Source organism: Prenolepis imparis, unplaced genomic scaffold (assembly GCF_030444845.1).
Source record: "Prenolepis imparis isolate NDT839.2.m4 unplaced genomic scaffold, iyPreImpa1.0 SCAF_12, whole genome shotgun sequence".
NCBI classification, from domain to species: Eukaryota; Metazoa; Arthropoda; class Insecta; order Hymenoptera; family Formicidae; genus Prenolepis; species Prenolepis imparis.
In genome coordinates this window covers 14,304,922-14,377,010 of record NW_028141170.1, presented here as the reverse complement: position 1 = coordinate 14,377,010, position 72,089 = coordinate 14,304,922, and the positions used below count along the sequence as shown (strand labels likewise).

General features: G+C 35.0%; 5 protein-coding genes and 3 pseudogenes across 5 annotated transcripts; 3 read left to right on the top strand and 5 right to left on the bottom strand.

The window, feature by feature from the left end:
* Window positions 1-10,084: 10,084 nt before the first annotated feature.
* Window positions 10,085-10,693, bottom strand: LOC145943402 (uncharacterized). The gene has a single exon (XM_083050916.1). It carries the CDS (start codon window positions 10,691-10,693, stop codon window positions 10,085-10,087), a length of 609 nt encoding a protein of 202 aa, XP_082907042.1.
* A 1,272-nt stretch (window positions 10,694-11,965) lies between these two features.
* On the bottom strand, window positions 11,966-12,718 carry LOC145943401 (uncharacterized; annotated as a pseudogene).
* Window positions 12,719-24,581: 11,863 nt separating this feature from the next.
* LOC145943400 (uncharacterized) lies at window positions 24,582-28,929 on the top strand (annotated as a pseudogene).
* Window positions 28,930-39,902: 10,973 nt separating this feature from the next.
* LOC145943398 (uncharacterized) lies at window positions 39,903-41,027 on the top strand. Its single transcript, XM_083050914.1, has one exon. It carries the CDS (start codon window positions 39,903-39,905, stop codon window positions 41,025-41,027), a length of 1,125 nt encoding a protein of 374 aa, XP_082907040.1.
* A 207-nt stretch (window positions 41,028-41,234) lies between these two features.
* LOC145943397 (uncharacterized) lies at window positions 41,235-42,342 on the top strand. The gene is made up of 3 exons (XM_083050913.1): window positions 41,235-41,434; window positions 41,582-41,926; window positions 42,024-42,342. Exons 1-3 carry the CDS (start codon window positions 41,235-41,237, stop codon window positions 42,340-42,342), a joined length of 864 nt encoding a protein of 287 aa, XP_082907039.1.
* Window positions 42,343-44,828: 2,486 nt separating this feature from the next.
* Window positions 44,829-46,312, bottom strand: LOC145943396 (uncharacterized). The gene is made up of 2 exons (XM_083050912.1): window positions 45,403-46,312; window positions 44,829-44,968 (listed from the first exon to the last, which is right to left on the bottom strand). The coding sequence occupies exons 1-2, from the start codon at window positions 46,310-46,312 to the stop codon at window positions 44,829-44,831; spliced, it is 1,050 nt and encodes a 349-aa protein (XP_082907038.1).
* A 1,719-nt stretch (window positions 46,313-48,031) lies between these two features.
* LOC145943395 (uncharacterized) lies at window positions 48,032-49,066 on the bottom strand. The gene has a single exon (XM_083050911.1). The coding sequence runs from the start codon at window positions 49,064-49,066 to the stop codon at window positions 48,032-48,034; it is 1,035 nt and encodes a 344-aa protein (XP_082907037.1).
* Window positions 49,067-53,437: 4,371 nt separating this feature from the next.
* On the bottom strand, window positions 53,438-56,454 carry LOC145943394 (uncharacterized; annotated as a pseudogene).
* Between the last annotated feature and the right edge of the window lie 15,635 nt (window positions 56,455-72,089).

Here is a 72,089-nt window from a genome sequence, read left to right as displayed (position 1 = left end):
GGAAGTGGAAACATTATACTGAAAACCAGCGATGGAAAAGAAGAAAGGGACATTTGCGCTAAAGAAGTATTATTTGTTCCAGGTCTGTCGGCTAACCTGCTCTCAGTGAGTAAAATAGCGAAACAAGGTAACAAAATTGTATTTGATAGTGATGGCTGTAAAATTCTGGACAAATATTCTGAAATATTAGCCACCGGAACACTACAAAATGACACTTATAGGTTAGCTAAACCAAAACAGCATGCATTACACTCCACGCAATACATTGATCTGGATAGGGAATCTGGCATAGGCGTCTCGGTCATATGAATCCGGAATATATGACTCAATTGAGAGACCATGGAGCGAGTGGAATTAATTACAAAAAGGGTAAACAAGAAGTATGCATAGTATGCGCCAAAGGAAAACAAACCAAGCAAAAATTCGAAAAACAAGGCAACCGAGCCGAAGGATTACTGGATCTGATACACTCCGACTTGTGTGGACCAATGGAAAATAAATCTATAGGAGGAGCCCGATACATGCTCACATTTATTGATGACCACTCAAGGAAAGTGTTTGTATATTTTTTGACCTCTAAAGATGAAGTACCAAAAAAGTTTGAGGAATTCAAGACATATATCGAGAAACAAATGAATCGACCGATCAAATGTCTCAGAACGGATAATGGGACAGAATACATTAATCGTCAAATGGAACAATTTCTACGCAAAAATGGAATACGCCATCAGACGACAATCCCATACAATCCACAGCAAAATGGTACAGCAGAGATAATGAATCGGACCTTGGTCGAAAAAGCCAAATGCATGTTAGACGACGCCGGACTTGAAAAGAAATTTTGGGCAGAAGCCATAGCTACAGCAGCCTACATAATAAACCGTGCACCGAATAAGAATTTGAACAAATGCACGCCGGAAGAAATTTGGACTGGAAGAAAACCAGACATAAGCAATTTTTACGCATTTTTGGATGCAAAGCCCTTGCACTTATTCCAACCCAACAGCGAAAGAAATGGGATGTAAAAACAAAGGATTGCATTCTACTTGATTATTGTTAAGATTCCAAAAGATACCGACTCTGGGATATTCAGGCACAAAAGGTAATCAAAGGTCGTGATATCAATTTTATTGAACTTCCTGATTCACAGATTACACCAGAGCCAAAAAATCGATGATATACGCACCAATTTTAAGTGACCTTGACACCGACACACCATTAAGTGAGAGATTACAAGAAAAGACTATACAAGAAGAGGATGATACCTCAGAAGAAGAACAAAGTTCCGAAGAAGAAGAACAATCAACCGCGACGCAACCAACAAAATATAATCTTCGAAGATCCAATAGGCCCAAAAAGCCTAAAAATCTAGATGACTACATAGTCTATTCAGCAATAAAGGAAGCTGCCGATTCATCGACATTTGAAGATGCTCTCGATCGCACAGATGCATCAAAATGGATGCTTGCAGTGGAACAAGAGATCAAGTCATTAATTAAAAATGACACATGGTCTCTGCAAGAATTACCACCTGACAAGCAAGCCATAAAATCCAAATGGATATTCAAAACAAAAAATAATTCCAAAGATGAAAACATAAAATACCAGGCCAGACTGGTTGCAAAAGGATACGCACAGAAAAGAGGACTCGACTATAAAGAAACATATGCACCTGTAGTCAGACACAGCTCTATTCGACTTTTATTTGCATTAGCCGCCCAAAAGGACCTGAACATGTATCACATGGACGTGGTCACCGCCTTTCTCCATGGAGAACTCCAAGAAGAAATTTATCTTCAACAACCCGAAGGATTCGTAAATCAACATAAGGAAGATCAAGTTTGTCGCCTAAACAAGGCGATCTATGGCTTGAAGCAAAGCAGTCGAGCATGGAATGCAAAACTCGACGAAACTCTACAGAAAGCTGGACTCTTACGTTCTAATTACGATCAATGTATATATTATTTCATTCACAAAAATAATATGATTATAATAGCAGCTTATGTGCACAATTTATTAATGTTTACTAATTGTGAAAGTTACAAGAAAACAATAAGTAAAAAACTCTCTGATAAATTTGAAATGAAAGACCTCGGCGAAGCCACAAACTGTCTGGGGATTCAAATTACGAGAGACAAATCAAACGGAAAAATCTGGCTGGATCAAACTCAATACATATCACAGATCCTTGAAAAATTCAACATGAGCGACTGCAACCCAGCCGTAACACCTCTTGAAGTCGGGCATGTTTTAACCAAAGATCGGTCACCGACTTCACAGCAAGAAATAGATGATATGCATAACATTCCATATCAAAATGCAGTTGGATCAATAATCTACGCATGTCAAGGTACAAGACCTGATCTAGCCCACGCAGTCGGGACGATCAGTAGATTCAATTCCAATCCTGGGAAGGAACACTAGACAGCAGTTAAAAGAATATTCAAATATATGAAAGGAACCATAAACCTTGGTTTAGAATTCAACAAAACTGCAGAGCAAGAAATCACCGGATATGCAAATTGGGCATCCGATCTGGACGAGAGAAGATCAATGACTGGATATTCATTCACACTTCAAGGCGCAGCAATTAGGTGGAACAATAAACGACAACCCACCGTCGCTTTATCTACAACAGAGGCCGAATATATGGCCTTAGCTAGTGCAACACAAGAAACAGTGTGGCTACGAGGTTTAGCCAAAGAAATAGGCTTAAATACAAACAAGCCTACGATAATATATTGTGATAACCGTAGTGCAATTAATCTCAGTCAAAATGCGAATTATAGTGCGCGTATAAAGCATATAGACACAAAACATCATTTTATAAAAGATAAGATTAAAGAAGGTCAGATTAAATTAATTCATATTCCTACTACTGAAATGCCTGCAGATATGTTAACAAAGGCAATAACAAATATAAAATTGCAAAAATGTAATAAAAAATTAGGATTAAAAGTCGTAAATAAGTCAACATCTGATACGACCGCGCACTCATACGGTCTCTTTACCTATTACTCTTATATATACGTTCATTCGCCATACTGTGATATAATAAAAGTAACACATGTGCAAATCTACTCAGTATCAATCCTTTATTATCACTGAATCCATCAGTTCTATTCAAGCAATCGAGGCTTGAGCGTTTAAACTTTTCGCAAGGTCGGTAGCGTGAAAACAACACGTACATAAAATAGAAAGCTTACACACGTTCAATTTTAAGAAATTTGGAAAATGCATGGGTGCCTAATAATTTTAATTTTCAACGACCGTATGTATATACAATCGAACCTCGCTAATTCGAGATCGAAGGGAAGAGAAAAATCTTCGAATTATAAAGATTTTAAAGTTTTTCGAATTATCTAGTTATTTAGCTATTTCGATTGTTTAGCTACAATATATATATATATATATATACAGGGTGTCCTATGATTGAAGGTCCATACTTTAAGGGCGTGTTGCTGATGCCATTTAGAGTAAAAAAAGTCTAATAAACATATGTCCGCAAATGCTTCCTAACAGAAATACAAGTATTGAAAGTTGAATATTCAAAAAAAGAAAGACATTTAGAAAAGAAAAGAAAGACATTTAATTTAATTTGTTCATTTACAAATTCTGTTCAAAATTACATCCTGCAGATTGAATACAAAGTCTTGCCCTGCGTAAAAGTGATCTAACAGCTTGCTCCATCATTCCAGGAGAATTTCTGATTTGTGTTGCCGCATCCATAATTCTGTTAATAAGTTCATCCCTATTGTGAGATTGTTTCGCATAAACCATCGACTTCATATGCCCCCAAAGAAAGTAGTCCAGGAGTGTTAGGTAGAGATGCGCACGAGACGAGATAAATCTCGATCTCGTCTCAAAATCGGGACGAGATTCAAGATCGAGATTACTTGTAACCTTCGAGATTGATATCGAGATTCAGCATATCAAGATCTTGACGAGATCAAGATTATTTAAAATTCTGGTCGAGATTTGGACAAAATATTTTATTATTTCGATCGACGACACATATGGCACCGTGACTGCTTTGCCGTAAAATTGGCTTATGTGTCGCGTAACATAAGGTTCTCACGTAAGGTGGCGTAAGACGCTATGGGCCTATGGCAATGTACGTGTTTTGTTAAATTTTGTTAAACACATTTATTTACTTTTGTATTTTTACTTACTACATTACCTTTGTCTAGAATTTTAATATAAAATTGCTTATTGAAAACTTATTGTTCATATTATTTTAGGAGTTACATTTACAAAATTATAAAATGTAAATATGTAAACATATACAGGGTGTTCCATGTAACATAGGAAAGCTACAAGACATCCAGTATAGATTCGAATTATTAATAACTTTAGAAGATGCGCAAAATAATTGACAATAACTTTTGTAACTAATTTTTTGGTCTAAAATATACAGCAGAGACGCTATATCTTTTAAGTCTTTTAAGAAAAGTTAAGGTAGGAACACCAAGTATATATAGTATACAGTATACATATTTTTCTGCTAAAATTTTAACAGATACATTCATTTATACTCACAAACAAACTATTTTTTATATTGCCAATCTCGTCAAGATCTCGTCGAGATCGAGATCGAGATCGAGATCATATATTCGAGATTCTCGAAAATTCGAGATCGATATCATGTATTTTAGATTTTTCGAGATCAAGATTGAGATCGCAGAAATCTCGTCTCGTCTCGTCTCGTGCGCACCTCTAGTGTTAGATCTGGTGACCTGGGAGGCCAAGAAACTGGAAGGCCAAGAACACCTCTTCCGATTCAACGGTCATGATACGAATTATTATACAGACCGACAGAAAATGTAAACAATACCAGGCTGATAAAAATGTAAATAATAACAGACTAATAGAAAATGTTTCACATATTTATATCAACTTTTAATGCTTGTATTTCTGTTAGGAAGCATTTGCGGACATATGTTTATTAGACATTTTTTTACTCTAAATGGCATCAGCAATACGCCCTTAAAGTATGGACCTTCAGTCATGGGACACCCTGTATATATACGTAATATAGTAATTAAATTTTTTGCAGAATTTCAAAATACTTAATTTATAATTAATTAAATAATTTTATTAATTTTAAATAAATAAAGAGATATATGCATAACTAACGATAAAAATATGCCGAATATTTATTTATCATAATAAATAATAATAAATTTTCATATATTGGACAAACTAAGAGACATCTCAATACCCGCCTAAAAGAACATAAAAATAATATAAAATTGCATGAGAGCAATTATTCAGTAGTAAGTAAACATAGAGTTGAATTTAATCACGATTTCGATTGGGATAACCCGATTATCTTACATAATGAAAAACACACCAGAAAAAGAGAAATAGCTGAGATGTTTTATATAAAAAAAGTTTAATAATACCCTTAACCTACATAGAGACACAGAGAATTTAAACATTATATACGATAAGGTTATTAAAATCGTTTAATGTTTGTTGCTCTAGGACTTAAATATTCATAGTTACTGATTAATCATGTCACAAGACACACGTATTATATTTATTATTAACTATCCTGACATCGCATATACCATTTATATAATGGCATTTCTTTTGACACCGTAAATAATACATCTGACTGTAAGTTCTTCTATACTTTTGTATCCAATCATAACCATGCCATAATACTGTATGTTTAAAATATTGTAATAACTGTTTCAGTTCACATTTGATAATGACCTAAACCTAAGGTCGAAACGTTATGAATTTTATCTAATAAATGAATTCAAATTAGTCCAGTTTTTGGTTGTCATTACAAACTTCCTTCTATATAATAAATAATACGTTATTGAAAAAAAAAAAAAAATTATGACAGCCCAAAGTTCTGGGGAACCTGGAATCCCGGGATTACTATTCTTGTGCTCTGCCGCTGCACTAGCGGCACCGATCGAAAGTGTGTTTTTCTTTAGGCCTCGTAACGAACCTGACAATTTCTCTAAACTTCGGGAAAAAAAAATTTTTTTTTACAAGGCACATTGGACGAAAAGCTCGAACACGGAGCAACTTTTTTTCGATGTAGATTCACCATACCAAAGGAGATCAAAATCGGTGAAGAGTCAACCGCGACCTTCCCTTGTTAGATAATTAAACGATAATATAATAGGTAATTCGGTCGGAAAACAACACCCGGTACGTAATCTAAACGCGATACAAATGCTGGCGAATTAATACACGGAACTATTATTTTTCGCGAACGATATAAGAATGGACTATTTCGAATATACGAAGATACTCTTAAGTCCTAATCACCTTGACAAACCTTAAAAAAACGGAAACTTGATCGGCAAATACGTTGGTATTGATAATTGCGTCTCCCGAGTCCCCCCCTCGCTCCCGGCTCGAAGGTCGCGTAAATCAGATACTAATAAAATCGGTACGTAGACTATCGGAATCCTAGACGGTAATTTCGTGAAAGGTGCGACTCTCGCAGAGTTGCTATCTATACGGTAACGCTAACTCGCAGAGAACGACTCACGCAAATTCCTTCCTTAAATCCCATGACTTTAGTCCGAATAAACATCGATGATTCTCACTTTATTGAGTTTAATTAGACGGCACGATATGGTACGGTACGAGACTATAATAAAAATCACACTTATTATAATACAAATGTTAGTAACGACGACTGTCGGTGGCAACTTCCCTGAGAGGAACCCCTCGCGTTACCCGGTGTAAGCTGGCCTCGCGGTAGCGATAATTACGGAACGATAATGTTCCCCAAACGAAATCGGTAATTGTAATATATCTCGTTAATTAGGTGCAGCGGTATTCCCTGTACGAAACTTATAACTCGACGCCAGCCTGCACCGGGACTTATTTCTATTAACTACCTGAGCGGCGGCTTGCAATATTGGTAGCGAAGTTCTCAGCGTGGTCGGGATGCTTCCGGGCTCGTCCTCACTATTTGATCGCTTGCCGAACAGTGTCTCTCTCCGAGAGAGTCTCCCGGTCCTTCGAGTCCCGCGCCGATTTCCCGCGCATCCTGCCGATATTCAACCGCCGAGGGGTGGGTTTTGATCCACCCATCGATCGCCCGTCTTTCCACGTGTCATCGCCGTGGATTTCGGGAGGAATAGATTTCGTCACCATTCGGTATCCTTGCTGTTGTATAGCGGTGTACGGCGGATATAGTTGTTTCAGGCGTCGGAACTGGCAGGCTGGCCAGGCCTTACTCTAATCCCTCCTGATGCTTCGTTTAGCCATATGCGGGGCCCTCCACCCATTCTGCAGCATGAGGGGGCTCGTCGGTCTCCTTTGTCGAAAAAACGAAATGACTTTCCGAACAACCTAATACATTAATCAACAGGGTAGTTAAATTAATCTACCAAAAACTAGCCAAAAATTTGTCTAAGTTACGACTTTTTTGACCATATGGTTGTGGTCCTTTTAAAGTATAACTGAGATATTAATTAAATTTTTAAGCGAGAAAAATATTGGTCCGAAAGTCGCTGAATCGGGAATCGAACCCGAGTCTTTCGCTTGCCGGGCGACTGCTCTTATCTCTAAGCTATTCAGACCCCCCGAAACAATACTTCTCTCCTTCGCTTTTGTATAGTTATTTGTAAATAACGCTTTGTTATCCGCCGGCGTACGCTAAACAGTTGGAAAATTCATCTATACGGGTGGTTCCTCCATGATTAGGTCCAGGAGCAAATTTAAATTTTATGATTATATATATATGTATCACGGTATTCATTAATTTTTTCTTGCCCTCTATGTATAGAATACCGTATGCCAATGATTTATATTTTTATTGTTAAAATATGTTTTTCTAATCTCACTATTATTACTTGTATCACATTATTGCTAATAACAAAAATGCTTATGATTTTACAATTTCTTAGCATGATTGCATATTAAACCTTTTTTATTTAATCCGTGATAGAACCTGGCAGTCTGTGATTTATGCTAATGTTTCAACTGTGATTGAGATCTTGTACGAAATTGAAAAATTCATACTTATTTTTGTTATTATTCAAAAATGATATTTATTACAAAGTAATATGATTTACAAATATTTAATATTCTGTGCATTTGAGCGTTATTACAGTGCAATATCATGATACAAGTAAACATAATAAAAGAAACGATTAATGTGTTCTACGTAATTTCTTTTAATTTTTCTTACTTTTTTCTTATCTTTTAAGGTAAATGGCCCACTTTCTGACCTTTTAAGTGTAGCAAGAACAGTTTTTCTTTATTTGTGGGAGCAATATAAGATGAAATTGATAACAAATAGTTCTATCGCGTGAATCAGAGTTTTCTATATAATATACACCTATTTTGCAAGTAAATTGATCTATAAATTATAATAAAGTTATTTATTTAAAAATATCAGTCCATTGACGGAGTTTTTGACCCTCTGCAAACACCCATGTCGCACTTTCTGACTCTATCGACGACCCAATTTCTGACCCTTCACGCTGTCACGTAACCTCACAAACTACTGTGTACAATTTTACGAACTTCAACATAAGAAAATGTTTCTTTATTGTTATATTTATGTATACTTAAATAAAACAGTAAGTACCCACAATACTCGAACAATACAATAATACATAACAATATAATAAATACTTTATAAAAACTAGGATAATATTAATGTATTGTTTTTTTTGTTTTAATTTTTTTAATTTGTCGTTTACCATCAGTATCGAGCTGCGTTCTTTTTACTTTTTTCGTTATTTCTGTTTTTTGCTTTTTTTGTACTTTCTTCGCTGTTTTTTCAGTTTCTGCTTTTTCTTTTTTTATTATTCTTGCTGCTTTTGCAATTTCTGCTTGCTGTTTTTTAAGTTCTGCTTTCTTTAAATGCTCCTTCTTTTTCAATTCCTTTTCCTCATCTTGTCTGCGTAATTTTTCAGCTTTAGATTTGTGGTATTCTATCCATTTATCGGATGTGATCATCGCTGGCAATTTTTCTTTATTGCGTCGCTTATTTGGCAGTTCTTTCTCTTGCGAAGGCCAAAACAATGCATTTCTAAATGGAGAAGGCACATTTGGAATCGATTTAGTTCTGAGAGAATTTTGCGGAGTAATTTCGTTTAATTTTGCATTTTCTTCTTCCTTGTTTGAAGAAGTTTGTGGAGTCAATTCCTCTGATCTTTTGTCAGTAATCTCCTCAGATAATTCAGAAATATCAGCATCTATCAATGCAACATTATTTAATTCATTTATGTCCGGTATTAATTCTCCGTTTGGACTGATCTGGTAAAAGATACAATTTCCTTCGGTACACAAATCTGTAGCAACTTTATCGTCTGCGCTGTGTATCATTAAATCGAAGAAAAATTCGTTTATAATTTGAGAATTATGATTGACTATACGATCGAATCAGATTCATCTCTTTCAATGTCAGCCTTTTCTTTCGCACCATTTGCCGCATCTTCTCTGTTAATCTGTTTAGAATTAAAATCAAAATACCGCGGTAAATAAAAATCTATAAGTTATAATTATATTAATATTAATATTAACATGTTATATTTTAATTAAATTAAATATTAACATTTTTTATTAATATATTGTTTGTTATTTATTGTTATTTATTACTTATTACTATAATCCAAAAAAATCTTTAAAATACCATTATTCCATCTTCATTGTGTCCTCCATCAACGACGCTTTCTGTTAAAATTTCCTGACCGACATTGTTACCTTGGACTTCATTCTTAATTTTTCGCCAAAAGTGATAGAGGCTTTCATCTTTTGCTGCACCATTCCATTCTTGGAATCCTCTTGAGTCATTGAAGTTTTCTAGGAGTTCTTTGTCGATGTGACTTTCGATGAAGAATAAATGAGCTTTTATCCTGATTCGGTCTCTTGAATTATTTTGAGCAATTCTTCCAGTATCCACGGAATTTTTGAAATATTTTTTATAATTAATTGCATCTGCTGAGAATGGATGGAGTCCAGTTGAGCGGAATCCATTTTGTAGAATTGATTTCAAATCCAAAGTATTTAAAGCTTTTTGCAAAATCGTTGCGAAATTTTCTCGTTTTATACGTTTGCCGTCATTTTCCATTCGCCATTGACGAATAGACTTTGTTCAAGCTATTTTCAGTGGATGAAAAACTCCAATATCCATCGGCTGAAAGATGTGTGTTGAGTTTGGATAGAGAGCAATGAGTTCGATTCCTTTTTCTCTACAAAACTCACTTAATGTCATCGTCAGATGGGAAGTATGTCCGTCCAGATATAACACAACTGGGAATTCGAAATTATTTTTTATCAGCCATGGGTAAAAGACATTGGCAATGTACTCATAAAAAGTTTGCCCAGTCATCCAACCATTATCAGAGTGTCCGATGCCCCAATCGTGTAGGATGCTTGCTGCGATATGACTAGGAATTCTCTTATATGGAAACATTATCGTCGGTGGAGCCATTTGACCTTCCGCATTGCCACAGAGGAGGATAGTCAGGCATTCTTTTTCGTCATTATTTACAAAATTATATACAGTTTTATCACCCTTATGGACTAATACTTTATTTCCTTTGGGATTGAGAAAGAATGCTGATTCGTCGCAGTTAAAAATTCGAGAGGCGTCGATATCGATGAGAGACTTCGGTTGCAGATACTCCGTTACGTTTTTAAACCATTCTCGTAGCTTGGCTTCTGTCACTGAGGCACGACTGTGTGTCAAATTTTGAGACATTCTTTCGCTCAGTTGGTCATGACGAGCTCGAAAAGCATCGTACCAATGTCGTCCGGGACGATTCTCTTTGAATATGGTTTTTTTATTCATACTATTAAGTAAAAGTTGAACACTATCCAACAGTTGATCACGTGATACAGGGAATCCATTTTCGCTCATATGAAAAACCCATTGTAATAAAAATTTTTCATTGTCGTCTCCAAGTATGCACTTACACCCTCGACGTTTAATAATAGGCACCAATGTTCCACGCTTTTTGTAAAGTAGTGTAGTTTTTGGAATGTTATACTGTCTTGATGCTGTACGAATCGGAACCCCTGATTTCACTGCATCTAAAGCCTTCTTTAATTCTACGTCTGTGTACGTTGGAGCATTTTTTCTCTTTGGCCTGTATAAAAATTTAGATTTTGATATTAAGTATATCAGATATTAATTTATTTTATTACAGATTATGTATTTTGTTATATTATTTATATTTTATTATATATTATTTAATTTACTTTAATTTATATTAATTTATTTTTACATTATATTATAAAAAAATTTTTAATTAAATAATTTAGATATTATTTAATGAGTAGCAAATTCAGGGTCAAAAACTACGACATAGCTGCAAATACGAAATCCACTAATTGACCTATTGAATTTAATCGAAAATCCAACCTCCAAACAAACACTTATGTGTCAGAACGAAAATATAGCTTTTTTTAACTTAAACATACAATGTTTATTGCATTTTATACTTACATGTTTGTAAAAATTCGTAAATACGATGCGACTTGCGCTAGACTACTCACACAAGAGAAAAGGAAAAAATCTTTCTAAAGCGTAGCTCGCTATTTCAATCGAAAGATTTATTATTAATTATTCATTTTAAAACGTCAAATGTTTTACAATTGAAAGTAGTACATAGCGCTATTTGCTTTATCGATAATTGATATGGTAATTAACATCAAAGAAAATTAATAAAAATGAAATATATCAAAAGAGTCAGTAAGTGCGTCAGGGTCAAAAAGTGAGCCGTTTACCTTAGTTCTTCTTATTATTTTTTTCATCTTCTTTCTCTTTTTTCTTGTTTTAGTTTATTAAATTCTGTTGCTTTTTGTACATTCATTTTTTAAATTTTTTATACATTTATCTGCCTCTAGTTTTCCTTATTTCTTTCTTAATTATTTTGCTTGATTGCAGTCTTTTTACACATGCTTAACATATGATTATTAAGTCTTTCAATCACCTATCAATTTTTCCACAAATTAATTTTACGCAATTGTTTTAAACGTTTGAAAAATTTTTCATTTTTCTGCGAGGTGCACTAGTCTTTTTTTCAGCACGATTATTGTATCTCGTGCGAGAGTATATTTTCACAGTAATCATATATCTTAATGTTTGCATTCGATGATTATAACACTCGTCATTAATATCAAACCATGTAGCATGTATTTTGTTTGTTTCTTGTATACACTCTGTAACAATTTTATCAAGAATTTGTGTAGATGCCCAATAATGCTGCCATGTTTTATTAAATACTAATAACTGTATTCTCATAATGTTTATAAAAAAACTTGTTGGGCGTATTAACTTTGTAATTGTCGGAGCGTCTTCATCTACGTTCGGATATTCTCTAAATTGTATGTATTTCTCATTTGCTGTTGACTTGTCCATTGGCGTTTTCATCATAACATTGCGACATTTAACACAATTACTTTTTTGAAAACTTCGACGTGCCACAAATTCAGCAAAGTATGCTATAGCATTGTCATCGTAACTGCTATGTTGCTCATTTTTGATATCTTCGTAATCAAAATATTCTTCGATTATATTTGTATCCTCTGCAAGTAACTTATCGATTTGATCTACATCATATTCTGGAACTGTACTGCTTGTTTCCATAACATTTTCTATAGCCTTAATAAGTTTACTCGGTTGATTAATAAGAGTCTCTGTTTCTGGGCATTGTACATTGCCTTTGTCACTCGTTTGAATATATCCCGTGGAAAGTATGTGCCTGATGGAAAGTCATACCATTCTTGCGGTCGGATTAGGATTAAATCCTCCGCGTTGTCGAAGTTTGGAAAATAAATGTTCCACTTGATTGCATAATCCTGTTGCTAATTCAAATTCTTCATTTTTACTTAAGAGTGTTTTATAAGTTGCAAGAATAGCTTTTATAATTATAATAAAGCCTTTTAAACAAGGTACTTTAATTATCGTTTCTGCTGATTTTGACCATCTTGAAATTTGACTATTCTACAAATTCTGTTAATAAAATCTCAATATCTGAATTTTTAGGGGATAATGGTCGTTTTCCATATTCAAACTATACGAATTGCAAGCATCGATAATATTATTCATGCGTTCTGCAAAATCTGCTGTAACTTGCCATGTATTTGTATTTAATTCTTCTTCATGGCCGGCTGTTTTTATCGCGGCTGCAAAAGTATGACTGAATAATTGGAATGCTCTTTTCACATTCATAGCTTCGAAACTATTGGGACGAATGTGCGCTTCTGTTATGTGTGACAATAAATTAGAGCTTCCTTTTGTGGAATTGTCGATGGACCATGTCGTTTAAAAATCGGAGTAGGAAGCAATAACATTTCCATCGCAATAGATGTTTCTATGCGTCCTGAGGAAACTTGCCAATCTTTTTACCATATGCGGGAAATCAAAGGAAGCGTAATATTTTTTTTTTATATATGAAAAATGGCTCTGATGTATCAACACCGAGTTGAGCATAAGCACTTTGATTGCATGTGCCTTGATCACATGTCACAAGTTGCACATCAGCACCTGTTTCATTTAATCTATCTAGACACTCTTTTAATAAAATAATTATATCATCCGCCTTCATACATTTTCCTGGAAGAAAATATGCTATAGGTTGACGCCATGGGTGCCGTGCATTTAAACTATCTAAACAAAACATAAACACACATTTAGCTTTCTCTGATTTTCTACCTAGAGGTCCGAGATCTACAAGGCCTTCTATTTCATTTAACTTGGATGAATATTCCTCATATGATTTAATATACATTTCATCCCACTTCAAAGCGCACACTCTTTCCTCTTGGAAGTCTCATCTTCTAGAGATCTCATCCTTTCAAGGCCGGAATAACCATCCCGGATTCCAGATTGACGTCAATTAGAGGAAAGTCCATCTCATTCAGTTTCGCAAATACTGCAGGTTTCCAAAACGTTGGTAAACAGGTCATTGAAATAATCGGTCGTACGATTCTCATCCATGAGTTAAAGTAATGAGTTAAAGGCTTGATTAATTCAAGTTCTCAAACATATCTTCTTTCAGGTAATATCCATTACTTTTGTTACTCAGGATCACGAGTATCTAAAATTCTAATATAGGAATTTACTATTATATAATTCTGCATTCTATTTTCAGTTCCCCTTTTAATGAAGTGTTATTTTCTTTACTCAAATATTTATGTTGATGCAAAGCAAGATATCAATAATCATTTGAGCCTCAATTCATTATGTGAAATTCTACTTTATGTGTTCATTTATGTTCTCGCAACAACTCAACTGCTTTATTTCTATTTAAAGTTTCTGGAAATACATTTAAATTTCAATAATTGTTTAGTTATATTATCAACAGCAGTTGAGTCTTTATCGAGTGTTGAACTTTATTTCTAGATTTATTATATTATTTACTATTATATGCAGAACTTCTTAACTCTGATTAATGTACGAGGCTTCTTTTATTTCTATAAATTCTATGTTTTGTTATGGAAATGAACATGTATATATATATAATATATGTGTGTGTGTATATATATATATATATATATATATATATATATATATATATGTCAGCCTCGATTAATTAAAATTGTGAATTCTTGACGTGTCCTTACATTTATTTACAGTCACAAAAAATTCCTTCTCACTTATCCGGAACAATTAGCACCAACACAAAAAAAAGAAAACTAAAAAACACGAAACTAAAAAAAAACGCAACACTAATAAACTACTAACACTAAAATAATCTAAACTAAAAAACTAATTATAGTTTAAAAAATAATGGAAAAGAAACAAATACACTAAACACGTGTACACAACACGCAAAATGTACTTACGAAAAAAGCTGCATTAAGCGATCTATCGTATAAAATCACGCTCTGAGCGTATTATGCGATGCGATCTGTAGCACAGCGCGAGTAGACTGATTATCGCGTATACAGATTGCAAGAAACATTTGAACTTAGAAAAATTTGAATGTAATATGTGAATGTAATCTATCTAAATTGTGCGTGCGCGTGCGTTTGCATTAATAATTAAATTCCTTGCAGAATTAAAAAATAATTTTTTATTTTTTTTTCATTACATAAGAAAATTCTTCTTTTTTAATAGTTAATTGTGAAAAAATATGCGCATAATTTTAATAATTATCAAATAATAATTTATCGATTGTTTTTACACATCATAACTTATTTAAATATACCTTTGAAAAAAAGCGAAAAAAAATGAAAAGAACAGGATTCGAATTTGAAACGTCCAGGGGCCCTATTCTTGAAATAGTTGCGTATACGCAAGTTGCACATTGCGAATGATCGCACCTGAAAATCCCTAGAACGTTATTCTTGACGGTCGCAACTGAAACGTATACGCAATTCTTCATTCGCAATGCAACGAATGGGTCAAGGCAGTCGGCAAAAGAAACGTGTATGTTTCGATACCAATATATGTACGTACAATTAGTGGAAAGAAAAAATGGACTTGGAGGATATTATGATGAATGTTCCAATCATTAATGCGTTACAAAATGCTGAAATAGTAGAGGAAGGAAGAGATCATAATATTCGATATAATCATCGTATTCAGGATGATCCTTTTGAATTATCCAATACAAAATTTGTACAATTGTTTCGTCTAAGTAAAGCCGCAGTAAGATATCTAATAGACAATGTCGAGCCACATATGAATCCGCAAACGAGAATATCTGCAATCAGCCCTACAACTAAGGTAATAATTCTAATATTTCTAATATAACAGACAGAGTTTTGCTTATTAACATAAACATTAAATAAGAAACTATTTGTTTACAGATTTTAACAGCATTACGTTTCTTTGCGAGTGGATCATACCAAATGGATATTGCAAAAAATATATACATGGATGTTAGTCAACCAACGGTTTCTCGTTGTATCCATGAAGTAATTGATATTATAACAAGAGAAGAGATTATGAGCCAGTGGATAAAGTTCCCTTCTACATTAGCAGAAATGAATGAACTACGAACACAGTATGTATACAAATGTCTTATAATTGTGTATATAAAAAAACAAAAGTTTAACAAAACATAACAAAATATTGGTAATATAATCAGAAAGAAATAAGGCAATTGGAGCCAACGCAGTGTGCATGGACATTGAATTCACGTGAATTTCCCGGCTCGTGTATTACATTGCAAAGATAATTTCATTCTCAGCTTAATATTTAATTTCACACTTAACATCTTGCGTCGGCTCCAATTGCCTTATTTCTCTCTGATTGTAAATCATTAAAGCCTTACTATTCAAATTAGTAATATAATAATTATTTTGTACATGTCGCATACATTACAATGTATATATATATATATATATATATATGTTATATTACTATTTTCTGTTATTTAAGATTCTATAGAAGATATGAATTTCCGGGTACTATAGGTTGCATTGATTGCACCCATATTGCAATTTTTCCTCCAGCAGAAAATAATAATCTTTATCCAGAACACATATATGTCAATAGAAAAGGATATCACTCTATAAATACTCAGTTGGTAATAATATTTCCATATTAATTAGGTTACAGTTTGTTATATTAATTATGTTACATTTAATAAAGAAATGCGTTGCAAAATTTATGGAAATAAAGTGTTACAACCTGTAATCTGCACATCTATAGTGTTTATAATTATTACAGATCTGTGATTGGCGATTAAAAATCTTGAATGTAAATGCACGTTTCCCTGGAAGTACTCACGACACATACATTTGGAATAATAGTAACGTAAAAAATGCAATGGTTCACCTTTATAGACGATATCCAAACAATAATTTCCATTTGCTTGGTAAGTCATGTGTTTAAACAATTATGTATTATATTTTTGTAAAAATTACAATTAACGCACAAAAACTGAATAACAGTTATATCTAATCTTTGTATTGAAATGTTTTGGGTTGTAGGTGATTCAGGATATTCTTTAAGACCATGGATAATGACTCCTATATTAGGTGCAGCACAAAATAGCCCAGAAGCTTTATATAACGTTAAGCAAATGAGATGCCGTTCATTAGTAGAACAGTGCAATGGACTACTGAAAATGCGGTTTAGGTGCCTGCTAAAACATAGGGTACTGCATTACTCTCCACCAATAGCTTCAAAAATTATAAACACGTGTGCGGTATTACACAACATATGTATAAGTCAAAATGTGCCACTGGCATTGGAGATGAATGATGATGATGATGGTAATGAAGAAATCGATTTTGGGATGTACAATAACGAAAATAACATTGCAAATGAAGAAAATGCAGTAGGAAGGAATATTCGCAGAATTGATCCAGATCTAGCAGCTGGCAGACTTAAACAACGACGAATGATAATAAATTATTTCTCTTAAATTTCATTTATGATATATACCGCTAGTACAAAAGTATGATAAAATAAACAAATTTGTTTACAGCCAAAAATGTATTTGTTCCTGTACTTTTTAATACAAATAAAGTTTGCAATATTAAACAAATATTTCTTATATGTTATATTATTACATAACATAATTACATTTCAATATTAAATATGGAAACAAAAGGAATAATTCTTACATAAATTTTTGGTAATAAAATTAAAAACAAATATATATATTTATAAGTACTACATATAAATAAGTATTATATCTTAATATTATATGTATATAAGTTTTTTAATTATTTATTAACTAATCAGCCTTTTTAATCTCTTAACTGCAATACAATCAATCATTAATGTGTACAACGTAATAATTTTTTGATAAATATTATTTATACGAAATTAACAAAACTAAATATTAAATTATAAATTAACATTGCCATAGTAACATTTGGAAAAAATTAAAATTTGTTATTGCCACAACTTCCATTTAAAATAAGCATATAGAGAAATATTTTAGATTTTGCAAGTATAAAAGAAAAATATTCATATTATATCAGTCTTGCATAATAAGTTTAAAAGAAAAGGAAAAATATTAATCTCTTCGTATAATATAAGCATTACGTGTATAAAAGTAATATTCAAATATCACATTTTCCTATCACACACGCTAATTTTTCATGCGCTTCCACCAATCTCTTTAAATTCTATCTTAGCTTCGTAATAACTCTTTTTTAGCCCATATGTTTTTTCGTAAATATTGTTTAACTTCGTTGAAATTTCAATACTATTTTTCAATTCCTTTTTTGATATTTTTTTCCCCTTTCCTGAATTGTTACTTGTTTCCTCATCTTCGGCTTCTTGTACACGAGTATTTAAATCTTTTAGTGTATTTTCATTTTTCTTAAAGTCTTTAGCACATTTAGCTTCTTCAGTATGTACAAAACTTTTTTTATCCGATACTTATTTTCTTTCTCACTCAATATTTGTTAAAGTATTTGTGTTTATTCTCTAACATTGCATTTCTGTTTTGTGGTGCTAAAATATTAATGTCGTTACTATTTAAATTTGTATCGTCAGGAATATTTGAAATATCATTGTCTGTATATTCATCTAAATATTCCACTTCCATTACACCCTCCTGGAAGACAAATAAACATTATAATCATTAATAATTATACGTTGCTAATTCCATTAATTGTTAACTTTATACAATACATATACACACAAACATTTTAAATTTGTTGATTTTAAATGTAATATGGAGCAAATCTATTTCACTGTACTACACTGTATATATAAATAAATGATAGATAATAAATAAGATGTAGACTACATTCCGATATTCACTGCCACTACTGCGAATCTACAGTTTATGTCACATATACTATAGATTCGAAGTATTGGCTGTGAATATCGAAACGCAGCCATGCAATATTCTTTGTTATCTTACATCGTTATCTGTATCGTCCAATAAATTTACAGTGGATTCTGGTATATTAGGATGTCCATTAATACTGGTTGGACACATTATATCCAGAACTTGTTCTTCTTGTGGTGTTAATACGTCTGTATTTTGTGTACCACCACCCGTTGCTGCTATAGACTTCATTATAACACCATGTTTCTTCTTACTGCGTGATTGAAAGTCATGCCAGCACTAGAATAATTGTTTAATTGATATTAAATTTGCTTAACCAAACATTTAATATGTTAAAGAGTGATTTGCAGCTGTTCCGCTTAATTTCTGCACAACCCAGCACAATTAAAACCAGTATCAAATAAAAGCTTATGAAATACTGAAAGACAATACATACAAGTCTCATATCTATCTTATTATGTTATGAAATCTGCTTTTTTGCAAGTCTCTCTTTTAAATATATTTGTAAATAATATTTCAAAACGCGATTAAAGCGAGAAACAACATTTCTTATTTCTCCAAATATTAAGTTTTATACAGCTTTATTCTACATGTTTTTCTTTTACTTGACAATTGTTAACTATGCAGTTTTGTTTTATTTATACAGAAATATATTTTCTTACCTTACGCCAACCTTTCCAATCTTTTTTTGCTCCATTAACAGAGTTCAAGATGTCACTTATTTCATTCCACAAATGTATGGAGTCTTTCAGCGTGAAGGATGATGAAAATTTTCCTTTTGTTAATTTTGAATGTTTTGTCATGTACTCTATAAGTAAAGTTCTCTGTTCATTCGTAATGTTTGCAGCTCTCTTTCTCTTGTCCAAGTTATCCATCTGCAATACAGAAATAACAGTTAAAATGTTAAAAATTATAGAAACATTTTTCTTCAGTTTTATTAATTTTATCGATTAAGAAAACTAATTAAATATTATTGCATTACAAACCTTTTAAATCAAAGTGTGTCTTCGGCAATTTCGAGTTAAGTAACACATATATAACCTAACCTAACCTAACAGATATTTTCTCTGTTTCACGCTGCGTGATTCTTACCCAATGTTTGTAGAAAGTTCGTACATTTTCCAACGTTGCCAAGCGTAATTCGGTGCATTGAGAAACGTATACGTTTTCAATTGCGAAGACCATTAAATGATGTTCAAGAATATAATATAAGAAACGTATACGCATTCTCGCCGTTCGCATACGTGCGTATACGTAATATTACGTACAAGTTCAAGAATAGAGCCCCAGGATTCTAGGCCGTCGTCTCACTCGCTCGGCTACGCACGCAACTTAACGTTCCTCTCTACCGGCATGGTACAATAGATACACGAAAACTTTAAATAATTATCTCGTAAATTATTGCACATTGGAATTGTACTTCGTATTAGTGGAAGCAGCAAAGATTATTAAATATAGTGCTGTTAGAAATTGAGCCGAACTAACGACCGCGCATCTCAACTGCGATCAAAATTAGCGCGAGAGAGCCAAACATTTCGCGCTTCTCGGTATGTGCAGAAATCACGTGCGCACCTGCTCTCTCAATCTCGCGTCGCGTCGAGAGCCGCGCGAAATCACCGTTGCCCGAATAAACCGGGACAAATACGCCGAATCATAACAAACAGATTTGTCCTCCGACTTTCTAGAAAACTGCTTATTCCTTTCGTTCGAGACCAAAAATGATGATCTCATTTCAAGGAACTTTCTGGAAGGTCGGAGTGACAAAAGCGCTAGCCCGGAGCCGATAACACACCACTCAACTCGCAGTCGTTCGCACTCGCAGTCAGCAGTAGATTATTTTCCACGTTGTAAAATTGTTCCGCACTTCCTTCGGGGAATAAAATCGGTCGTACGCGCATTCGTCGTGTATAAGTAACAGTCTTCAATTAAGTTCAATCCGTGTAAACATTGTAACTATATTGTAAAACTTATACATATTGTGAATAGAGTTTTTTGTGCCGTTCAATCAAACCGAGTCGGGAGTGAGAAAAAGTCGTTGACTTTTTCTCACTCCCGACACTTTCGTCGCTCACCGTATCGCGATTCGCGTACGTAAAGATTGCACAAGTGCAATATGTATTAATATTAATATACAAAATATATATTAAATGTTAAACAAAATCCAGGGGGTCGAAAAAATTGATCGCTCCTTTTATTTTAGTTAAGATAAGATTTATTTTATTACACATATATATCTTTTATAATTATATTTTACAGTTTCTATACAAATTATATATATGTATATATATATATATATATATATATATATATATAAAGAGAAAAGATCACGCGCATATTATACGGAATGAATTCGATACCGTGTTTCTCAACACGAAAATTATGGGCGTAGCACGGACACGCACCAAGTACAGACTTTACTGATAGTGTCAGAAAATGGGTGTGCAAAATAGTTCCAACTTTGAAAATGGGTGCGAGGGGCGTTTCAAGCAGTCCTGTAAAACGGTAACAGGCAAAACGCCAACGTGGCCCCTCTCATTCTTCTCTCTGGTATAGGAAAAGTCACCCAGACGTGACATCTGCGTTAAAATCACCTTTTTTCTTTTATGGGTGCTTTCCATTTAGTGACTCAAATCGACACAAGGCTAGGGAAATCATCATTTGTGCTTTCCATTTGAAATGTGTCGCTGTGTGTCAACAACACAAGTCAACTTTTGCTAACTCTGCTTTTGTAGAGAGTTAGGTTGTGTGACATTCAGTTTTACCAACGTCGAAAAATAAATTTACCTATTTATTTGATCGTATACATATAAATTCTGTTATATTAGTACTAATTAGAGAGATTATTCGTAGAAAATCGTTTATATATCACTACATACTACACGTAAGTAAAATATGTTCAATAAAATATTTAATATAATGTTAAATTTTAATTAGTTTATTAATATAAAATAATCCAAGGTTTCATTTTTATATGTTAAATATTGTACATACAATGGAGAAACCTACTTTATTCGAAAAAAACGCTATATATATTTAATATATATTCCAAATATTATTATATTAATATATTATAATATATTGCAATATATTTCTATAATGTTACAATTTGCAAGATTGTACATTGCTACATCTGACCTATTATAAATTTATTTGATAAATATTATTCTATTAATTTACTATATATTGTTATTTATTTTTAAACTGCTTCATATCATGATACAAGTTACAAATTTGCAGATAAACGTTTTTACACAATATAAAAACAAAATTTTTGATAATTTTTAAATTTTTGAAAGATAGTTTAATTAAATATATTAATTTCACAACCATAAATGATATAACCGTCTAATAGTCGTCTTTCCAACATGTCATTTTCTTACTGGGGAAGACCTATTGCGCATCAACTTCTGCGCAGTAGGTGCTTTCCATTTATCATATCGGCGCTGCTGACTTGAGCTAACTCAAATAGGCACAAGTCGTCATAAATGGAAAGCACCCTATATTACACTATCTCCTATTTCCGTTCCTGTTATTCTCTTATTCATTTTCTGTTTCTTATTCCTTTTATTGTGCGCAACGTCTATCTCGCAATTACAATTGTCAAGAAAAATAAATAAAAGATTGTATGTATACGCGTTAACGCAAATTCGACAAAATTATCACCAAAATTGATAGGTTTATATTAATGCTTGTAAAAAACCGATTAATTACATTAATTGTTTAACCAATTAAACACATTTACTGATTAAAAAAACAAATTGATTTGTAATCGATTACCATTATTCGAATATTAATCTTTGAATTGATTAATAGAATAAATGAGACATCAAATTTTTTAAAACAAGATGCGTAATATTCACATCTCATGTCGAAAACATCATGCGTTTATATGATGGAATTAATTATAATTATAAATAAAACAATAGTTTTCACGTCACCCATAAGGTACTATTGTTGACGCGTTTTTTTTTTTTTTTTTTTTTTTAATGGTTTCCGCAGTAGACATTCCACTAAAATGAAGAATAAAGTAAAAAATATTACACGATAATGTGGTTCACAAAATCGTCACATTGTTCGACTTTTTTCATCATTATCGTCTTGAACATTATTTAGCATTACTTGCATCACTTTCGTTTTTTCGCTCTCGGATTTGCTATAGAATGACAAACAAGTATTAACATTATAATGATATTTGTGATACACTCAACATCATCTTTTATTTTACAAATGTATAATTAACATTTACAATTTTATTCGATATAATTTTTACTGTAGTGACGCATACGCGCTACGTCCGTTCATCAGGCCCTAATCTTTCTGTTCTCTTTAATTTATATATTAGTAACGCATGGCCATTACAGCACAGTGTAGAACAAAAAGCTTACATCTCCTATCTCTTCTATGTACTTCTATGTACTTCTATGTACTTCTTCAGTTTGAATTTGACTTCTAACTTATGCTTAATCAAGTAAATTATAGTATACCTGGTAAAGTCATTTATAAATGTGAGCACATAGCGCATGTCGCTTGGTGAAACTGTCCGCAAACATCTGTATGGATGAGATCAAGTGGTCTGGTTGATTTGCTCGATGATTGTTTCGGTATGCGCGTTAACTTTCCTGAGCACACACTTTACAAAATATCTCAATGTCACAGTTTTCGATCACTATGTCATTGATCAGTCCTTTAGAACACATTAACTTTATTGCTTCTGGATCGCGATGGCCAAAAACTCGATGCCAGTAATGGATGCATTTCGATTTGTGTTCAGTGACCACACATGCCTCGATGAGTTCACGTAATCGGAATAAATTTGAATGTTCGTCCGCAATTCCGATTATTTGTCGCGACACGAAATTTCACACGCGCCCGGCAAATTCACTATCCTTTGTTCAGAAATTTCTTAATCGACAGCAAATTTTCGTTAATGCCCGAAACGTACATCACTTCCGAAACTGTTGCGCGCGATTCAACGCCATCTTTATTCACAAATAATCATCGAATCAATAACCCAACCTGTATGACTGTTTGCCCTAATCATGAATAAAAAGTCTTAATTTTGTTCTACTTTATTGAGCTTTTCCGGATTCGACGTTTTGTTTTCTTTTGCTTTTGATATCTTGTTTCCTTCCGCTTTCGACATCTTGTTTCCTTTATCCTGTTTTTCCTACCAAGTTTTGTATCGCATGCAATCATGCTTTATGTACCCATTTTTTTTGCAGAAGAAACATGTCGTGTTTCTGTCCGTTGTCTCTAATACTGCTTCACCGCCATCGCCACCATTGCTATCCGCTTCCTTTCGACGATTGTACTCTGCGAGCAACTTCGATTGCACCAAGCTCAACGTCAGGTCTGCCTCTGGCCTTGTTTCGAGCGCCGTGACTAGGGTGTCGTAGCTCCGTGGTAGGGCCTGAGCACAAAGATTGTCGTAGTCGTTTCCGACAGTCGTAGACGTAAGTCGGAGACGTAAGTCAACGCACAATGATTTACGTAAACGTAGGCCGTACAACAGTATACATGGCCGTATCACCGTATGCCATTTCAAGTTGTATTATTTCAATTCTGTGATTCTGTGTAAAACGATTACAGTTTATAAACTTATATAATTATAAAAAATGTTATAATTAGTAAAATATTTTTAATATTATAAAATATTATTATAAATAATCAATTAATATAATCTATCAACAAAAGTTGTACTGTTATATAAAAGCTAATAAACTAAATTACTGATAAAATAATATTTTTCCATTAATTTTATTGTGTGTATACGTGCGTGTATGTATGTGTTTGCGTGTATGAACGTTTTTTTCAAAATAAAAAATATTTTTGTTAATATTTAAAATATAAATTTTGCAAATTTATAAAATATAAAAAATGAAAAGAAAAAACAAACTTGTTATTATATATTGGCTTTTTTTATGTTATTATCTAATAAAAAAGAAAAAACCACAGCATAAAAGATGGATTAATAGGAGATGGCATGTAAGACCAATAAACAGATTAAGACGTCAATATGGTCATTATGATAATCTTTTTCAAGAACTGAAAAAGGATGATGATATGTTCTTTCGCTATCTAAGAATGTCTAAACCGAATTTTGGAAAGCTTCTAAATCTATTACAACCTTATCTTATAAAAAGGAGCTATAGAGCACTCCCACCAGAACAAAGATTGCTAATTGCTTTAAGGTAATTAATTTTATTTTAATGTTATTTTAATTTTAAATTTGTATCAAAAATTTAATATAAATTTATTATATATTTTTTTTCAAAATACAATATATGTAATTAGTAATTTTTTTATTTTTCTAATTAAACTTTATTAATTTAATTTACAAGTAATTATTTCAGAAAGAACTTTTATATTATTTTTTACTATTACAGATTTCTTGCAACTGGAGATCAAACATTATCAATTGCCTTTAATTTTCGTATAGGAGAATCTACAGTTAGAATGTTAAATAAAGAAGTATGTTCTATTATTACGAAAGTTTTGCAACCATTGTACCTTTCTCCACCGACAAAACAACAATGGACTCATATTGTCAACAATTATTGGAAAAGATGGGATATGCCAAATTGTTTCGGAGCAATCGACGGCAAGCACATTATATTGAGATGTCCACCCAACTCTGGATGCTCTTATTATAATTATAAAAAAACAATATAGCATTGTACTAATGGCAATTGCCGATTATAGATATAGATTTAGTTTAGTTGACATTGAAGCTTATGGTGGAAATAGCGATGGAGGCATTTTTTCAGATTCTGAAATAGGAAACAGTTTAAGAAATAATACTCTTAACTTGCCAGAAGATAGAACCATTCTACCAAGATGTGATATTCATATGCCAGGGTTTTTCATAGCAGATGATGCCTTTCAACTTTCAACCAGAATAATGAAGCCATATTCTGGCAAATACTTATCAAACAAAAAACAAATTTTTAATTATAGAATTTCAAGAACTCGACAAACAGTGGAAAGTGCTTTTGGAATATACAGTAACAGATGGAATATATTTCATCAAGCTTTGTGTATGAAGCCTGAAACAGTAGATATGGTAGTGGCAGCCACTGTTTGTCTACATAATTTTATTATGACGGAATAAGAAAATAATGGGGAAAAAACATACAGCCAGTGTTCACAGAATATTGATGAATATGTACAATGATTACCATCAAGGGAAAGACAATCAATAATATCAAATGCTCGTGCAGGCTTGATACAAAGAGATATGTTGTGTGATTATTTTGTAACTTCTGCAGGCGAAGTAGAATGGCAATATGAATATATAAAAAGAGGTTTACATGGAGAATATACGAGTACATATGATAAAACTTCGTAATAAAAATAAATAATATATTATTTTATTCCCATGTTATGTTATTTATTCTCATTTTTACATGATTAAAACATAATATATTATAAATAAAATAGATGTGATTTTTACAAATCCGGTCAATAGAGCCAAGCACGAAAATTAATTCTAATTTTTTAGGAACTGTATCTCTTGGTTTGAGATTACAAAGTACTTTCAATTAATAATCCTCGAATTTACAACGGGAAAATAGGCGAGAAAAATATTGGTCCGAAAAGTCGCTGAAGCGGGAATTGAACCCGCGTCTTTCGCTTGCCGGGCGACTGCTCTTACCTCTAAGCTATTCAGACCCTTTCGATCCTATATTTTTCATTTGCCTTATAATGTATGTTGGTAAATAGCGCCATGATTAGGCCCAGACGCGAATATATAAATTAAGAAATATTTTTAAGAAATATTTTCATTTTTAGCGGCTCTCAGTATTTAATAAATAAAATAGATGTGATTTTTACAAATCCGGCCAATAGTCTTCGAACTTACAACGGGAAAATAGGCGAGAAAAATATTGGTCCGAAAAGTCGCTGAAGCGGGAATTGAACCCGCGTCTTTCGCTTGCCGGGCGACTGCCCGTTGTAAATTCGAGGATTATTAATTGAAGGTACTTTGTAATCTCAAACCAAGAGATACAGTTCCTAAAAAATTAGAATTAATTTTCGTGCTTGGCTCTATTGGCCGGATTTGTAAAAATCACATCTATTTTATTTATTAAATACTAAGAGCCGCTAAAAATAAAAATATTTCTTAAAAATATTTCTTAATTTATAATATATTATATTTATTAAAATTGTGTTATTTCAAAAAATATTATTTCACCAAAAACTTTAACGTAGCTTTGAAATATTTTTAAGAGACTTATTAAGATTTTTTATATAATATATTTTATTTAAGAAGCCATAGTTTCCACATAAATTAATCATGCAATTTTAAATCTAAAAATTTTAATTGTATCATGTTATGCTTCCATGTGAATAAGCTTTCTTATCTGTTATCTAATTATCTAAAATAATTCTAATTTTTCAAAAATCTTTTTACTCACCTGATATTATCTTTCTTTAAATTTTAAATACAATTACTCAAGCATAGTATATAAGTGATAAAATAAGTTTTTAATCAATATTTTTTTATGTATACTATGATGTTTTGGAAAGGCAGATCTGTATAAAATTAAAAGATAATGTTATTTTTTATTTTAATATTATAATAAAATGCCATTATTAATACAAAAATTTAATATGTAATTCAATACAATTATTTGAAAACAAAAACACAAAATACATATGTAAAATTATATTATAAAACATATTGAAAGTTACTTAAAAATACTTTTAGGGAGTTTTGTAATATTAAAAAAAGTTTAAATTCTTAGTGAAAATTTATACATTTTTAACAAAATAATTTGTCATATTGTTACTCAAGCATATAATTTCCTAACAATGACCTTGTTTACACCCAGCCGTCTAATCCCGATTCATTAATTCCGAAGTGAACTGGATTTAGAAAACGTTTACACTTGGATTATACTAGTTCGTGAGAAAAGAGGATTGAAGTAGATCGAAATTAAGCCGTTTACACCCAAGAAATTTCACTTCTCTTCGGAGTGAATCGGAATTGAACGGCTGGGTGTAAACTAGGTCAATAAATATAAAATAAAATAAATGTATGTTGAGATAACAGTCCGGTGAGAATTCTGGTTGGTTGGAGTGAGGCGGAAATATGGGCAGAAACCACAAAATCAAAACGGGCGATGTTTCACACAACGATATAATTCTAATTTATTGTAATAATGTACGGCGGCATTTAATACTGGCCTTCTGCCAATCAAGAAACGTTAGAATATACAAAAAATGGAAAATAAAATGTCTTTGGTCTTTATGACGAGAAAAATGTATGGAGAAGTCCGAAGGATATCGCGACACGTGGCCGCTCGAGGAGAGCGACAATGGCCGCACTGATTGTTATGTCGCTTGATCTGTTCGTTGAGATTCACTTGTCGCAGTCCGTTGTCACTATGAGAGATCCTATAATCGTTCCTTGGAGATAGAGAGTCCGAGAGATAGCACTGATCCGTTGTAGAGTTCCTGATATTCACCTTTTGATCCGTTTCACTTTCTTGTTCACACGAGTGTAGCTGCGAGAGAACCGCTCGTTGTTGCCGGAAACGAAGTACAGAGACGATGATAGCGAGATCCTTTTAGAGGCGACATGTGCGCACGATGATTGATGTGTTGCTCCTTGATTGGTCTAGTTACCTCAGGGAGATAGCCCGTGATTTGTGGGTCACGACCGTGGGAAAGGGGGAGCGAGAATGCGTGTGAAGTCAGAAAGAGAGAGAATGAGAGAGCGAGTGATAGCGGGTGAGTGGGAGTGAGAACGAACAAGGAAGAGGTCGTTTAGGAGTTTAGATATTTTCCAAACAATGTGCAATTAAAATAATTTTCAATAATTCAATCATTCTAATAATTAATAAAATTTTAAATAATATGAAAAACATAATTGTTTTTAAGTGCATAAACTCTTTAAATAAAAAAAACAGAAGCACTTTTTTATGAATAAAATTCTTTATAAATAAACTCTTTAAATAAAAAAACAGAAGCACTTTTTTATGAATAAAATTCTTTATAAATAAACTCTTTAAATAAAAAAAAAAAAAATAAATATATAAAAAGCACTTTTTTATAAATAAAATAAAAAGTAATATTTGGTGTTACATCTAATGTAATGGTGTAGAGAGTGCATCAATTATTAACTTCTTTCTTGCTGTTTTTTCAGGTTCTGAAATATGTTCTAAATGTGAACAAACATATTCAGCAAATGATTGATAAGGCGATTGTGCATTTTCTGTAGTATTTCCTTTTGAATTTTCGAGAAAATTCATAATAGTATTACTAATATCTGTAAATGTATCGTCAATGCTTTTTGTCTGATCAATTTTACGTTTTTTAGATTTTGAAGTATTTATTTCTTGAGAATTTTTATTATTGTTTTGTTGAATAAAGTTGTCCTGAATTTGAGATGTAGATGCACTAATATCTACATATGCACTAGTATTTTTTCTTTGTAGCATAATAGTATTTTCATTCTCTGATCCACTAGTAGAATCACCAGTATTTTTTAATTTGTTATAACTTAATTTATGACTCGAAATTTTTGAATTTTGCTCAGATTGAACAGCATTTTTGTTACATCTAATGTTAGTAAAAGTACTGTGAAAAATAATAAAACAATTTTACAATAAAGTAATAAAATATTTTTAAATTAAAATAATTATTTTTATTAATTTTATAATATTAAAGTAACTTACTTTCTTCTCTTAATAAAATTATCAAGAAAAGATAATTGGGAAAAAAAACGCAAATAATTTGCGTTTTGAAGGAGCATTACCACTTTTATATTCATTTTCAATATATCTTTTTTCACGACTATATATTGATTCCTTAAAGAAGTACATCTTGCTTGACAATACTCAGGCGTGTAATGTTCATCTGTAAAATTTATAATAAATATTTATTTAATTATTTATAGTTTAAAAGTGTAAAAATAACTATTATATTATAATAGCTGCAAAACATATTGTTATAATAAATTTACTAACCTATGAGTTTCTCTGTTGCATAATAGTAGAAATTTCTCTCCAAGCATTTTTCTTCATTTGTTTATTTTTAAAATTATTATCATTTTTATCATATAAATATCTTCGTTCTCTATATAATTCTATAAGATAATCATCTCCTTCTTTTTCTTCAATAATAACATTTTCATTTGCAGATTCTATGTCTTCATGATAAAAAATAGAATTATCTGTACCTAGATTTCTTGAAATATAATAATGATCATTCATTTTTTTGAATAAAAAAATCTAAATATTATTCAAATAATCACTGTAATCACAGAATTGAAATAATACAACTTGAAATGGCATACGGTGATACGGCCATGTATACTGCTGTACGGCCTACGTTTATGTAAATCATTGTGCGTTGACTTACGTCTCCGACTTACGTCTACGACTGTCGGAAACGACTACGACAATCTTTGTGCTCAGGCCCGTTAGGCTGCTTAAAATCATCCCGACAATCCAACTGTTTGAGAGTTCTTCACCGAGGTCAGTTAACTTTTGAAACAGATCTGTCAGTTTGGTCAAATGATCGTTCATATTGCCACCTTCTTCCATTTTGCAACCGCAAATACGCCGAATCAGAATCACTTTATTGCTAAGCGTGTCCTTTTCATGATGCGCCTTGAGTGCACTCCATCCCAGCCAGAACGCTGATGTCGATTCAACATCTAACCGACGTCGAAGAAATCTAGATAACGTCTAATCTAAATGTACGTCTGGAAATATAACAATTTAGACGTCTAGAAATATAGCAATTTAGATGTCTCCTGCTCTAATTATTATAACTTGTTAAATAATTTTTTTTTTTAATTGTCGTCAGTTTATTGTATTAAAACACATTTTAGATTTTATACTAATATAAAATCTGTTAATTTTAATACAAATTGATATCAATTTTAAAGAAAACTTATTTAACAAATTGGAGAAGAAGAATTAATTTTAAAAGTTGACATTTGCGTTTCATAAAAATCAAGCGTTATCTAATCTAACGCTTAATTTGTTCTTTAAATTTATATAGTTTTGAATTTGGCGGTTTTGATTATCGCATCTTTGGCGCTCGCATCGATGCTACTACTCTAAGCTGACACACAAGTTAACAATAAGTTATAATAACAAGTTGCATCTCGTTATATGTTCCATTGACAGTGTTGAAATTTATTATATCATCTGTGGTTTTATTATATTTGAGGTAGGTATTTAGAATCCGCACAATCCTTTAGGCTTAACAAATTGATTTGTTCAACTTATGAGTTCGTCACTGCGGACACTCAACAGAGCGACATACTGCTACACACACTTTTTAACATACATTTCGGACTTTGTTTTTCAGATTTCGTATTTGAAGTTTATTGTTATACGTCACAAAGAATTAACAGTAGCGGTATCGAGCCCGTTTGAGGAATAAGTGCCAATAATAAAAATACGAAAAAGAAGAAAAAATACATATATGTATAGTATGGCTGATCTTCCAGTAAGTACACATTCTTTCTTTTTTTATTACGTTTTTTACTGAAAGGAAGTACAAGCATGATATCCGCATTACTGTTTATCTATTTTTCAACCGATAATTCCACTGCGTGTGACTTAAAAATACAAATTATATAAAATAATAAATAATATCAAATCGTTATTGTTAAAAGTTTCTATATTGTATTGAAAAAAAATTTATGTATATCAGATTTTATATCTACTAGATGCAGCTCTTAGCTATAATGTGTTAACAATTTTTTGGTCTATAAAGAATGTATTATTTGTATATTATTTATATATTATTATTTTTATTTTAGTAAATGATAGTTTAATGTATTTTATTACGTTCAAGTCATTGTTTGAGACTCTTATTTCTTCAATAAGTTTCGAAACTACAAAAATTGCCATATCAATTTTATAATATTAGAACCTCGCAATACATTATGCAATATTTTATACTGTTGCGTTGAGTAGATGTATTGTGAAGAACGATATCCTATTACTAAAGATTTCCTTGTTCTTTGTTCTGTTTAGCGTTTCTTACTTCTAATGTTTGCCGTTTAATATTTATAATTACTTATAATTTGTATATTTAACATCGTATATTTGATTTTTAACATTTCTAATGCCATGAATTAATATAATTCTATTTTTTTCCTATGTTTTCGTGTATTTGTTGATCTCTTAGATTCAGAGTAAATGTTATAAACGCAAGCTGCGTAGAAAAGTAGAGAAAGAGAGACAGAAAAAAATTAGACGCAATGAAATAAAGAGAATAGTGACACGAGTTCAGAAATCATTTGAAGAGGAATCAAGTGAATTAGATGAAAACTCAAATGAAAGTTTAGACGAGTCATTAGAATCTGAGATATTTTGTGAACAAAATCAAGACACTGTGATTGCTTCCAATAGATTTTTATGCAACAGATATGAACATGCAAGAGAACCTTATGATTTTGAGTATGAAATTAATAATGATAACTTTGTTGCTGGTAGTGAGGAAGAATTATCTAGTAGCAATAATACAACTGATTACAATGAAAATGGGCAGTCTGTGTCTACGAGTGACAATTCTTAACGATGAAGCTAAAGAAGCATATGTTACAGAAGCAATCCGTGAATGGGCATTAGAGGGGGGAGTCCTCTCCATGCAAAAACTTAACGATTTATTATTGAGCTGCATGTAGTGCATCCTACTTTGCCGAAGAATTATAAGTCACTATTGAAGACCCCCTCTCATTTAAATATTACAGAAATGGAACAAGCTAAAATATGGTATAAAAGCATACGATTTAATCTTGATGCTATGTTGCTGAATATTTAAATATATATCATCAAATTTGCATTGATGTCAATATGGATGAACTTCCAATCTCTAAAAGTTCACCCCTTAAATTTTGGCCAATATTAGGTCGTCTTGTTGAATCGGAAAATGAGCCATTTGTTATAAGTATTTATTTTGGAAGAACAGATCCCAAAGATGTAAGAAGCTTCTTAAATGATTTTGTCAATGAAGTTGAAAATTTATTTCAAAATGGTTATACTTTCAATGGGATTACATATCCATTTATTATAAGAAACTTCATTCTTGATGCACCTGCTCGTTCACTGATAAAATGCTGTATAGGATATGGAGGATCATGTGAAAAATGCACTGTTATAGGAGAGACTGTACATTCAAGACGGGTTTATCTTGAACTGAATGAATCTTTAAGAACAGACGAATCATTTAAAAATAGGGGACAATCTCTTTATCACTGTGGATAATCACCTCTTGAACAGATTAATATAGGGATGATTTTTCAATTCAGGTTAGATCCATTTCACTTGGTTTGGGGCATGGAGTGTTTAGACGATTGCTTGAAGTGTGGCACACATGGAATGGTCCATGGAAACTGCATAGAGAAATAAGATGGGATATATCTTTTCTTCTTCTTTCCTTAGCAGACACTTGTCCAAGGGATTTTGTAAGAAAACCAAGAGCACTAAAAGAATGGACAATGTATAAAGCTACTGAAGAACGTCGTCTATGTCTTTATGATGGTATCGTAGTTTTTAAAGATAATCTCCAAAAAAATGTTTACCATCATTTTTTATTGTTGCATAGCGCTGTTACTATCCTTTCTAGTCCCATGCTTGTTCAGTCAGAGATGAACAAAATTTTTTTATTTTTATTTCTTTTTAAATACCCCCATCACTTAATTTTTTTTTCAAAATAAAAAAATTTTGTTCATATAACTTTAAAGTACTCTTCAAGCCATTAAAATTTGTTGTACGTCTTTTTTTCTACCTCTTATAGTTTACCAGATATTCGATCCTAAAGAAAAATACCGTTTTTCTTTAAAGGGGTGTTTCACCCCTTAAAACTCAATATCCGCACATATAAAAAAATACGTGTCTTTTAGATTTGTGTATTTAACAACATATTTGAAGAAGAATCAAATCGGTTCCGGACAGTTGTGACATGTCCTTTGTAAGACATGTTTGATGTGCAACCGTAAGATGCAGTTTAAATTTCCTTTTAGATATAATTTTAAGACAAATATTGCATTTAAGCATTTTCACGGATATATACTATATAAATATACAAAACTATATATTTTTTAAAAATAATATCAATATATATTTACTATATGTTGAAATAAAACAGCTTTAACGTAATTTATTTAATAAGAACGTAAAATTATTTTTATAATTTATTTTGAACTTATTTTGAAGACATTAATTCATTTATATCATGCCAAATTATATCTAAAGAAATAAAATTTCGGGAATATTTTTCGCTGGTAATACAATACACAAATTGTTGTAAAAAATACCATACCCTTTCGCAGTCTACTGGATACTTTGCATCTAGTGCAAAAAAGGTTTGAAAACACAGATCTACTGCATTTGGCAAACTTGTCACTGTGTACTTTACAAGTACATTCACAAGAACGTAAAAAGATGTAAGGTTTATAAGCGAACCCACTGCAATCACTGTTGGCTGAAGAGTTAAACCCACAGCTTGAAGTTTCTCTTTTCGTTGTTGTAATACAGGTTCTAATTGTGCTATATTCTACAGAAAATAAAATAATATAACAATTAATTATAATAAATAATTATAATAAATAAATAAATATATAAATAAATATAAATAAATATTCAAATAAATATATAAAATAAATAAATAAATATATAAATAAATATATTAAATAAATAAATAAATATAATAAATAAATAATTATAATAAAATAATATGACATTTGAAATACGAATACTAAGATATTTTTTTCAAACATGTTAGAATAAGTTACTTACAGGAATTCGACAGATAAAGTTGTCAGCAACTTCCACTTTAGAAGGTTTCCATTTTTTTTGTTGCCTGTCTTCACGTGACATGTATTAATGATATAAGGCAAAATAAAAAGACTTAGTACTTCGACTGGTACATCTGAAATATTAATATAGACATGTGTACACATATTTGTGTGTGTGTTTGTTTTACGCGTAATGTATATACTATACCATGTTTCAGTTCACACAATGCTGGGCATGCTTGTTTTTTTTCAGCTATTTGTATTATATATGGACAAATTTCAGGCCATTTTTTTTGAAAAATAAGCGTATCAATTCCGGTTGCAATGCCACAATCAATATACGTATCTGTAATAATTGACATTACATTAGAAGAATTTATAATTATATAGGCCCGAATAGCCTATCTATTACCTATTTATATATAATTATATTATATCGCGTTTGCGTGCTCGCATACACACACACACACACACACACACACACAAATTTTATATGAAATTACCAGTGAGATAGCAATCGAGCTTTTTAAAATAGGATACTCGTTATAATATTCAGCAATCGAAGTCCCTTTCCTCCTTACGTTAAACGTTTCTTCCCACAGCTTTAGAAGATTAGAATCGTCTGGCTGAATTGCACGTAATGTAAGCAATGCCTCTTCATAATCAGGACTTTCTGGAGTCTTCTCTTCAGTGTCTTCAATGATTGCTTGTTTCTTAATGTATCTTTTTAAATTATTGTATTTGTCCCACAGTTTTCCGTTAGCAAGACGTTTTTGTTTTGCATTACTTGGAATATAATACAGGGTGTGTCCCAAAAGTCATGAAATATATATGGACGATGACCTCCGCTCTGGCCAACAACAAGCCAAACCGATGAAAATGTGACTCGTGTGCGTGATTTGTTAAATTCTGACCGTCAACGCTGCCTACGTGGATGTTCTGGAAAGATTGAGGAAAAGGGTCATCCGCGTGCGAAAAAACATCGCCGCTACCTGGGTGCTGCATCATGACAATGCGCCCAGCCACACGTCTCTGCGCGTCCGTGAGTTCCTGGCGAAGCACAACGTGGCAACGCTGTCACAGCCACCCTACAGTCCCGATCTAGCTCCGGCCGACTTTTTTTTGTTCCCGAGGATCAAGACCACACTCAAAGGACGCCGTTTTGACAGCATTGACGCTATCCAATCGGCCGTGACAACAGCTTTGAAGGAGGTTCCCGTCGAGGCCTTCGAGAGGGCGTACCGGGCATGGGAGAGTCGGTGGAAAAAATGTGTAGATGCTCGTGGAGAGTACTTTGAAGAATATTAACAATTTGTACCGGTATTGTCAATAAATCTTTTTAAAAAAATATATTTCATGACTTTTGGGACACACCCTGTATGTCGATGTTGTTTCATGTTTAAAAACATTGACTATTTCTTCAGCCCATTTCTGAAAATCTGCCGAACTTACTCTACAATCAAATAGAAATAATTAGTGATAAAAAACATACATATACAAACAATTTTATAAGATAGTATACATAGTTCATAGATTTACACAGAAGTTTGTCAATAATTAAATGACTTATTTTATTACGGTCTGATGCAGTCAATCGTATTTGTGTTAGAATTTGTCGACCACAACTGGATTCAGAAAGCAATTTTTTTAAAGTCTAGATTAAAAATTATAGGATTACATATATATATTTTTTTTACTTGCTACTTCAAAAATGCGATAAAATTTCAAGAAAATAATTTCAAAGTTTGTATAAAAATATATACTTCTCCACGATTATCCACGATTGTCCAGGATTCCTTCGAAGAACAGGTACTGACAGTCTCTTCGATGTCACTTGCACTTGTAACCAAGTCCGCTGTAACCAAATCTGTTGAAGTTTCCTGCAACGATGATTCATAACTTAACTGATAAGTTAATTATTTCATTTTTAAGTTAATTATAAGTTTATTTTTGCAAATATAGATTAGCATTAGATAAGAATTATCAAGAATAGAAATATCAATTTTATATTTTATGTCTCTTTTGAATTTTTGATACCAAAACTCAAAGGAGACATAAAATATAGAATTGATATTTCTATAAACTTGATAATTCTTATTTGCTAATCTATATTTGCAAAAATTATTAATTTCAATAAAAATAAGCTACAGAAAATATAAATTCTTACTGAATCTCTCTTTTTTGAAAGTAATTTTTTTCTATTTTCAAGAAAATGAAACCGCTTTCCAACAGTAGGTATTAATTCTTTAATCATATGTTCTGGCATATGTAAAAATGCTTGATCATCTATACCCTCATCTAAATAAATGTAAAATGCAACAATTATAATTATAATTATATTTTAGTAACAATAAAAGATTCCAAGGAAAACAGAAAAGTCAAAATGATGTCAATTCTCCTTGGGATTAATAAAATTAATTAACCTTTAAATTTTTGTATGTATTCGGAAAGCTCCCATTCTTCTAATTTTTCCTCGTAAAATGACATTATGCTATAGAAAAAAAGTGAAATTCTCACGTTAGTACATTAAACGGCAACGCAAAGTAAAGGACAGCTAATTGAAATAAAGATCTTTAGAATAAAGGATATATGGCCCGGTTATCATGGTTATCATATCTACATATCAAATGTGTCCTAAATGCGTCAGAAAAAATTCCTCGCACCATGCAAGTGAATAATATACATATATATTATTTCAATATAACTTACTTGTCTGCACGATGATTCTTGAGATGGATAAATTATGCGTATATTTACACACTGCTTTTATGCGGTATCGTGTTTCGACAGGCACGAGGCACGTACATGCAGGCGGCAATCGTGACACGGCTCACCCGAAAATAAGGTGATGGAGACGTTCGCGGTAAAAACTCCTATAAGGCCAATATTATACATTTGTCGTACGACAAACTGTTTAATCGCATTGATTGACTGCAATATAGAAATTTTCTTGAATCTCTATTATTGTAGCTAATCAATACGTTTAAAAAGTTTGTCGTACGTCGTACGATAGATGTAATGGCGGCCTTACACATGACACGTAATGCGCGTAATGACGCATAGACAAAAGCGACTAGCCTACAGTGATGCGCGGTGATGCCACTTTTGAGACGCTGCGTTGTCCGATTGTCCGCTGCCAGCATGTATGGAGGGGGCAAAATGGGTATTCCAACTATAATTTTTTTACCATGCAATTATAGTCAATTTTATATACAAGGTCTCGAATTATTACTATATTAATAATTAAATGATTAATAATAATATAGTAATACTTTCCATTATTAAAGTTGCGATGACTATATTCGAATAGTAAAATTATGTACTATTTTTTCCTTCATTTTTTACTATATAGAGTCGAAATTATTATAATTTATAGTAAAAAGTTTTATTGGTTCTCGGTACCATGCGTATATGGTTTATATTGCTAATATTATAGTAGAATTTACTATTAAAATGAGTATTCCAAATATAATTTTTTTACCATGCAATTATAGTCAATTTTATCATACATTTTATTATCAGTTATATGTATATTACTAGATAGATAGATAGATATTTATTCCGAGTCCCCTAAGGGTTTTCGGGGCGTTTTCAAGGGACCGCCAAACCCCTCACAACCACCCATCTATCATCGTCCTCTATTTACAAAAGTTCTTGTATTATACATGATCTTCCATTTTCCCTTCTTGCCATCCTCCTCTCCTCTCTTTTTGTGTCATCCTTCCTTCCTTCCTGTCTCCGCGGCCTCTGTTTCTTCCTCCTTCTCCTCTCCTCCTCTCCTCTCTCCCTCTCCCTTTTACAACAAATTTCTCATCCCTCTACCTGGCCATTTGGAGACCTCACAATAATCTAACCTAACCTCCCTCACCCTTCCCCTTCACCCTTCCCCATCTGGCCCCATTCCTCCTTATCTTCCCTCCCCCCTCCTACCTAGATCTACCCCTCTATCCTCCTCTATTTCCCCCCTTACCAACTTCCTTTCTTTATCTTTTGACCCATTCTTCCCCCTCGCCGTCCCACCCCATTTCTCCCCGTCTATCTCTATCCTCCTATTCCATACCCTTACCGCTTTTCCTTTCCTTTCCTCCTCTCTCGCCCATTCTAACATTCTCCACCTTATTTTCCTCTCCTCCATCGTCAAATCCTCGTCTATGCCTACTCTCCATATTCTTCTAAAATCCCACTTCCTTTCTAACAGCCTTTCCCTATCCTCCTCCTCTTCCAATTCCGCTATCAGCACTTTCTTCCCCCTTTCTCCCGTCCTTTCTCTAACTTCCCTCACCTTCACCTCTTTCCCTAGTGTCCATGTCATTAACCATTCCATCGTCGTTCTTCTTTCCTCCGCATCCTCCCCCTCTTCCCCTCTCCAAACTATATTCTTTCTCCTTATTCTTCTCCTCTCCCTCCTCTCTCTTCTCTCTCTCCCCTCTTTCTTTCTCTCTCCCCTCTAATCTCTCCTTTCTTTCTGACACCCTCTCCTCCCACTTCCCCCCTATCCGTTCCTCCTTTCTACCCTCTTCCATCCCCCCTTTCCCTTCTTTCTTCCCTTTATCCTCCCTCTTTACCTCATTCTCCCCGTCTCTCCTTCTCCTAACCTCTTCTTCTTCCGCCATTTTCCACTACCATTCCACCGTCGTGTGGGGTTTTAGTGGGATCCCCCATCGACAGGCTCCCCGGGTGGCGGATAGGGGAAAGCGCGAGTGAATTGTTAACAATTGACCACGTATCGGAGAAATAAAATATCCGAGCCTGACCAAAATCCTACTATGTATAACGGCAGCTGGTTATGCATTACTCTACACAGGCGGAGATGAAAGACATCGGTACGGCTGAATAAGATCTATCTGATGGCACAGTGAAGATATTCACAATACATGGCATCAGAACAGCGGTGGAAGGCAACGGGAAACCACCACTATTCTACCCTAGTTAACACGAATGATCAATGGCTAATGAATACAACGGCCCCGAGTACGGGCGTCCCTTGAATGGGACAGGGGTGCTAAGAATCTCCCGATTGGCCAAGATTAGGAGTGGAGATCTTAAAAAGATTGGTACATGGAACGTCAGAAGTATGCACGAAGCAGGAAAGATACACAACACCATCAGTGAAATGAAAAGATTGCAGTTGGATCTGTTGGGGATTAGTGAAATGAGATGGCCGAACAATGGTAGTTGTGTTGTTGACAACTATACTGTGTATTATAGTGGTGACAGTAGTACACAAAACAGAAATGGTGTTGCTATTGTAGTCCCAGTTGGATTCAATAGGGCAGTTTGGAATGTGGTTTACAAGTCGGATCGAATGATGATGGTTCAATGTATGGGGTTGGCCGGTTGACATCAACTTCATTCAGGTATATGCCCCAACAAGCAGCACAGATGATAATGAACTGGAGCTCTTTTACGGTGACCTGGCAGATTTGATTGCGATGACGAAGTCCAGAGATATGAATGTACTGTTGGGTGATTTTAACGCCAAAATTGGAGAGGGTCAACACACGACTGTTGTGGGCAAATTCGGACTTGGTGTGAGAAACGAGAGAGGAGATCGATTGGTGCATTTTTGTGATGAACAAGGCATGTCAGTCATGAACACTTTTTTCAAACTGCCTAAAAGGCGATTATACACCTGGATTTCACCAGCAGAAACAGAAGAACATATTGTTCGCAATCAGATTGACTTTATTATGGTTAAATCACGGTTCAAAAATGCAATTAAAGCGGTGAAAACATATCCGAGTGCAGACGTCCCAAGTGATCATAACTTGCTAGTCGCAAAATGTGAACTACGTTTCAAGAAATGCAAAACACCACCGAAGAGATATGTCCTAGATGTTCAAAAGCTTCACGATCCCAGCATACGGGATTCCTTCGCTAATACAGTGGACCAGGATATGATAACCCATAACACCGATGAAGGGGTGGAACAAAATTGGGCGAACATTAAAAACAGCATGTTGAATGCTGCAACTAATGTCATTGGCTTTACCACACCTCAAACCAAAAATCCATGGATCACGAAAGAAATCCTGGACAAAATGGATGAACGTAGACAATATAAAAATCGATCTCCAGACTTATACAAAGATATGTGTCGGGACATCAGAAGAATGACTAGAGAAGCAAAGAAGATATGGTTGGATAAAGAGTGTGCAGAAATAGAGGGCTACCAGAGCCGCCACGACATGTTTAACCTTCATAAGAAAACGAAACAATTGGCGGGGCTACATCGCACAAGATTCGTTCAGCGGCTTTGTGACGGAGACGGAAATTCTGTATCGGCTGCAGAGGAGTTGATTGAGTGGCAACAGTATATTGAGAACCTATTCTATGGGAATAGATCAGAACAGCCAACAGTAGCGTTAAACACAGAAGGCCCTGAAATATTACTAAGTGAAACAGAAAACGCGATAAACAATGCTAAGAATAGGAAAGCAACAGGACCAGATAATGTTCCAACAGAACTTGTGAAGGGAATATCTCATCATATGAAGATTAGACTAACGCACCTCTTTAATCAAATCTACAACCAACAGATGTTCCCAAACGACTGATTAAAATCCACTTTCATTGCAATACCAAAGAAACTAAACCCCAAAACATGCAGTGACTATCGGACAATTAGTCTGATGAGTCACGTTCTGAAAATCTTCTTGCGTATCATTCATTGTAGAATATATGCAAAAAACAACATATCAAATTCACAGTTTGGGTTCATGAGAGGACTGGGAACGAGAGAGGCACTATTTTGCATTAACGTCATGGTACAGCGATGCAGAGATATAAATAGAAAGGTTTACATGTGCTTCATTGACTTTGAAAAGGCATTCGATATGGTGAGCCACGACACTATGATAAAAGTGCTTAATGATACACAGCTGGATAGTCGAGACATACAATGCATAGCAAATTTATATTGGAATCAATCGGCGAACGTCAGAATCAATGGTCAGGTCTCTGAGTATGTAAACATAAAGCGAGGGGTTAGACAAGGATGTATCCTATCACCCAGCTTATTTAACATATTCTCTGAAATAATATTTAGAGAAGCTCTACATAATGCAGAAGAAGGTATTAAAATCAATGGAATCACTGTAAACTGCCTCAGGTATGCAGATGATACTTTAATATTAACAGACTCAATGGAGGACCTTCAGGAATTGCTCAACAAAGTGGCAAGCAAATGCAATAAATATGGCCATAGACTCAACCAGAAGAAGACTGAATACATGATTATAAGCAGAGTGCATGCCGATGGAGTGCTATGTGTTGATGGTGTCCCTCTGGAACGTGTCCCAAATATAACATATCTGGGATGCCGCCTAAATCAGGACTGGGATCACTCAGCAGAGATCAGAATAAGAATAGGATCAGCTAAAACGGCATTCAATCACATGCGTCCCGTGTTGTGCAACCGCGGTCTGGGCCTCCGGCTGAGAAATAGAATCCTGAAGTGCTGTTTTCTCTGTACTATTATATGGCATGGAGGCATGGACACTAACAGAAACATCACTACGTAGATTGGAAGCATTCGAGATGTGGTGTTACAGACGAATGTTGAAAATTAAATGGTCTGACTACATAACCAACACTGAAGTACTTCGCAGGATGGGCAAGACGTGTGAAATAATCAAAACCGTCAAAACTGGAAAACTCCAGTACCTAGGCCACATTATGAGAAATCCTGTGAAGTACGATCTGCTGAAGTTGGTGATGCAAGAAAAGATAGAGGGACGCAGAAGTGTTGGCAGGAGACAGACATCATGGCTGAAGAATCTAAGACAGTGGTTCAGGACCAGCACAAAATCTCTGTTTCGTGCAGCGGTGGATAAAGTCAAGATCATTCAAATGTTGGCCAAAGTTCGGTAACGGACAGGGCACGTGAAGAAGAAGAAGATTCCACCATACTTCCCTCCGAATCCCCCTACTCCCCTCCTTCTACACTTACTTCCCTCCCTTTCCCTTCCCTGGCTCTTTCCTCCTCTCTACTTTCCCCTTCTGTCTTTCTCCTCTTACCCCCTTCCCCTCCTTTCCCCTTTTCACCATTTTCCCTTCCCTTTTCTCTTTCTCCCCTCTCTCCTCACCACTCTCACTTTCTTCTGACGTCTTCTCTCCCCTCCTTCCTCCTTGTCATCTTCTCTCTTTTTTTCTCTCTTCTCCCCGTCTGCGCCTCCTTTCTTCTCTTGTCCTCCGCTCCCCCCTTTCTCCGTCTCTTCTCTTCCATTCCGCATTTTGCTCTCTCTCTCCTCTTCTTCCACTCTCCTCTTTCCTCCGCTGCACTGCTTCCTCCCGGTCATCTTCCGTCCGCTCTCTTCCAATTCTTCCTCTATCTTCTTCCTCTCTCCCCCCCTTCGGTCTTCTCACATTTCTCTTCTTTTATCCGTTCTCCTCTTACCACTTCCCTCCACCTCCTGTCCTCTTCGCTCTCCGACTCATTCTTTTTACACTCCTTCCTCACTTTCTTCCTTTCCTCTTCCATTCTCTCAACCCCTTCCACGTTCTTCCTCCATAACCTCTCCATCATCTCCAGTCTCTCTAGCCTTTTCTCCACTCTTCTTCTCCTTTCCTCCTCCACAGTCTCTCTCTCCGACTTCCTCTCCATCACCTTCAGCATCTTTTCCATTATCACTCTCATCTCCTTTATCTCTCTCACTCCCTCTTTCATCCATTCCATCTTCCGACTTTCCTCTCTCTCCAACACCGAATCAATCACCGAATCAATATTACACCGAAACTAAGCCACACTCTCTCCTGCGCGTATTTTTCACTCCTTCTACGCGTGTGCAATCACTTCCGTAACCACCTGTTTCCGCTTTCTCTGCCGCTGCCACCGCGCCATCGATCCTGCACGTGTCGATCTCCGCACGTTCCAGCGCCCTCTCTATCACCGCCCTTTCACCGTACTTCTGTTCTCTGCCTTATCCTCCTTTTACCGACGCTTCTCCTTTTTCTCCACGTCATCATTCTTTATCCCGTGCTTATCCTTCCTTCTCTTTCCATACTCCAATTTTCCATCCTCCAGTGCACCTCCACCATTTCATCCTCCTCTGCCATTTCGCGGCCACTTAATCCTCTGCTCCCAAGCCGTCTCCTCCTCTCATTTTTTCCACCGCACTCACTTTATTCCGCCTCCATTTCTCACTAAAACTCGGAGCACAGACCGTCACCTGTCACTACTCCGACGGCCATTTTTCCTTTTCCTATATGTATATTACTGAATGTTGTAAAAAGACGAGAAAATATTTATCTAATTACGAATAAGTTTAACAAAAAAGAAGATTTTTATGTATATCCTTTCTCTTCATCTCATATTCGTATTTTTAAAGTCTCAAATCTGGATGATCAAAGAGTTATAGTAGCATTGACAGATATTCAAGCAAATTGTTGGTTAATACCCTACAAAGAATTTTTTGTATTAGTTCCTCTTTTGCACACCATGCCTATGTTTTGATATTTTACTGATCATTATGTAATATATAGTCAACTTTTAATATTAGTATTTTTCTTTGCTTTATTTCAGTTTATTTTGCTTTATTTCAGTTTGTTGTTTTAAAATTTGTACCTGATGATGACGACAGTGATATTTATTACGATATCGGGCTCACAAAGTGGTTGATTGGAGTGAATGAAAATATGGAAGGTGAGACATATTGGCCTTCACATAATGTTGAAGCTGAAAGCTTGGTCCGTAAAGAAGTAAATGCAGACAAAACTTGGCCCAAATATCGCGTACATGTCAAGAGATACGGTATATATTTGTTTTCATTTTGTTTGCGGCGCGACGGGAGCCAGGAGTGATCTCAGGCAGGACCGGACAAAAGAAGCAAAAGAGACACCCGCGTAATGTTCAAAATAACACTTATTTATTAACAAAACAAGGACAACGAAATAATGATTAGCAATTAATAAAGTGAGTTTGAAATCGATTAGATAGCACATCTTTTTTAATTACAACCGCAAGCTACGGACGCAAGAAGGACTAGCGATCCCCCTATCTTTTAGCAGTCGAAAAGGACTCGTTTCGCTTCGAGATATAAAGTCGAACCAGGACCTCGCTCTCTTGAGAGGCGCTTATATAGTCGCAATTTTCTCAAACGTTCTAGATAGCTTCTGGAATATTATTAACGATCAGCTTAGGTCGCTAAGGGCTTGACAAGGTGATATCTTTATTTTTAATCGAGTCGACGTGTTATTGTCTCTCGTCTCCTCTCGCGCGATCCCGGCGTTTGTTTTGCCTCTCGATTCGAGAATGATATCGCGAGAGCTGATGGCGCAGGCGCGGAGCAATCGCACGCCCCAGCGGCCCAGCGCTAGGTTTAAATTAGATCCGTTTTTACTGCCGACTATTTCTCGAATCAGATTAATTTATGGGGTTCAATTAATCTCCTTTTCAGTGCCCTTTCAGCACTTTTCTGTTTAGTCGAGTGACCGATCTCGAACATTCCGCCCGCCTTGCAGGCGTAGACCTGCAAAGGGTTAAGCTCGGCGAGGCTTCCTAGTGCGAGAGTAAGATCACTCGGCCATTCACGCGCTCGCATGAATGGCCGAGTGATCTTACTCTCGCACTAGGAAGCCCTCGCTAGATCACGTGTCGCGCGGGTGTACGCGTACGAATCGCGCGTGGTGTTGGAATGCGGTGCTATTCAGTATTCTTGCGGCCGTTCGACTACTCGCGTAGACTCGACGAATCGAGGGTATACAGCGCATAAAACGGCGCAGCGGATTGTGTGAACGGTGTGAAGGCCGTAATTGAGCCTTGGTGATTACGTGACAACGGTGGGCGTAGCTGTACAAGGTGGCAGGTAGGCAGATTTATGTAATTAGAAAAGGACTCGCACGGTGACCAACAAAAATTTCTTAATCCTGATTACGCCTGTGTTGAATCCGCAAGCGCAGGATCGTCGTCGCGGGGGAGGAAGATTAACTTACTGACTGGCCGTGTGAGGTTATTGGTAGCGGTGCGGATTTCTATGACGCGCACGTGGCCATCCGCTCTCGGGTGCAGCTTCGTGATGCGAGCCAGCGGCCATTTCGTAGGAGGGGTTACCTCGTTGCGCAACAGACAGAGTCTCCCGACCCGAGCCTTTTGGTTGATCTTGGACCATTTCGGCCGATGAGCCAGAGTGTGTAAGTATTCTCTGGACCACCGGAGCCAGAAATGATCCTTCATCTGTTGCAGCAGCTGCCACCGGGATAGGCGCGCCGGTGGCTCCTCGGTGAGAGCCGGCTCAGGGACGGCGGTGAGCGCGGAGCCGATCAGAAGGTATCCGGGAGTCAGTACTTGGAGGTCCTCCGGGTCGTCGGAGAGGGGTTGCAGTGGTCGAGAGTTTAGGCACGCCTCTATTTGGGTGAGTAAAGTTGCCATCTCCTCATAAGTGAGCGTAGAGTCCCCGATCACGCGACGTAAATGGAACTTCATGGACTTGACCGCTGCTTCCCAGATACCACCAAAGTTGGGCGCCGCCTGTGGATTAAAATGCCACTTGATTTTCTCATGAGCCGCGAGTGCTGCGACGCGTTGCCCCTCCCGAGTAGCGGCGGAGAACAACTCCTTGAGCTTGGAATCGGCTCCCACGAAGTTCGTACCGCAATCGCTATAGAGCGAGCGGCACACTCCTCGCCGAGCGACGAAGCGACGCAGGGCGGCTAGAAAGGCGGCTGAGGTGTAATCCGATGCGACGTCCAGGTGGATAGCTCCTGAACTCAAACAGATGAAGGCCTTGACAGCTTTGTGTCCACGACCCTTGGAGGTGCGCAGCCAGACAGGCCCGGCGTAGTCGACGCCAGTGTTGAGAAAAGGTCGTCCAGGAGTTACCCTTGGTGCCAGGAGGTCCCCCATAAGTGGCTGGGAGGTCGCCGCTCGCCATCGCAGGCACGTCACGCAGCGATGTATGTGGCTCTTAACTAGGTTGCAACCACGGGGGATCCAATACTCCTGGCGGATAGAGCACAGGGTCAGCTGGGTCCCGCCGTGCAGCGTCCGCTGGTGTGCGTCGATAACGAGGTGAGTAAACCGTGAAGCGCCTGGTAGGATGATAGGATGCGCAGCGTCAAATTGCATCTTAGCGTGTCGCAGCCGGCCGTCGACGCGAAGGACTCTCTCGCTATCCATGGAAGGGGCTCAGTTTGCTGAGAGAACTTCGCGTTGGTAGCGACTTCCTTCCTCGCAACGTGATTAACTCTTCCTTGTAATTTGCAGCCTGAATGACGCGCAGCCAGTGAAGGCGGGCTTCGTTGAGTTCGTCAGCACCTATCACTCCTGGGTGCTGGCAACGTAGGGTGGTGCTCGACGCCCCGGTAACCAGCGGCGGCACCAGGAAGTAATTCGGAGTAGTCGAGTTAAGGATGAGTGTCCGAGCAGTAGCTCCGGTTCGGCAAGTTCTTGACAGTTAACTGTGATGGCGAGAGAGCGAAAGCGTCTTGAAAGAAAGAAGGAAGCTCGACGTCGCGGAGATCCTCCTCGAAGGCAGTCCAGGGATCATCCTCCTTTAGCAGCCACGGAGGTCCTTGCCACCATAGCGGGTGCTCCCTCAGGTCCCCAGGGAAGAGACCTCGAGAGGCGCAGTCGGCGGGGTTATCTCGACCAGGAACGTGGTGCCATCGGGCAGCCGGGAGCGAAGTTTGAATCTCGCTGACGCAGTTGGCCACGAATGTGCCCCATGAAGAAAGGTGCCCACGGATCCAACCCAGGGTGACAGTGGAGTCGGACCACAGGTGGAGGGGCGCCTTCACAGCACCGATGAGAGGCAATGATTGGACGATCAATAGGACCAGGAGCGTAGCGGCAGACAACTCCAATCGAGGTAAGGAGATTTGCTTCAAGGGTGCAACCTTGGTCTTCGCGACGATCAGCCTCACCTCGTTCTCTCCATTCCTTTCAGTTCTGAGGTAGACGATGGCAGCATAAGCTCGAACGGAGGCGTCAGCGAATCCATGGACCTCCAGGCGACAATCGACAATTTCGCTACCCAACCATCGAGGAACGTGAATGGTCTCCAAACAAGGGAGCTCTGCTTGGAGTCGTTCGGGAGGGGGGTGTCCCAGTCGACGCCGAGCAGCCAGGTCGACTGGATGAATATCTTGGCAAGCACAGTGGTTGGAGACAACCAGCCTAGCGGATCGAACAGCTTCGCTGTTCAAGTCAACGAGAGGACTGACCTCTTAGAGACTGTAGACAGAGTGATCTGATTCGTGGAGAAGGAGAAGAGGTCGTCGCAAGGGTGCCAGCTCAGTCCCAGTGTATGGCTCTCTCCCGGCAACCACCACTTAGTCTCATGTTGGAGTCAATCCTCCTCTGGTAAGTCTTTCAGCAGATTGAAGTGATTCGCTGACCATTTTTTCAGGGGAAAGCCGCCCGCCCTGCAGATCTGGGTCAGCTGTCGTTGTATCTCCTGAGCTTCCGATATGGTTGCGGCACCCGTCAAGACGTCGTCCATGTAGACGTCGGAGCGTAGGATGGAGGCTCCTTGAGGATGCAGATGACCTTCGTCTTCGGCGAGTTGACGTAGTGTCCGTATCGCTAGATACGGGGCGCAGGATAATCCATAAGTGACGGTATTTAGCCAGTGCTCATTAGGTTCCAGATTAGTATCATTTCGCCACAATATTCTTTGCAGACCTCGTCCGCGTGCACCAGGATCTGCCGAAACATCTTCTCGATGTCGGTCGCAAAGACAAAGCGGTGCCGTCTCCATCTAAGTAAGATGTTGGCTAAGGCTGGAAGCAGGTTGGGTCCTGTTCTTAGAAATTTGTTGAGAGAGTCTCCGTTTGGCAAAGAGCTCGAGCCGTTGAAGACTACCCTCAGTTTCGTAGAGGCGCTGCCCGCGCGCAAGACCCCGTGGTGAGGCAGATAGCAGGCTCGGGGCGTCAGGTCAGAGGAAGAGAGTGGAGCCAGCGCCATGTGTCCTAGATCCAAATATTGTTGCATAAACTCCGCGTACATGCTGCGGAAGGCACTCTCTCTCTCAAATTTCCTTGTGACATGTTGCAGTACTCGGCTGGCAGCACGCCGCGTTCTGGAGAGGTCAGGCAGGGGCTCGTTAGTCGAAAGTCGAACGATGTATCGTCCATCGAGCGCCCTCGAGTGGTTTCGAGCGAAGTGCTCCTCGCACTCCATGTCCTCCTGGGAGAAGAGTAGGGCCGGACGGTGGAGCTCCTCCTGTTCCGAGAAGCGGCGCACTAAGACAGCGAGGTCCTCTTCAATCCTGCATTGCTGGGCGCTGACGTAGTGGCCTGCCGTTGTCTCGCCAGCGGCGCCCGAAAGGATCCACCCCAGGAAAGTTTGTTGAGCAACCGGCTCGCGAGGGCCGCCCTTGCGTAGACCTTGGCCGAGGATGGTAGCGTACACGTCGGCGCCCAGGAGGAGGTCTACTGGATCCGAGGAGCGATAGTCCGGGTCAGCCAGCTCCAGACCCTGGAGATGCGGCCAGACTTTTACTCGTGTGTCGACGCCACCGGCGTAGATGGTGAGCTTCGGAAGCACGAGCGCGATGACGGAGATAGAGGGACCGCCACACCGGGATTGCAAGGTGAGTCCGATCCTACCTCTTGAGACGCCATTCTTCTTTCCCCCGACTCCGAACACGGTGACCATGGCCGGCAACTTAATAAAATTTCGAGTGTGGAGTTCTGCTATCGGTTAAGTTAGGTCGAAAGGGGGGAGGGGGGAGGGCCAAAAAAACTGTAACAATATTCTTATTCTTTGATTTATCGAACCAATTGAAAAATCAATGAAATATATGACAATATTATAGTAATATATATATATATATATTAGTGCAAGACAAGTTTAAATCTTTTTATAGAATTCATATCAATAAATAAAATTTATCTTATCTTTTATTGCTGTTTACTATTGCAAACGTTGATCGTCGAATTGCATTTGCGCATATAAATCTATTTGCAAGTTCGTCCAAATCTAAATTTTCAGTTACATTGCGATGAACGTGGAGGATTGCGATGCTATTTAAGCGACTTTGCCACATCGTTGATCTTGAATACGTTTTTAACCTTCGCAAAGTTGAAAACGACCGCTCAGCAGTACATGACGTTGTTGTGACGGAATTGTGAGCAAAATCCTAATTAATTTGGAAAACTCACTAATCAATTCACATAGAGGCAAATTTTCTTTTAAAAATTTTACGACATCTTTCAAAGTAGTAATTGCGACTTTTCTTTGTTTGACAATGTCAAGAAATATGTCACGATGAAGTTTCAATTTTTCTTCCTCAAAGTCATCTTTGTAAAATTCTACAATAGGAGTCGAATCACTTTACATGTAATAAAACTTTCGCATATATTTAAAAATGTCATTGTTTCGGAATTAAATCTTTCTTTTAATGAAAAAATCAATTGATCGTATATTTCATTAAAATTCTTTTGATAATATTCGTCAACAGATTTAAATACGTGGACATCTGCTGTTTCAAAACGTTTCGGAGCTCTACGAGTGCGAGGCAATTTAGGTTCTTTTAAATTTAGTTTTTTTGCTTCATTTGTCGCTTTTTCCCATAAAGCATCGAAACCAGATTGTCTCATTTCTACAAGACACTCTAATATGGCTTTTACTTTTTCATGTGATTCATACAAATTTAAATCAGTTTTTTGTAATTGCGTATTTAAAATTTCAATTTTCTCCAATGCTTGGATAGAATTTAGTAAGCAGAAATAAAATTCGAAACTTTCTAAATATTTTAAAAATCCATTAGCTTTACTGCTAACTTCTGATTTGTTTGTAGATATTTCATCAAAAAATAACATTTGCTCATAGTTAGTAGCCAATGTTTTTAAAGATTTCACTCTTATACACTATCTATAAAAAATTAAATATTTAATTAATTTCTAAAATCTAGCAATATTGACAAAGAATTTGGAAAAAAAAGAAATGTTTTGTTCAATGTAATTAATTAAAATGTAAAAATATTTACAATAAAAAGATGCTAAGATTCTTAAATCAACATCCATAACTTTAAATTATTATTTTGTGCGTCATTTAGTTTTTTTACTCATTTCATTATAGATTATAAATATAATTAATAGAGTAATACCTTGTTGGACAAAACGGTGATAGAGTCGGTAGATTTTTCTCCCATGTCGCCTATAAATCTTTAAATATTGCAATTCGTTTTGGAGAATTGCGAATAAAGGTTATCATATCTTTGGCTACTCCAAGAAAGTTGTTAATCATTTCTATGTTCTTCATAGCATCTTGAGCGACCAGATTTAAAGTATGTGCCGTACAATGAACAAAAAGAGCTCTTGATTCCATCTTTCTAATTAGTGTTTGTACACCAGAACATTTTCCGCTCATGTTTGCGGCGCCGTCAAAACATTGCCCTCTTAATATCGTAACATCTAACCCATATCGTAATAAGACATCTCTTATGATATTTAGAAGCATTTCCGATTTTGTGTTACTAGTTTCATAAAAACCTAAGAATATTTCTTTTATAATGAAATCCGGCAATGTAATTCGAAAGTTAATAGAAACTTGTTCTAATCTGGATATATCCGATGTTTCATCCACAATAATAGCATAATATTGCGCGGATTTTATTTCTGTTATATATACGTTTATGATTGCATGTGCCATCATCTCCAACATTTCATTCACGTAATCGTGATGCAACCACTTATAACTACCTGCTGGCTTACTTAGCCACCACTTTAATTCTGGGACGTCTTCAGCTCTCATTTTCAAAAATTTGATAAGATTTTAATATTCATCATTATTGTTTCCTCGGAAGGCTATACCTTGTTGTGCTAAAACACTTACAGTGCTAAATATCTTTAGTAATACGACTCGAGAATCAGCCATTTCTTTAGCTTTTGCATGAGAAATATACTCAACAATAGACTTGTCTTGTAAGTTTTGTAATGCTACAAATGATTTTATATGAAAACTGCTTGTTTCATGCTTATTAAAGCGATCTAGCGCATTCTTCCAACAATTAAAGCCATTCGTGACAAATGATTCAACGGAGCGTATAGTACGGCTATCTAAATTTGATGATAGATTTTTGCTCACTGCTTCTGAGCATACTTTACAGATTGCTTTATCCTCTGAATTAAATTCTAGCTATTTGTATAGGTTTTGCCATCTTGCAAAAGATAATGGTTTTTTTTACCTATAAAATAACAATATATTGTTTACGTTTTTTCTAAATTTTTTTCTAAACGTTTTTTCTACTTTTAATTTTAAGACAATTTTATAATTATAAGATTTCAAAATTATTTTTTAATATTTAATTTTTTAATTAATAATTATAATTAAATTCTAATATTTTAATACTATAAAAATGTTATATTTTAAAATAAGTACCAAACTTATTAACTATTTAAATATATTTAAACAAAAAATTGCATTTTACTCAAAACAAACATACATACTTTTGTTTAATGCCTTTTTAGACGCAAAATTTTCTTTGTCTGGGTTTTGTTGAGTGTTGCTATAATTTATTGCTTCCGTGATTTCTAACTCCGACTTCGAACTATCAACTATCTCTATCTTACTGCTTGAACAGCTCGGCTTCGAAACTATAGAATTTGCTGGCTCTTGCTTTCTGTCTCTTTCTCTTATTACAAATTTGTCCATGGTCCATGATGAGTGACAAAGAAAGATATATTTTGTTGGGTTAGGGGAAGAACCGCGATCTCAGGTCAATAGGAGTTTTGTCACGAACTGTACGGACTTAAGAGAAAAGAGCATCAATTCGGACATGAACAATGAGACGCCTACAGAGACGTTTTGCTACACGCACATCTAACGCCCTCTACCTCTATCATATAATGTTATAGTCTATGGCGGTAGCTTTCGTCGCAATTCCTAAATAATTTTAAAATTTTAGAATAAATTGGTCAAATTCCGAGTGTGGAATTTCCACATTCAGATTAATCCGAGTGTGGAATCCTCCACACACTCCATATATAAGTTGCCGGCCCTGTTAGTATATACTGATGAATTATCAATATTAATGATGTTTAATACTTTCTCGTAAAAATTAGGTATTTCTAATAAAGATTTTAATATTTCGCGCATTGGAACAATTTGACCTTCGCATTTCTTAACTGTTAGAATTGTTTTTTGCTTATTCTTCCTATCATCAAATAAATTACCAATAAAGAACGGCTCCGGTTAAATAAAAAATTTTGATTTCTTGAGATACTCAAATCTTTTGTATTCTGTTCCAATATCCTCTAATACTGAAATATTGAAACAGTTTTCTAAAACATTATGAAATTCATTAGGTAATTTTTTTTTAAATTTATTGTGAAAATGTTTTGAAATATTTTGAATAGTCTCTTGTAATTCCTCAACAATTACTTGCACAATTACTCTAGGAACATTAGGTTTATTATATAATGAACCGATATATTTTAGAACATAATTCAGAATATCATCAAATTCTATTTCCTCTTTTGAAGAATTATCATTATCGAAATTATGTGTAGACTCTTCTCCAAAATGAATATCTTCTGTCGTTCGTGTATTTTGAATCATTTCATGATGATTGACTGATTTTGTTTGATTAATTCGAAATGAACATTCTATTAAATGTTTTTCTAAAGTAAAGAATTTGTAAAATTTTCTGTAGCAATTTGAAAAAATACAATTATATGACATTTCAAATGAATGATGAAATTTCAAATGTTCTAGTTGAATTTGAGTATCTCCAGAAATTTGTTTTAAACAAAACTTACAAATTATTTTGAATGGTTCTACCTCCATATTTTTATTTTTATTCGTTTTAATATTATTTTTTAAATTTAATCAAATTTAATTAACACAAATACAAATTACAAAATAAAAGACTGCGTACAAATATTAAAAACTATCTCTACTTAATAATCTATCTACTTATATGTAATAAAATAATATCTCTGTATAATAATATCTCTTTACACAACTAAATTAATACCTCTATAGTATCTCCATTACGCAATTAAATCAATAACTTAAAAATAACTAACCTTGTTTTAATTTATTTAAAATGCTGCAAACGAATGGAATTTTTTTGATCCGAAACTGTATGAATATCATAAACGCTCCATTGAATTAAGTACCAAAAATTCTCACATTCTTTTGGATAGCATGCATTGAACGTGATAAATATTTTAAAAAGTACGTCGACGGCTTTCAAAACAGATGGCATTTCGTACATGGTTTTGTCGATCCGTAGGTATACTTTTTCAATTGAAGTTAGTTCGGGTCCAACAGCAATAATAAAGGGTTGCATTGTAAGACTCATCTGGGACATCTTGTTTTGTTTATTAACACTGTGACGTGGTCGTCACGACGCGCGTCCGCCCAACCTAATCGCGGGGCAAAAAGCCAAGCGGTCACGCCAATCGCGAGAGAGCGAGAGAGAGAGAGCGAAACCGAAAATCCCAGAGAGACTGAGCAACACAGTATCAATTGTTATTAATTCGTGTGTATTTTACTTTATTTTTGGGAACCTGACCGAGAGAGAATATTGTTGCTGGAGAAAGAGAGAGAGAGAGGTGTTGTCGTCGCAGGCGAGAGACAGTCGCGGTTGGAGAGATTAGCGAGACAAACATACCGCCGAGAATCATAAGAACTGCCCTTCCTAACAACAAAGAAGGAAGCAAATACAGAGCGTCACGTAGGAATTCGGCCTTGACAATCTACTGACAGGAGATCCAGTGAGGCGCCCGACAACAGGCGCCGGAAGGGCCCCAGACCGGGAGGATAACCTTCCTCCCGCGGGTTACTGCTCCGTCGGATACTGGACACAAGGCCACCGCGGGGAGGCCCGCGGCGCGAGGTCGCGAGGGCCTCAAGACCCCGCGCAAATACCGCGCGAATAAATATATTTTGTCACCATCACGAGGGGTGCTGTGAACCCCCATACGGCCTTGCTAATCTCGCGCGACGACGGTAGACGGCACGGCGCCGTAATTGGTTATCGCGTACGCACCCCGCGTGCGCAGCATTGATCCAGCTGTCGATTTCGGGCCGATAGATCCGGCAGATTGGTGCGACCGCTCAACTTAGCGAGACGTGTGACGACCTGAGATCGATTCTGGCGAAAAAGACGAACTCAAGAGGGAGTTCGACCCAAGTCGAAGGGAGAAGTACCGGTGAGGCTACCCTTCCGTAAGCGTATCGAATAATTATCACGTCTGTCACGGTGTTAATCCGAGTCTCGTCCGTTCTGACGCGATTGTCTCATTTGGTGAAGTTTTGTCGCGTGGGCTCTGCCTTATTCGGGAAACTATTTGGTATAAGAGTGATCGACGTCAAGCGGCTAGTACTTTCGCACATTCGGGCAAGGGAATAATATTAACGCGAAATCTTCGTCTCTCTGGGATTCGATCATATATGTCGCGTCTCATATTACACGGTTGTCGCGTCTTTCTCTAATATTACTTCTGTTAGTGCTTACGTCTGTCTTATCTCGTTGTTGTATGCGTTATCCGGCTGTGTCCGGACGTCGCCTTGTGTTAATCTCATCGCGGAGGAATTCGACATAAATAGAGTGAGAGCGCAGTTCGCGACCACCGGCGAGCGCGTTAGAGAGAGATTACGAGCGAGAGAGCGAGCGCGGTCGAGCGCGCGAGTGAGAGAGAAAGCGCGCGAGTGAGAGATTACGAGCGAGAGAGCGAGCGCAGTCGAGCGCGCGAGTGAGAGAGAAAGCGCGCGGAAAAATTCCGGCGCCCTCGATTCATCTGTGAATTTCGCCCATCGGATCGCGAAAAATATATGAATCCAGACATTGTATATATATCACTCTCCAGTCTCGTCGCCGATCCGAACTTCCGATTGTTCGCGGTCTAAGTCAGTTCGATAATGTCTATTTGTATGATCGCGGTTATTCTCTCGTATTCTTCTATGCTATCGATGCGCGTATCTCGGACTTAAGCTTGTCGCGGATATAATTCTGTGTTTAATCGTCGAAATATTTTCTTTTGTGTAGAATTTTGGGTTTACTGTGTCTTGTATATTATCTTCCGTCTTTATAGTCATTTCTTTATTAATTTTATAGTTTTCCATTATACTTCAGTATTATTATCGGTTCCAGTTATATTTTGTTATCTTCAACTTTTCTTTATTATCTTTTGTTATATTAAATCTATTCTCTGATTATAATCCGCTATTATATTTTTCTTTTATATTTATTTCTATTATTTTGGTTTATAATAAACTTCATTATTTTACTTTGCTTAACTAAATCGCGTACTGCTTTTCTTTAGTACTGTCAACTTAAGAGTCTATGTCGTCATTTCTGTGTTCATCCCATCGCGAAAAGAGTGTAATTTTCTTTCGTTAGAGCAATTTCGGCAACCCCACCCTGCCCCTCTGCCGTTAGGCGAGCTAGTTAGCCCGTAGCGGGATTCCCGGCCAAAACTTTGCGTTGGGTTCGCGATTGGTGGTTTGACGCGTGAAAGACCGCGTCTGGCGCCAAACTAGTCTCTCGCGAATAGCACGGCTGGCGTTCTGCTGCGGCACGCGCGGGACGACCCCGAGCTTAGTTCCCGCCGCGTGAAACATTCAAACCCCTGTGTTTTGACGACGGCCAAGCTCCGTTCTTCCGGCTTTTAATCGAGTCGGGAGAAAAAGACGTCGCAACACATATCTGTTCAATATCTCCAGGTATCTAAAAAAAATAACAAATTGCATTTTATTAACATAAGAAATTCAATTATTACAATTATTTTTTAAATTCAAATATAGATGACAAATACATATTGCCGAACTAACCTTGCAATATACAAGAATGCCATCTCGACTTTCAGAAATTGTAGGTTTCCAAACTCTTTTGCGACCTTCAGTTGTTATACTAACTTTCGTTGATCTAGGAACTAAGAGAGCTATTAAAATCCAAATCTGAAGAAGCGTTTTACTGTCTATAAATTATTAATATCAAATATTTAAACATAATCACAATCAATAAATAAATATCAACGATTGATCCAAAAAAGATCTAAATATTTACCTAACTCTAAAGATTGTGACTGCATGAGAATTTCATTGAGTCGATCTCCTGTTGAAAGATTTTCCTCTAAGAGTTTGTATATTTTTTCAAAATGTAAGTCCCATGATAGAATCAATTTATCATTGTATTGCGGATATTTTCTTTTAAAATCTCTTTCGATCTATAAACGTAACGTGCAAAGAAATATTCATTATATATATTATATTATTACTAGCGTTTCGGACCGCGCGAAGCGCGGTCCTCAAAGCTTCTATATATCTCTTTTTTTAAATTTTTATAATTCTTTTTAAATTTTATTTTTTTATCCTTCATTTACTGATTTTCTCGAAAATGTTATCAAAGTGTTGTTTTTTTTTTCTGGGATGAACATAATTTGTTTTTCCACTAATTTAAATATTACAAATATTATAAATATTTTATTTAGCATATAATATTTTATATTTTTTTTATTATTTATAAAGATTTTTTTACGGTTTAATTATTCACCGTTGACCCGCTATATTATTAGCTCTCATACAATTTTCAAATTATTTAATTTATAAAATCTCTCTGTAAACGACATTTTTCGTAAAAGATTTTGTATTTTCCTCAATGAGATGTCCTTGATTGCTTAATTCATCTTAATTTTCACATTTTGCCTTTTTGTTACTCTCGAGAATGCTACATAGAATTGACCATGAGCAAATACAGGATGTTGAAAAAGTTCCAAATCATTTGTTTTGAAATCGATCTTTGGAATGAATACAATCTGACCTCGGGCAGGATCAGTCAGAACCTCCGCATAAATAAGATTAGGTTTCAATTCAGTAACAATGAATCTTGTACCATTGCATAGTCCTTTACGAATCTTGTGCCATTGCATAATCCTTTCTTAGTATTTAACGATAGTCTATTTATGTAAAAAAATTTATCCGGATATCTTAAAATTTACGAAAGTTAGAACCACAACAAATATTTCTCAAAAAATTTAAAATTTTATAAAAAATAAAACGTATGAATTTTTATAAAAATAACATTAAATAAAAGTTATACTATACTATACTTTACTGTTATACTATACTTTACTTGTATGCCATATTGGAGCGCTGCAAGTCAAACAGTTCTTAAGATATTTAAATTAAAAAAAATATCGGTGAACACATACACACACACAAACACACATACAAACATTTAAAAAAATGTTTTTTTTCGATGTTTTTGAACATTCTGAACGCATTAGCATAGAAATCTGGAAAACAATTTTTTTCACGAAAACTAAACTTCCTCTATATTTAAAAAAAAAAAAAAATTTTTTTTAAACCCACATCGTGTTCATCCTCGAAAAATTTGCAAAATTTTGGTTTGATCAATAAATGCGCCCACGCGTGGGTGGGTTCATGAGTGGATGAGTGGAGGTGTAAAATTAAAAAAAAACACATCGTCGCCATCCCCGAAAAATTTACAAAATTTTGGTACCAATTTCGAGAAAATCGGTCCATAAATGCGCGCGCGCGTGGGTGGGTGCGTGAATGGGTGGGTGGGAGTGTAAAACTTTTAAAAAACCAAATAGTATCCATCCCTTAAAAATTTACACAATTTTTATACCAATTTTGAGAAAATCGGTCAATAAATATGTGAGTGCGTGGGTGGATGCGTGGGTGGGTAGGTGGGGGTGTAAAACTTAAAAAAAATCACATATTAGCCATCCCCGAAAAATTTGCAAAATTTTGATACCAATTTTGATAAAATCGTTCAATAAATATGTAAGTGCGTGGGTGGGTGCGTGGGTGGGTGCGTGGGTGAGAGTGTAAATCTTTTAAAAAACCAAATAGTATCCATCCCCGAAAAATTTGCACAATTTTGGTACCAATTTCGAAAAAATCGGTCAATAAATGTGTTAGTGCGTGGGTGGGTGCGTGGGTGGGGGTGTAAAACTTAAAAAAAATACATTAGTAGCCATCCCCGAAAAATTTGGAAAATTTTGATACCAATTTCGAGAGAATCGGTCCATAAATGTGGAAGTAGTTCGCGGTCATACAGACAGACAGACAGACGGACGGCACTTATATATATAGATATTATTATTATTTTATATTATATTATTTACTCATATTATTTATATATATATGATAATTATTTTATTATTATTTTGAATTTATGTATATATTATTACCAATTCGTATCCAAAATTCGAAGTCAATATTGACCATTTTTTTATTATATCATTAATATTTTTGAACAATTTATTTGTGCAATCATGTATGCGTAATTTATATGACTCGTCCCACTTTTTTATTACTTCCTCCTTTGGATTTTGATTATGGATTAATCAAATCCTGTGTTGTTCCGCAATTTCTAAAGCTATATATAAATTTAATATAAATTTTATAAGGTTCAAAAGACGAATTTCAAAACAAAGATTGCAATTTAATATTTTGTAGATGTTTTTAAATAATTTTGAATAATTCTGCTTTTATGTAGAAATACTTGTGTTACTAATAACGTTTTGCTCAGCTTGATTTTTTGATTTTTTCGAATAGTTGGCAGAATTAATAAATTTTATGTCATTGCGAAATCTGTCCACTAATTTTCCTCGTGAAATTCCAGCTTTATTTTCTTTAGAATCTTTTTTGCGAATTGGAGGTATAAAATAAGTTTCTTTGCTTTCATGTGGGAAGAGTTGTATGATTTCCTCAGAAATTTGCTCGAAATCTTCGTTTTTCATTAATCTTAAAGAGATTAAATATTTATTTATTTATGTATTTGTTTATAATTTATTAATTTATTTATTTATTATTATTATTTATTTTAATATTTATTTACCTGATATCTAAATTCAAGAGATGAGTAACAATTATATGGCACAATATTGATTGGCATAGTGTAGTAAAAATTTGTACATGTTGACTAATTTGTAACAGAGTTTGTCCATATGCAGTTTTTGAAAGAATGTCTTTCAAATTAAATTTTTTCTTTTCAAATTTTATTCTTTTTGGAGATTGTTCGCAAATGTTAAGTGCTGAATTGTCTATTTCATTAAGTATTTCCGATTGATTTTTATTTCCTATCTCTAATACATTATCTTGATGTTCATCTAGGATATTATTTATATCTATCACTGTAGAATTGTTATCAATTATTTCAAAAAGTACTTGATTTGAAGTACTTGGTGCAGGATCATGAAAATCAGGTATTTTATTGTACGTTAGACTCTAAAAATAATATTATAATAATAAATGAACAATTTAAATATAAACATATAATTTTCTGTATATCATGAAATTTGAAGCAGATAAAAATAAAACGTACATAATCATTGTACTTTTTGCGAAGTATCATTCGATCTTTAACACTGGGAATCAATTGTTCAAAATCACGGAAATTGCAGTCCTTTAAAAGATCATCCAAATGATCTATGTTGTTGATTTCATTTACTATGTAAAATAAATGACAAGGATATTTAATAGATAAAAATTAATTCTTATACAATGAACATATTGCATATTTTAAATCCACACATTTAATATAAATTACTTCTTTCGAGTTTTGAATAAAAAATTAAAAAATTATTTAAATAATTTTTTTCTAGACTACTAGAAAATTATATAAGATTTAAAAAAAGAAAGATATACACATAAAAAGATATATATATATATTGTTACGTCCCTGGTTTTCATCCCCTGAGCGCCTTTATTTCATCCCCCGAGCATCATCGCTAGAGAGTTGTTTATTAACAACCGGCGTGCGGATGTTTTCCGGCGCCATATTGAGATTTGGTCTAGCCGTCGCATCGTGCGGACGCTTCCGAGACCTTAGTACATTTTCCGCATATTATATGCATTCGTTATTATATTTCATCGTCTTTTTGTATTGGGTCGTGATATTAAAGTTTTTTGTTTTATTACGCGAGTCTATTTATTTCGGGCGCGTGAGTGAGTGAGTGCGAGTGAACCCCTTTTTGCGAGATATCGCAAAAGCCGTCCCGAGGACGTAACAATATATATAATTATATTATTTAATAACTTATCAAACTGTTTTATATTTTATATCATATTCTTCAGATATTATTGGTCTGAATTTGAAATAGTCACGCGTTCATTCAAAATGGATACATACTTTGTTGTGTATTCTCATGTCCTATTATTGTATAAATTATATCGTATCGAATTATTTATTTGCAACAGTATACGATGAAACGATATATATGAAGATGAGAAATTAGTCTATACACAGGTATCTACAGATTAAAGCAGAAAATGTGTTATATGTATATATGTATATTACATTCATAGATTATAGAAAGTCATTTTAAGAAAAGAAAAATAATAAGCTATATCTTGTAGTATAACCTTATACCTTTTAATGTATCATTGAGATGTGTAAATCCCCAAACCAAAAGAAGATTTTCTAATTCACTCATTTTTTAAAATAATGACACATGAATTTTCACAATTAATTTTGAAGCCGCTTCACGTCTTCATGAACGCCGACAAAATGACTGATGAGTTTTACGATGTATTTTCGTTACTCGAAACGATCAACGAGCATGTACACGACACGATTGCTTCAGACAAATGCGGCGCGACGTGATGTTGTTCATATGTTATAAAACAACGGAACAGTAAATCATGTAGTACTTATTACCAAAGTTTGGTGATAATTACCAAATAGTTTGATAATCAGTACTAAATTATTTAAAAAAGCTTAAGTTGATTGATTTGCTGTGATAGTTACTAAATTATTTAGTAAATATTAAATTGCAATTACTTATTTAGTAAATATTAAATTATATTATGAAATAAAGGAACAGTAAATCATGTAATACTTATTATCAAATAGTTTGGTGATAATTACCAAATAGTTTGATAATCAGTACTAAATTATTTAAAAAAGCTTAATTTGATTGATTTGCTGATAGTTACTAAATTATTTAGTAAATATTAAATTACAATTACTTATTTAGTAAATATTAAATTATATTATGAAATAAAGGAACAGTAAATCATGTAATACTTATTATCAAATAGTTTGGTGATAATTACCAAATAGTTTGATAATCAGTACTAAATTATTTAAAAAAGCTTAATTTGATTGATTTGCTGTGATAGTTACTAAATTATTTAGTAAATATTAAATTACAATTACTTATTTAGTAAATATTAAATTATTTAGTAAGTAATCTGATTATTTAGTAATTATTAATAAATAATTAGATTATTCTTTACTATAGCTTAGTATATATAGCTATATTGATAGCTATCGTAAAGAATAATCTAATTATAGTAATAATTACTAAATAATCAGATTATTTACTAAATAATTTAGTAACTATTAGCAAATCAATCAAATAAGGCTTTTTAAGACAATTTAGTACTGATTATCAAACTATTTGGTAATTATCATCAAACTATTTGATAATAAGTACTACATAATTTAGTTGGTTCAACTAAGCGCAAAATTTGCTCTTTTAAAATATTTTTAATTATTACCAAACGTTTTATTATTATTATTATAATCGGCAATAATAATCAAATATTTAAAAAAAAAGTATTACTAAATGTATCTCACAAGTTTACCCAGAATTTTTTTCTCAGTGTATGTAATGGGGTGTCCACTTGCGAGTAAAACTTTCTCGTTGCTCTCGCAGAATGAATCTCGCAAATAAACACTCTTCAAATATCTAAAAGGGTATGTGTCTATTTGCAAGAATCACTCCCCAAGAGTTACTCTCGAGAGTAATTTCCCCCTAACGATGAACCTCCGGAGACGCTTAAGGGATGAAACCTAAGGACGTAACAATATGAATAAATATATCAAAAAAACATTGCTTTTATATTATAATAACAAGACAATGTTTTCATAAAATGCTTCTGACCATGAGAATATAAATAATGAACATTGATAAATTTTGATCATTTTGATAAATAAATGCAAATACTATTTCTGCAACAACACATTTGTCCTGTAATTGACAATCTATTCGTTGTAATTCTTCGATAGTATCAACTGGTAAATCAAAATCATAATTTTTATTTTCCGTTGTATTTGCAGTAAACTCGCTTTTACTTACAATGCGACTTACAATCAATTGTAACTAAGTTTAATAATATCGTATTCAGTTTTCTGATAATTAAATTATGTAAATCTGCAAAATTAATAGTGATATATTAAATATCTACATACAAATTATATAGCATTTTGAAAGGCATGCATGTTTATAGCGATATAAATATAATTAAAACTTTAATAATATGTGTAACTTTTGCAATATTTTAAAATCAATAAGAGATAATGCTTATCTAAATCAATTTCATCTCTAACACTACAAGTATCTGATTCCTTAACACTATAAATATCTGATCCCTTTACTACAAGAATCTGATGTGAATGCAGATATCATATCTGAATTTTTTGTAATTAGGTCTGTATTTGATCTTCTACGCTCTTGTAAATAATGTATAGATTTATTAAGTGAACTTGCAGACAGATTATTTTTCTTTTCGCAATGAATATTAGCTATTGTCTTAATACTTTTTATCAATGGTTTCTGTATTTTATTCTTTAAATCATTTGGTATTTTAGGAAAGTCATCTACACAAGTCTTCGATTTATCTGTTATGTCATTACATGTATAATCTGAGTTTTCAGAAGAAGAATTTATAGTTCTTCTGGCACGTTGATGTCTGGATTTTTTAAGATTACCATTTTCATTATTGCCATCTATATCAGAAATGTGTTCAGCCAATTTAAACTTGTCTATTGCTTTATCGTATGTGTCTGAAAATATATGAAAAGTTAAAAATAAATATTTTTTTAATAAAAATATAGAATTATATAGAATCATATAGAATTAATAAACCTGTGAATAATTATTAAATTCATGCTTATTTTATAAAAATATAACTATTTTTTATTAACTATATATGTAATATTTGCATTTTGAAATGTTTGTATATTTATGATCATATAACGTTAATTAGTCAATTAAAATTGACTATTAACTAAATTATTACTAAATGTGTAAAGAACTAATAAATATGTATTTATTAATGATATTGTCAGTTTTAACATTTTTGTTTAATTCTTATTCTTTTTTTTAATCTTAAATAGTTTACTTTTAAATTTAAAAGAGTATTTGGAAATTAAAATCTTAGTTGATATAATAATAACAAATATGTGAAAAAAGAACAGTCTCATTTAATTATTTAAAAATATTATTTAATAGCATAATAATAATATTTACAATTTTAATTGGATTAAATTACATTTCACTATTATTAGAAGCAATCTAATATTATTTATGTGTTATTCATTTGTATGTAATGTCGGAAATATAATATACTTTTTCTTATAAAATATTTTCCACATCTTTGCTTTAATTTCATCAAACTGCCATGCCTGAAGACAAGAATTTTCAACCATAATACTAATACCTAAAGTTTTCGAAGAACAAGGCTGTCCATATAAATCTTCCACTGACGAAAGCATTTTGCCAATAATATACATTTTATTATTATTAGATTTAACAAAATTTAAAATTGATATTATCTGTCCATTTTGAAGAGAAATACAATTATTATTTGGGTTATTACAGTTAATATAATATTGATTATTACGAAATATTTTATATTGTTCAACACAAATGAGGTTCTTCGTAATAGGACCATTATTATGGGACTTTTCAAAATATTTTTTCACATCGTAAAAATTTGTATAATTTGCATACATATTGAATATTTTATTATTGTGTACTATTTCAATTTCTGCAAATCTTCTTGTTAATTGTTGTAATGGATGATTATTTTTACGAATAAGTTTTTTTACATCTGCAGCAAGGTGTAGTAAATTATGAATATTAATGTGATATATATTTAGAACCATAGATAACTTGAAATGATTTTATAAAATGTTCTAATAAGTTTTCTGCATATTCTACAATAGAAATTTGATATGCTAAAGCAGGATGCGTAAGAATTGTGATTGCTACATGTAATGTCAAAAAATTTATATACGCATTTTTTTCTAATAACCCTTTCAATATAATAGGACCCATATATAATAAATTGCCGATATTCGGTAGCTTTCCAATGCTTGATGTATTTTAATGATCTTGGTCTTCGAGCAAAATCAAAAGGAATGCTATTGCGTAACCTTATTAGTGTCTTAGATATTTTTTTTTTTTTTTTTTTTTTTTTTATAGTCTTACATTAAGAGGTCCTGTTAACCATAGCATAATGAGTTTACGCATAATATCTAAACATAGTAGATACATATAATCTAGTGGCACATTTGTTACTAAACCTAGATTTGGTATATTTTTAAAAATTGTATCACCAGTTTGATAATCAAGACTATAAGAACCAGTTAAAAAGTCTTCATCATTACGTAACATAATATTAGATGTATATGGAAAGCATATACGTCTTTCTATATTTTCACCCTCGATAAGACATTTGGTACAACTGTCATATCCATTGTGTCCTTTTACTTTTAAAACAAATGATTTAGCGGGAACGTCATATATTATTGCTTTAATTTCGATTTTTATGATCTATCCTTCGTATTCAAATCCATTACTTGTAAAAGCAATAGCTTCATCCACAAACATTTTTAAAAATTCGTTTGAATCTTTTGGTTTTCCTTCACCATAATATAAAGCAATGACATATACATTGTTTATAATTTTATCTGAACATAATATTGACCATAAACTCTTTTCAGAAGATTTATATATAGGTAAAAGCCATCAATATTTACAAATAATTGAATATTATCAAAAGTAAAATTTAATCTTTTACGTTCTTCAGTAATTTTCAAAAAGAGCTTTTTCTAGATCTAAATAGCAATAGTCCCCACCATCAGTTTGTATAATCTCAGTTGATTGGGGAGTCTGCAGTAAAATACGTGGATCTTTAGGTAAAGCATAATTAGTATGCTTCCGTAATATCTGTAAAAGTCTATGGAGTGATTTATGTGATATATTTTCATCAATAGCCCATATACTTATGTCATGCATAAAAACTTTTTCTTTATCATTTAAATTATCATTTAATAGATTTTCATTTAATATACTGTTATTGACAATAGCTTGATTGCTACTTGCATCCTTACAATTTTGTGCCATGCAAATATTATTTTTGTCTAAAAAGTAAACATTACTATCTTTAACATTATTAGATTGATTTAGATTTTTATTTAAGTGAGCAACTTGAGAATCACAAATTGATAAAGAAGCATTATCATGCTCTTCAACATCTAATTGATTATTATTATTAATTATTGCCGTAGAATGATCAGAATGTAGAGTTATTATTTCGATATCTGTTAATGTATTCTTCACAGGTAATCTTCATTTATGCCTTGCAGTGTAAAATATCGACAGTTTTCGTTTCCGATCCATATATTTCACAAAAAATGCCTAGTATTTCAATATGTTAAAAAAAAGATAATTTGTTAATAAAATATTTGATATACAGAGTGTCCCATTTTAAAAAACGTATATATATATTTTCTCTTTTCCTCATCTTCCTTTTAATTTTGTGGAAGATTTAGAAGAACACGTGGAACAATTTTTAAGTCAGCCGGATAATTTCGAAATATTGGTAATAATAATAAATTAATTATTAATTTTTTGTTTTAAATGAGTTTTATTGAATTTTTTAAAATTAATAATTAATTGTTTAACTTTTAAACTGCCAGTCTACAATAAACAATAGATCTTTATAAATATTTTAAAAACAATTACAGCTAATTAAAAATTTTTAATTATAAAACAAAAATTAACTCAATACATAAGTTAAAATTAAAAGTAAAAATTTATTATATCAATTAGTATACAAATTTTTAACAATGAAATAGATTCTTTTTTCAATTCCTTTTAATTCTATTTTCATTAAATTTTAAATCTAATTTGTATTTACTGGAACAATGGCGCGAATTACCAGACATCGTATATATGTATATATTAACTTTATTTAAATATAAAAACTGTAATCGCGCTCGGCGCTTCCGCTCCGTGGGCCTCCGCTTTGCTTTGCGCCTTCGCAATTTTTGAATTAAACGCTCTGCTTGTAAAATTTCTTAATTTTAGTAAAAGTCATCAATTTTTGCCCCTCACTCCTTCCCCCAACCAGTAGGTAGAATCACACGGTGCAATTAATTTTCCATAAACGTAATAAGAATATACGTAAAAATGTAAAAAAAGTCAGTGAATAAGCATACGTATGTTACATAAGAATGAAATACATAATGATTTTTTTTAACGGAATATTTTATTATTTGCGTAGTATTAAAGAATATTTTGTCAAATTGATTTATTATTTTTAATAAACTAACTAAACTTTGAATTTATTATTAACTAAACTTCGAATTTATAGTTCAGTTCTTTGTTTTTAATGAACTAACTAAACTTCGACAATATTTATATGTTTTTTATACTAAATAATTTTTTGACAAATGTGAAAAAGTAAATAATTTATTTTATTAGTGTAAAATTACAGGCGCTTGAGTAACAATGCTAATTAAAGCGAAACGCTTCTCTCGAAAGTTGCTATAGCGCAGCCAGCGCGAGGTGTGAAGCGAAGCGGAGTGGCCGAAGCTCGAAGCCGCGAGAAGGAGCGAGGAGGGAAGTGACCGTAAGCCAGTGCTGCATATTTGCAGACGCGACAGCCACTTTGCAGCCAGTGGAGGGGTGGGGAGGGGGTAGTCTGGAAGCGCAACGCGCACTGAAAGAATGAGAACAACACTCGCACGTATAATTAGACGCTCAGCGGGTGGCGGCTTCGAACATAGAAGAGGACAGATATATATATTTTGCTCTCTATTAGAGTTGGGATTTTTGAGCGAATTTGAAATATTGGCGATGGCTAGTCGGATGTGATGCAATATATGAAAAATAAGAAATAAAATATAAGAAATATTTAATATTATAAAATAAAATATTTAATATTATAAAATATTAATAAGAGAAAAAATATATTTTAAATATATATTGTAGGAATTAATAAATTTCGCCGTTATAATACAAAATATGTATATTTTGACCGACGTGTTTATGTCTCGTCATATGTGTTCTCGAGTCGGGTTATTTGTCTAAGTTTTATTATGTCTCTTATTTGTTTAGGCGTGTTGTGTTGTCCGTTATCGAGACAATACCCTTGTTATTGCGAGCGAAAGATCAGCAGGTAACTGTTTCGGCGACCTTCTCGAATAATCTGGAATAACCCACGTAGGCTAACCAAAAACAATGCCGATGATTTTGGAGAGCGACGAGGCAGAAGACCGTTTCCCGCGAAAGAGAAAAGACATGTTTCTAGCGTAAGCCGCCCAAAAATCTCCTTGCGAGTCACGCGAAATAAAAGAGACTGTACGCGCGCATGTATATTTATACCTATAATTACAACAGTATTTAATAGAGATCAACTAATTATTTATTTTATTTTCCGCAAAAAAGTATTATCCGAAACCCGCGATTTCACCTACAAATTTTGGGGGCTCGTCCGGGATAGAACTAAGACGTTAAGTGCGGTAACACTGGGTGCCGCTGCGTCTACTCTGAGTGAGTGAACAGCGCTGAGTGCGGTGGACTCGGATGCGGGTTTGACATTTCTGCAAGTCGACGAAGAGACGAGATGAATACTGCAAGGAATCCGTCCGATTTTACAGTGGCGACACTCAAGGAAAAACTCCGAATTCGTGGATTGAGTGTAGCCGGGTCAAAAAATGAACTTATAAATCGATTGATGGAAGAGGATTTTGAGGGCGGATGACTTGCTGATGAGTTGGATGCGGGCGGACCCGAGAATCAGGATACACTTGAGATGCCCGTGGGAGAGGCGGGAGTATTGCTGCGAGAGATGGAGGTGATGAGGAGGGAGAGAGAGCTTTTGGAGAGAGAGTTGGCGTTGGCGCGGCGAGAGACGGAGTTCCTCCGAGAGAGAGAAAGAGAGAGAGAGCAAGAGAGAGTCGAGGCAGCCGAGCGGAGAATGGATCGAGCGGAGAGGCGACAAGCGGCGGGTCCGACGGAAACGACCGGGACGACGGCGCGGCCGAGCATAACGGCAATCACCGAATTATTGGCGCACTTTGATGGAGTGAGTGGCTCGTGGGAGGTCTGGGAGAAACAAGTGCGACTCCTTTCGACGACCTACCGACTGCAAGACGAAATGGCAAAAATTCTGATAGGTTCGAGACTGAAGGGCAAGGCGGCTGAATCGACGGACGGCCTTCTCGTTGCTATGAAAGCTATGTTCGACCATCGGCCGAATAAGCTGGCCCGAAAGAAAGAGTTTGAAGGGCGGACCTGGAAGAGAGGCGAAACCTTCGGTGCATACATGCACGATAAAATCATTTTGGCGAACCAGGTGCCGATTGAGAATGACGACCTCATAGATTACATTGTGCACGGCATATCGGACCTGAATCTACAGGACCAAGCCCGAATTCAGGGGTTCACGACGGCGACATCCCTGTTGCAAGCTTTTGAGAAGGTGACTTTGCGGCCGAGAGGACAGCGAGAGAGCGGTGTCGTTCCGACGGGACGATCGGACGCTGCAGTGACGGAGCGTGGAGCGCAGAGGCCCCATGGAGGAGCAAGGCAGCGGGGAAGCGACGGAGGAGAGCGGAATCGCCGAGAGCAGAGACGCTGTTATAATTATGGAGGACAAAATTATTTGAGTGCGAATTGTTTGACTAAGGAGAGCAGCGTTAAGTGCTTCAGTTGCGGCGAGCGCGGGCACGTGGCGGCGAAGTGCACCGGAAAAGCGAGCGCTGAAAAAACTAGCTGCGTGGTAAGCGGATATTGTGACGGTAAATACTATAAAAATGCATGTATAAATAATTGTACAATTTTAGCGATGATCGATACCGGTAGCGACATGTGTCTAATGCGCGCGGAGTGTCATAATAAATTAGGCGCCCCATTACGAAAAAATAAAATTCATTTCCGCGGTGTCGGTTCGAATAATAATGAGACGCTAGGCGAATTTGACGCAGAAGTTTATATTGACGAAGACATTTATCCCATGAGAATAAGAGTAATTTCTGACGAGCTTATGAGATACGATTTTATTATCGGAGCTGACTTTTTAAGAACGGTAGATATTACAGTAAAGAGAGGCGAAATATTAATCTTGAAACAAAGAACGGATCCCGAATTGCCGGAAATACTTCAAATCGATTGTGTACGTGAAACAGACAAATTAGGCGTCGCACATTTGAATAATGATCATCGGAGCACGTTAGAGAATATCATTTATAATTATGTACCGAATAAAACGCGCGCCGTAAACGTCAAAATGAAGTTAATCCTTAAAGATGAAGAACCCGTATATCAGCGAGCGCGACGATGTTCCGAACAAGAAAAACAGTTAATTAAGCAGCAGGTAAATGAATGGATGCGCGACGGTATCGTGCGACCGTCTTTGTCGGAATATGCGAGTCCGGTAGTCTTGGTTAAGAAAAAAAAACGGCGCGTATCGGCTATGCGTAGATTATCGACGTTTGAATCAAAAAATTATAAAGGATAGATATCCGTTGCCATTAATCGACGATCAATTAGATCGGTTGCAAGGAGCGGAAGTTTTTACCAGCTTAGATTTGAAGAACGGTTTTTTTCACGTCGAAGTGGATGAAGATAGTCGGAAATTCACGGCCTTTATTATACCCGACGGGCAGTATGAATTTTCGAGAATGCCGTTCGGTCTGTGTAATTCGCCGGCCGTGTTTCAAAGGTTTGTTAACGCCACTTTCAGAGATTTCATTAGCGACGGAACCGTTTTAACTTATATGGATGATTTGATAGTACCATCAAAAAATTATGAAGATGCTTTCAAAAATCTTCGACGAATATTTGATAGAGCGAGTCAGTCCGGACTAGAGATTAACTGGGATAAATGTCAATTTTTACAAACAAAGGTAGAATTTCTGGGACATATAATCGAGTCAGGTAACGTGCGGCCGTCGGAAGCGAAAACAGACGCAGTTATGAGATTTCCCGAACCGAAGAATGTCAGACAGGTTCAAAGTTTTTTGGGCTTATCTGGTTACTTTCGAAAATTCATTTATAATTATTCACTAATTGCGCGACCCGAATTTGTTGAGAAAAAGTGCCGTATTTCGTTTTGAGGAAAATGAGAAAAACGCGTTCAACGAATTGAAAGTAGCCTTGGTAGGCAAGCCTGTTCTGAAATTATATAAAATAAATGCGACCACCGAGCTCCATACCGACGCATCAAAATACGGATATGGTGCTATTTTATTGCAGCGCGACAATAACAATTTATTGCATCCTATTTATTATGCGAGCGGTCGAACAACACCGGCAGAAGAAAAATATAGTAGTTATGAACTTGAGGTACTCGCAGTTATAAAGTCATTAAAAAAGTTCCGCGTTTACCTGATAGGGATACCTTTTAAGATAATGACTGATTGTAAGGCGTTTAGCTTAACGATGAATAAAAAAGATTTGTGCGTGCGAGTGGCAAGATGGGCTCTACAATTGGAAGAGTTCAATTACACTATCGAGCATCGTCCGGGAAAATCTATGGCGCATGTCGACGCGCTGAGTCGAAATCCGTTACTAGTGTGCATGTCGTGTGAGCGTGAGAATAGTGTGACGTCACGAATCCGGAAAGCGCAACGTGAGGACGCGCCTTTGCGAGAAATAATAGGATTGGCCGAAACGGAAAAGGCCGTCGGTTTTATAATGCGAGCGGATGTTTTATTTAAATTGGACGACGACGAGGAGCGAATAGTAGTTCCGCGATCCCTACAATCACAAATTATTAGAAGCGCACACGAACGAGGGCATCTATCGGCGTTAAAAACTGAGCGAGTAGTGGCGAGAGAATATTGGATGCAAGGCCTGAAAGCGAAGGTCGAGAAAGTAGTTCGAAATTGCGTGCCGTGCATTTTGGCTGAGAGGAAGCATGGAAAAAAGGAAGGACTGCTGCATCCGATCGAAAAGGGCGAGGCTCCCTTAGATACCTTACACGTCGATCATCAGGGACTTCTCCCCTCAACGCGCAAACAATACCGGCATATATTGATGGTGGTGGACGCGTTCACCAAGTTTGTGTGGCTGTACGCGGTTAAAACCACTAACACAGCGGAGGTTTTAGCATGCTTAGCGAAGCAGGCGCATGTTTTTGGAAATCCAAGGAGGATCGTGTCCGATCGAGGTTCGGCCTTTACCTCTAACGATTTTCGAGAATATTGTGAGGTGGAAGGAGTGCAGCACGTCCTCACAACAACAGGTATCCCGAGAGCGAACGGACAGGTGGAGAGAGTCAACCGAACGTTGATTCCAGTACTGACAAAGTTGTCTGATCCTCGGCCGGAAGGATGGCACGGGTATTTGAGCACTGTGCAACAATATCTGAACGCCACGTCGCATAGGAGTATTGGGACGACGCCCTTCAATTTACTTTTTGGAACACATATTAGATTAAAAGACGATATCTCTATTCGCGAAATAATAGAGAAGGAATTGATTGCTATCTTCGAGGAAAATCGAGATGAGACGAGAAGACAGGCCAAAGAGAGCATAAAGCGAGTCCAGCAAAAAAATCGCCGTGGATTCGATAAACGGAGAAAACCAGCGACGACTTATCATATCGGCGATCTCGTCGCCATCAAGAGAACGCAGGCAAAACCAGGACTGAAACTCGCGGCGAAATACCT

Bases quoted from the DNA above. Each gene is read 5' to 3' on its own strand.
- LOC145943402 (XM_083050916.1), bottom strand. From the start codon at position 10,693: ATGTCTCAAAATTTGACACACAGTCGTGCCTCAGTGACAGAAGCCAAG.
- LOC145943398 (XM_083050914.1), top strand. From the start codon at position 39,903: ATGACGAAGTCCAGAGATATGAATGTACTGTTGGGTGATTTTAACGCC.
- LOC145943397 (XM_083050913.1), top strand. From the start codon at position 41,235: ATGGTACAGCGATGCAGAGATATAAATAGAAAGGTTTACATGTGCTTC. The intron at 41,435-41,581 runs GTATGTAAACAT...AAACTGCCTCAG, and splicing joins ATCAATGGTCAGGTCTCTGA to GTATGCAGATGATACTTTAA. The intron at 41,927-42,023 runs GTGCTGTTTTCT...GTGGTGTTACAG, and splicing joins CTGAGAAATAGAATCCTGAA to ACGAATGTTGAAAATTAAAT.
- LOC145943396 (XM_083050912.1), bottom strand. From the start codon at position 46,312: ATGGGGGACCTCCTGGCACCAAGGGTAACTCCTGGACGACCTTTTCTC. The intron at 44,969-45,402 runs GTAAGTTAATCT...CTCTCGCACTAG, and splicing joins TAACCTCACACGGCCAGTCA to GAAGCCTCGCCGAGCTTAAC.
- LOC145943395 (XM_083050911.1), bottom strand. From the start codon at position 49,066: ATGGTCACCGTGTTCGGAGTCGGGGGAAAGAAGAATGGCGTCTCAAGA.